Source organism: Oncorhynchus mykiss, unplaced genomic scaffold, assembly GCF_013265735.2.
Source record: "Oncorhynchus mykiss isolate Arlee unplaced genomic scaffold, USDA_OmykA_1.1 un_scaffold_228, whole genome shotgun sequence".
Lineage (NCBI taxonomy): Eukaryota > Metazoa > Chordata > Actinopteri > Salmoniformes > Salmonidae > Oncorhynchus > Oncorhynchus mykiss.
Genome location: NW_023493696.1, coordinates 53225 through 125313, shown reverse-complemented (window position 1 = coordinate 125313; position 72089 = coordinate 53225). Strand labels below are relative to the sequence as shown.

At 43.6% G+C, this 72089-nt stretch overlaps 2 protein-coding genes across 4 annotated transcripts; one reads left to right on the top strand and one right to left on the bottom strand.

The window, feature by feature from the left end:
* Window positions 1–24991: 24991 nt before the first annotated feature.
* LOC118936251 (growth hormone-inducible transmembrane protein-like) lies at window positions 24992–49655 on the bottom strand. 3 transcript variants are annotated; one of them, XM_036973284.1, is made up of 9 exons: window positions 49539–49655; window positions 47154–47297; window positions 41033–41135; window positions 40733–40844; window positions 35244–35385; window positions 32295–32403; window positions 31703–31891; window positions 29719–29890; window positions 24992–25774 (listed from the first exon to the last, which is right to left on the bottom strand). In XM_036973284.1, exons 1-9 carry the CDS (start codon window positions 49638–49640, stop codon window positions 25690–25692), a joined length of 1158 nt encoding a protein of 385 aa, XP_036829179.1. In that variant the 5' UTR covers window positions 49641–49655; the 3' UTR covers window positions 24992–25689. The 3 variants fall into 3 exon arrangements, with proteins under 3 accessions (XP_036829179.1, XP_036829180.1, XP_036829181.1); XM_036973285.1 differs by having other exon boundaries at window positions 47154–47311; window positions 49539–49640; XM_036973286.1 differs by having other exon boundaries at window positions 47154–47337; window positions 49539–49625.
* Window positions 49656–50088: 433 nt separating this feature from the next.
* Window positions 50089–71433, top strand: LOC110518353 (carbohydrate sulfotransferase 3). The gene is made up of 4 exons (XM_036973283.1): window positions 50089–50630; window positions 66501–66739; window positions 67223–67402; window positions 67814–71433. Exons 2-4 carry the CDS (start codon window positions 66660–66662, stop codon window positions 68889–68891), a joined length of 1338 nt encoding a protein of 445 aa, XP_036829178.1. The 5' UTR covers window positions 50089–50630; window positions 66501–66659; the 3' UTR covers window positions 68892–71433.
* Window positions 71434–72089: the final 656 nt, after the last annotated feature.

Below are 72089 nucleotides of genomic sequence, written 5' to 3'. Positions count from 1 at the left end.
CCAGAGGGATATTTGGCCTTGGTGTTCATCACACCTGTAACAGGGTGTCGTCCTTGAACTTTGACACACACTCTCACTCTCACACACACGCAAACACACACACACACACACAAATACGCTCAACAAAGAGTGGATGAGGGGTTGGGGTGGTCAATTGGCACACACTCTCTCTCTCTCTCTTTCACACACACACACACACACACACACACACACACACACACACACACACACACACACACACACACACACACACACACACACACACACACACACACACACACACAGACACATGGTCCATGGTTGTCAATTAGAGTGTGGGAACGAGGTCACACCTGCAGGGCCTGGCAGATTGATAAACGATGTTGCTTTAAACTTTGGAGACCGTCATTTTTGGGAGCTGCTGTTTACCTTCCACTGAAGTTAAATGGGTCTCTTTGAAGAGAGTCTGCTAGGCCCTGGGATGTTTTGAACGGGGAGAAAATGCCCCCTTGATTAGCTAATGACACATTCTGCTTCAATTACATATAATAGGAGCGAACAGGCCTCAGAACAGACATTAGGCCTGGTATTTCCTACAGAGAGAGGAACAGGCCAGGCCTCAGAACAGACAGTAGGCCTGGTATTTCCTACAGAGAGAGGAACAGGCCAGGTCTCAGAACAGACAGTAGGCCTGGTATTTCCTACAGAGAGAGGAACAGGCCAGGCCTCAGAACAGACAGTAGTAGGCCTGGTATTTCCTACAGAGAGATGAACAGGCCAGGCCTCAGAACAGACATTAGGCCTGGTATTTCCTACAGAGAGAGGAACAGGCCAGGTCTCAGAACAGACATTAGGCCTGGTATTTCCTACAGAGATGGAGAGAGATTCTGGCTTTTTTTTCCATTGTTGCTGGTCATGCAAAGAAAGCCAGTGGAAAAATAATGACTGAAAGTTGGGGTGCTATTGACACTTTTAGTTACTGTAATATACTTCTAGGTGATGAGAATACTCCCTACACTAGCAATGGGAATACTCCCTACACTAGCAATGGGAATACTCCCTACACTAGCAATGGGAATACTCCCTACACTAGCAATGTGAATACTCCCTACACTAGCAATGTGAATACTCCCTACACTAGCAATGTGAATACTCCCTACACTAGCAATGGGAATACTCCCTACACTAGCAATGGGAAGACTCCCTACACTAGCAATGGGAATACTCCCTACACTAGCAATGTGAATACTCCCTACACTAGCAATGGGAATACTCCCTACACTAGCAATGGGAATACCCCCTACTCTAGCAATGGGAATACCCCCTAAACTAGCAATGGGAAGACTCCCTACACTAGCAATGGGAATACTCCCTACACTAGCAATGTGAATACTCCCTACACTAGCAATGTGAATACTCCCTACACTAGCAATGGGAATACTCCCTACACTAGCAATGGGAATACCCCCTACTCTAGCAATGGGAATACCCCCTACACTAGCAATGGGAAGACTCCCTACACTAGCAATGGGAATACTCCCTACACTAGCAATGGGAATACTCCCTACACTAGCAATGGGAATTCTCCCTACACTAGCAATGGGAATACTCCCTACACTAGCAATGTGAATACTCCTTACACTAGCAATGGGAAGACTCCCTACCCTAGCAATGTGAATACTCCCTACACTAGCAATGGGAATACTCCCTACACTAGCAATGGGAATACTCCCTACACTAGCAAGGTGAATACTCCCTACACTAGCAATGGGAATACTCCCTACACTAGCAATGGGAATACTCCCTACACTAGCAATGGGAATAGTCCCTACACTAGCAATGGGAATAGCCCCTAACTAGCAATGGGAATACTCCCTACACTAGCAATGGGAATACTCCCTACACTAGCAATGTGAATACTCCCTACACTAGCAATGTGAATACTCCCTACACTAGCAATGGGAATACTCCCTACACTAGCAATGGGAATACTCCCTACACTAGCAATGGGAATACTCCCTACACTAGCAATGGGAATAGCCCCTAACTAGCAATGGGAAGACTCCCTACACTAGCAATGGGAATACCCCCTACACTAGCAGTGGGAATACTCCCTACACTAGCAATGGGAATACTCCCTACACTAGCAATGGGAATACCCCCTACTCTAGCAGTGGGAATACTCCCTACACTAGCAATGGGAATACTCCCTACACTAGCAATGGGAATACTCCCTACACTAGCAATGGGAATAGCCCCTAACTAGCAATGGGAATACTCCCTACACTAGCAATGGGAATACTCCCTACACTAGAAATGGGAATACTCCCTACACTAGAAATGGGAATACTCCCTACACTAGCAATGGGAATACTCCCTACACTAGCAATGGGAATACCCCCTACACTAGCAATGGGAATACCCCCTACACTAGCAATGGGAATACCCCCTACACTAGCAATGGGAATACCCCCTACACTAGCAATGGGAATACCCCCTACACTAGCAATGGGAATACTCCCTACACTAGAAATGGGAATACTCCCTACGCTAGCAATGGGAATACTCCCTACACTAGCAATGGGAATACTCCCTACACTAGCTATGGGAAGAGTCGATACACTAGCAATGGGAAGACTCCCTACACTAGCAATGGGAAGAGTCCCTACACTTTTCTCACACTTTAGCCAATATGAGACCAATGGTGACAAATAGAGACATATAGGAGTTGAATAATGAATGCATTTCTACCCTATACCAGCCTCATAGCTAATCGTATGGGTGTGCATCGCATATCTTCATCAACGTTGATTAAGCCGACCTGTCAAGACACTACGTGGAGAATGTACATTCACACAACCCACACAATGTAGAGTTCATCTATTTTTATCTCTCTGTCTTATCTCAGTCTTTTCAGCATCACTTATCACGTCTAAAGTGTCCTATTCAAAATGTTTCATCTGCATAGAGAATTCCATGCAGTCAACATTCTTTGAGCAAGATATGCAATGTAAGTCTTGATTGGAGGTTAATATTATACCTTTACAACGGATTCAGAAAGTTTATACGCATGAAAAGACCTCAATCTGGGATCTGATAACTGGCATACAAACGATACACCACAGGCCCACTAGCTATGAGTTAAGTATAATCTGATATGCAGCCTTTACGCTTGGATTGACATCAATGGCTTGTTTTCTCCAGAGGAAAAAGGCAGACATGTTTTAGTGAAGGTTTTTTAGAAGGCTTCACCCTGAGAACAGCTGCAGAGTCTAGACCGTCATTCTCGCGTCCCGCTTTCGCTCCAGGGCCAAAAAAACGTAGATGTCGGTCCTCAAAACTGATAAACCTGCCTGCGAGACAGATACATTTGCTGACAACTTATTTTTTACAAAGTCAAAGGACATTTCATTGAGGGTTAAAGTTAATATGTGTTGTGTAGACATAGTCATGGGTTCAGAAGACTTGGGGGAGGGATGAGTTAACCCTTTACATAATACACTGGGGTTGTCAGAAAAAAGAGGGGGGGAGGGGGTACCCACTGGGCAAAAACTGGTTGCATCAGTGTTGTTTCCACATCATTTCAACCCCCCCCAAAAAACAATGTGATAACGCTGAATCAACGTAGAACTTGGATTGGGTTTGCAAAAAAAAGTCATCAACATGAAGGGCATTTCGGGGCGGCAGGTTAGCCTAGTGGTTAGAGTGGAGGGGCGGCAGGGTGGCCTAGTGGTTAGAGTGTAGGGACGGCAGGGTGGCCTAGTGGTTAGAGTGTAGGGACGGCAGGGTGGCCTAGTGGCTAGAGTGTAGGGACGGCAGGGTGGCCTAGTGGTTAGAGTGTAGGGACGGCAGGGTGGCCTAGTGGTTAGAGTGTAGGGGCGGCAGGGTAACCTAGTGGTTAGAGTGTAGGGACGGCAGGGTGGCCTAGTGGTTAGAGTGGAGGGGCGGCAGGGTGGCCTAGTGGTTAGAGTGTAGGGACGGCAGGGTGGCCTAGTGGTTAGAGTGTAGGGACGGCAGGGTGGCCTAGTGGTTAGAGTGTAGGGACGGCAGGGTGGCCTAGTGGCTAGAGTGTAGGGACGGCAGGGTGGCCTAGTGGTTAGAGTGTAGGGACGGCAGGGTGGCCTAGTGGTTAGAGTGGAGGGGCGGCAGGGTAGCCTAGTGGTTAGAGTGTAGGGACGGCAGGGTGGCCTAGTGGTTAGAGTGGAGGGGCGGCAGGGTGGCCTAGTGGTTAGAGTGGAGGGGCGGCAGGGTAGCCTAGTGGTTAGAGTGTAGGGGCGGCAGGGTAGCCTAGTGGTTAGAGTGTAGGGACGGCAGGGTGGCCTAGTGGTTAGAGTGTAGGGACGGCAGGGTGGCCTAGTGGTTAGAGTGGAGGGGCGGCAGGGTAGCCTAGTGGTTAGAGTGTAGGGACGGCAGGGTGGCCTAGTGGTTAGAGTGGAGGGGCGGCAGGGTGGCCTAGTGGTTAGAGTGGAGGGGCGGCAGGGTAGCCTAGTGGTTAGAGTGTAGGGACGGCAGGGTAGCCTAGTGGTTAGAGTGTAGGGGCGGCAGGGTAGCCTAGTGGTTAGAGTGTAGGGGCGGCAGGGTGGCCTAGTGGTTAGAGTGTAGGGACGGCAGGGTGGCCTAGTGGTTAGAGTGTAGGGACGGCAGGGTGGCCTAGTGGTTAGAGTGTAGGGGCGGCAGCGTGGCCTAGTGGTTAGAGTGTAGGGACGGCAGGGTGGCCTAGTGGTTAGAGTGTAGGGACGGCAGGGTGGCCTAGTGGTTAGAGTGTAGGGGCGGCAGGGTGGCCTAGTGGTTAGAGTGTAGGGACGGCAGGGTGGCCTAGCGGTTAGAGTGTAGGGACGGCAGGGTAGCCTAGTGGTTAGAGTGTAGGGGCGGCAGGGTAGCCTAGTGGTTAGAGTGTAGGGGCGGCAGGGTGGCCTAGTGGTTAGAGTGTAGGGACGGCAGGGTGGCCTAGTGGTTAGAGTGTAGGGGCGGCAGCGTGGCCTAGTGGTTAGAGCATTGGACTAGTAACCGGGGGTTTGCAAGTTCAAACCCCCGAGCTGACAAGGTACAAATCTGTTGTTCTGTCCCTGAACAAGGCAGTTAACCCACTGTTCCTAGGCCGTCAATGAAAATAAGAATTAGTTCTTAACTGACTTACCTAGTTAAATATAAAGGTAAAAAAAACATAAAATACATTTCATCTTATTCTTTTTTTACCCTACTTTAATCTAAATCCATAGACATGGGGGAATGTTTTGGTTGATTTCACGTTGAATCCATGTTAGTTAACAACTCAACCAAATGTAAATCGAAACTAGACGTCTGTGCCCAGTGGGTACCTGGTACCTGGTGGTTTTAAAACATGTTAACTAGTTTGGTTACGTGGCATCTGGGGGGTGGGGGGGGGCTATAGGCCCAATACATTTTTACTGGATATTGGCTTTGCTTGAATTGCTCTGCCAATGCATTGTTGTTTGGGACATTTAAAACAATATATATTTCTGAAATTTGAGGTAGGCGATATAATTACACCGGTAATAGATTTGTTTTTATATCACTTGTCAGGCACAGCTGAGTGAGCATACTTTTAAGTCATTAGGTTTTTATTTTACTGGGCTGGTGGTGCCTGCATCTATCATGGTCAGTCTCAGCGGACAGAGAAAGCAGCAGACTGAGGGTCCTCCTCTCATCATCTCTCCCTTTCCTCCGCTGACACTGACCGAAAAGGGATGGTGAAACTCCACTCGCACCACATTATTTCTGCCTCATGCACAAATTCATGTTGTTCCTCCTATGAACAGAGAAAGTGAAATATTCCTCGACATTAAAAAGACCCAAGCTGTTAATAATAACAACTCAGGCCTGTATAAACTAAGGTTCCCAGTCGTTCATTACTGCTGCAGTGCTTGTTGTAGCGCTGAGTGGAAATAAGAAGAACACACATTTTATGGCTGATAAAAGTGTAGAATTGAAAGTGTTGACGGCTCTGAGTAAGAACGTAAACATGACTCATCTGTTCGCTGTATTCCGTTGACTAGTCTCTCTCTCTAGTCGTGGTTTTAAACATGAACTCATCTCTTCGCTGTATTCCGTTGACTAGTCTCTCTCTCTCTAGTCGTGGTTTTAAACATGATCTCATCTGTTCGCTGTATTCCGTTGACTAGTCTCTCTCTCTAGTCGTGGTTTTAAACATGATCTCATCTGTTCGCTGTATTCCGTTGACTAGTCTCTCTCTCTAGTCGTGGTTTTAAACATGAACTCATCTCTTCGCTGTATTCCGTTGACTAGTCTCTCTCTCTAGTCGTGGTTTTAAACATGACTCATCTGTTCGCTGTATTCCGTTGACTAGTCTCTCTCTCTAGTCATGGTTTTAAACATGAACTCATCTCTTCGCTGTATTCCGTTGACTAGTCTCTCTCTCTAGTCATGGTTTTAAACATTTTGAAATCTCAGTTTTGCTGTAGCTTTGTTTTCTGCCTGCTACATTACTGCAGACGCGGTAATCTGAGCCATGCTATTAGCCAGCGGTAAACCTACAGTTCATTTGCTCTCCCGACATGCTGAGAAGGCAGATTTTGTACCTTCAGACATGAAATGGTTCAAAATGGCAACAATTCACCTACCGGGCGTGCAGGGCAGCAGCATGGTGTGCACCTCCCTCCAACAGCCCGAGACAAAGACAAAAAACATAGGAATATAAGTCTTTATAGTTGGGTTTTTTACAGAAATGTTTGGTGATCTACTAGGAATGCCTTGGAGATCGCAATGACTGATTGGTGACCACTGCTTTAGAAAGTTGAGTGAAATTCAATCGTGTGCATCTCTCTGTGGGATGATATTTCTGCTTGGCAGTCTCGGGGGCAACTGCACGCCCACAGAGTTTAGAGGGAACATTGCTGGGGGGGTACAACAAGTAGTAATCTAGTATCTTTAGCATGGTGACCCCTCATTCCGTTGTGCCAACCTCACCTACAAGCCAACATACTTCACTGGCTGAAGTAAAACGAGGTAAAACACTTTTATTTGATCCTTTTGGAAGTCAGTGTAAGTCAAACTAACTAGAGGAGAAAGTCAGTTGATTAATGTGTTTTTAAATAACGTCCTTGACCCCCCCCCCAATCTCCTTGCAGAGCAATACATTGCCCTATCCATCCATCACACAGAGTTGTGTTATCACTTTAGTTCTGAAGCGTAGCACATTCTTTCCTAAATAATTTCCACCGCTATCATTAAACTATTAGTATTGTTGTTGTTTTCTCTGCGCGATAAGGGTGATTGTCAGCCAAACGGGAACTAATCTGCCCATATCTCTCTGTCGTTGGGTAAAATGCAAACCCTCGTTCTCCCTCAACTCGGATTTGAAGCGGACTGGTCCAGTACAGCTGTCTTTGACTGCCATCTCCTGGTGTGTCTGAGGTACTGCAGCAAATTCAGTTGGCATGTATCCTCTTCATGTTTCTCACTCTGTCTGATCCTTCTCTCAGTGAAACACTTGAGGAAACTACATCTTCCACAGCTGCTAATCAGAGTCAATCTCACAATATCATTTAATTACACCAGAGTGATTTTACTCGTTGTTCCAATGTCTATGCACCCGCCCTGAATGTACTGTAGTGCTGTACACAGACACACAAGCTGTTCTCTCTCCTTTTTACTCTCCCGGCTACATCATTCACATCATCGTAAAAGCAAGGGCCTCCTCACTTTACTGTCCCCCATGCTACCGTTAGCTTAGCTACTAGCTAGCCTCCCCATCAAGGGCTGAGTGCACCCCCGCATCAGCAGTAAACCACGGCGTGAGAGAGAGAAAAGGGGGGGGGGGGGGGGGGGGGGAGTTATTGACATACCCTTTATTTACTTGAGGAGGAGGAGGCCTCTCTGTTTATCGGTCTGTCTTCACAGTAAATGTTCCGCTCGGCAAAACTGAGAGGGAAGAAAAAGCCTCACATATGCCTCAAGTCATCCAATACAGAGTTGAACACTATAGAACAGTCATACACCGCACTGGGTTATCACATGTATTACAGAATAGTTTATATTCTATTCTATTGTATTCTATTCTATTGTATTATATTCTATTGCATTGTATTGGATTATATTGGATTCTATTGCATTCTATTGTATTGTATTGTGTTGTGTTGTATTATATTGGGTTGTATCTTATTTGCTTATATTATATTGTATTATATTGTATTCTATTATATTGTATTATATTATATTGTATTGTATTGTATTCTATTATATTGTATTATATTATATTGTATTATATTGTATTCTATTATATTGTATTCTATTATATTGTATTATATTCTATTGTATTATATTATATTATATTATATTGTATTGTATTGTATTGTATTGTATTGTATTGTATTGTATTGTGTTGTATTTTATTGTATTCTATTTATTTTTATTATATTGTATAGTATTGGATTCTATTTTATTTATTTTTTCTAATGTATTATACTGTAGTGTATTATATTGTATTGAATAATATTGTAGTGTATTCTATTCTATTGTATTGTATTGTATTGTATTGTATTGTATTGTATTGTATTGTATTGTATTGTATTATATTCTATTCTATTATATTGTATTATATTCTATTGTATTGTATTATATTATATTGTATTATATTCTATTGTATTGTATTATATTGTATTATATTGTATTGTATTATATTATATTGTATTATATTATATTGTATTATATTATATTGTATTATATTGTATTTTATTGTATTCTATTTCATTTGATTATATTGTATTGTATTCTATAGTAATGTATTCTATTTTGTTGTATTCTTTTCTATAGTATTATATTGTATTGAATAATATTGTAGTGTATTGTATTATATTATATTCTATTGTATTCTATTCTATTCTATTCTATTGTATTCTATTATACTCTATTGTATTGTATTAATTGTTTTTGTATTCTATTAGTGTTACAAGAGAACGCTTTGTTTACAACATATCACAGGTGTGTGTTGGCTAATAATCATGCTATTACAGAATACTGCATGCACTGTGTTCCTGATACACTACCAACGGGCTGTGTACCAAATGGCCCCCTATCTGCTCTAAAGGGCACTTATTTTGACCAGAACTCTATAGACGGGTCAGCTGTGGCTCGTTGCAGCTAGTTTGTTCTTGTTTTGATACCATGTCCAGTTTCGATGTATATTGACTGATTTCATGTCAATGCTAATATGGCTAAAATTCGCTAGCTAGCTAACCAACAACTGTAACCAACAACTGGGGGGGGGGGCATGTACAGTTGAAGTCAGAAGTTAACATACACTTAGGTTGGAATCATTAAAACTAGCATTTCAACCACTCCACAAATGTATTGTTAACAAACTATAGTTTTGGCAAGTCGGTTAGGACATCTACTTTGTGCATGACACAATACATTTTTCCTAAAATTGTTTACAGACAGATTATTTCACTTATAATTCACTGTATCACAATTCCAGTGGGTCAGAAGTTTACATACACTAAGTTGACTGTGCCTTTAAACAGCCTGGAAATTTTCAGACAATGATGTCATGGCTTTAGAAGCTTCTGATCATTTGAGTCAGTTGGAGGTGTACCTGTGGATGTATTTCAAGGCCGACCTTCAAACTCAGTGCTTCTTTTCTTTTGATTTTCCCATGACGTCAAACAATCTGCCAAGACCTCAGAAAAAAAAATTGTAGACCACCACAAGTCTGGTTCATCCTTGGGAGCAATTTCCAAACGCCTGAAGGTACCGCGTTCATCTGTACAAACAATAGTACGCAAGTATCAACACCATGGGACCACGCAGTCATCATACCGCTCAGGAAGGAGACGCGTTCTGTCTCCTAGAGATCAACAAACATTGGTGCCAAAAGTGCAAATCAATCCCAGAACAACAGCAAAGGACCTTGTGAAGATGCTGGAGGAAACTGGTAGAAAAGTCTCTATATCCACAGTAAAACAAGTCCAATATCGACATAACCTGAAAGGCCACTCAGCATGGAAGAAGCAAACTGCTCCAAAACCACCATAAAATAGCCAGACTACGGCTTGCAACATGGGGACAAAGATCATACTTTTTGAAGGAATGTCCTCTGGTCTGATGAAACAAAAAGAGAACTGTTTGGCCATGATGACCATCGTTATGTTTGGAGGAAAAGGGGGGAGACTTGCAAGCTGAAGAACACCATCCCAACATTGAAGCACAGGGGTGGCAGCATCATGTTGTGGGGGTGCGTTCTGAGAGGTAACCACTATAGGGACCAGGGTGCTGTTTGAGAGGTAACCACTATAGGGACCAGGGTGCTGTTTGAGAGGTAACCACTATAGGGACCAGGGTGCTGTTTGAGAGGTAACCACTATAGGGACCAGGGTGCTGTTTGAGAGGTAACCACTATAGGGACCAGGGTGCTGTTTGAAAGGTAACCATAGAGCTGCTCCAGCTGTTGGAACATCAACACACCCTTCTGACATCAGAGAGATGACCTCTGAGACCAGACTGATCCACTTCATCCCTGTCCCAAACACACAACACACACACACACCATACCCCTAAACACACAACACACACAAATACAATAACCCTAAATACACACACACACTCTCAGCAGGCCCATAGAGCTGTGTATATACACACACACACACACACACACACACACACACACACACACACACACACACACACACACACACACACACACACACACACACACACACACACACACACACACACACACACACACACACACACACACACACCTTAAGAACAATTATCTGTCATTCGGGAAGAATTCCACATTCACGGCCTTCAGTTTAGAGGTTGGAGAATTAATTTGGAAATGTACGTCCCAACAGCTGTGGTCTCATCTGCTTGTACGGACAGAGAATGCACCACTGTGTGAGTGAGTGTGTGTGTTTGTACAGACAGAGAATGCACCACTGTCAAAGGAATTATGAGGATCAAGTCCATTATACACCTCAACTAGATCAGAGAGTGTGTGTGTGTGTGTGTGTGTGTGTGTGTGTGTGTGTGTGTGTGTGTGTGTGTGTGTGTGTGTGTGTGTGTGTGTGTGTGTGTGTGTGTGTGTCTATCAGAGAGTAAATGCGTTCCTCAACCACGGAGAGAGCTGATCAAGTCTTTATGTGTTGAGGAAGTCCACGCTTTAAGCTGGAAAAGCCCTGATTTCATGTTGCACCCATATGGGCTTGGGGGTTTTCAGGCTAGGTCAGGGCCAAGTCAGAGGTAAACATCAATCAACAGTCTACATATGCATCCCAAACGGCACCCTAATCCCTATGAAGTGCACTTCTTTTGACCAGATAGCGTGCTATTTGTGACATAGCCTCAGAGTTGGCTGTTCTGTAGAATGACAGCATAACATCATTATACGGCTGGTGCACATTATGGTATATTACTGGATAACGGCTGATCTAAGGACAGTCCATATTTTTCCCCCTAGTGGTTATGTTTAGAATCAGGAAAGGGTGAGCTGATCCTAGATCAGAGTGTGTATATGGATTGGTGATGCCTCTACAGTATGTTGTAAAGGATAGAAACCAAACTGGTGTGTGTGTGTGTGTGTGTGTGAGAGTGAGAGTGAGAGAGAGAGAGAGAGAGAGAGAGAGAGAGAGAAGGACTCCTCTGGTCTAGGCCTGTCAGTCAGGGTCTGAAGTCAGCCTGTAATTTGTTCGTTGCAGCTCGATGAGGGAAGGCTAAGTCTAATTCTTAACATGATTAATATGGGCGTCCTCACAGGGCAAGTTGAGTAGAAGGTGGTACAAAATGAACGAGTGGAATGGTTGGTGTGCTAGTGTAAACCCAGGGACTCTGCTCTGTTTCTCTTTCATTCTCTCGGACTCTCTCTCTCTCTTTCACTCTCTCTCTCTCTCTTTCTCTCACTCTCTCGGACTCTCTCTCTCTTTCACTCACTCTCTCGGACTCTCTCTCTTTTACTGTCTGTTTCACTCTCTCTCTCTCTCTCTCTCTCTTTTACTCTTTTTCACTCACTCTGACTGTCGCTCTCTCTCTCACTCTTTCACTTGCTCTCTCTCACACACTCTTTCTCTCTATTTCACCCACTCTCTCTGACTCTCTTTCTCTCTCACACACTCACTCTCTCTATTTCACACACTCACTCTCTGACTCTCTCTCTCTCTCACTCACTCTTTCACTTGCTCTCTCTCTCACACACTCACTCTCTGACTCTCTCTCTTTCACTCACTCACTCTCTCTCTCACTCACTCCCTCTTTCACTCACTCTCTCTCTCACTCACTCTCTCTGACTCTCTCTCTCTTTCACTTCCTCTCTCTCTCTCTCTATGTGTCTTTCTCTGTGTGTCTCTCCTCTGTATGTCTCTCTCTTTCTTTCTTTCTCCATCTCACTCTCTCTCCTCCCATCACTCATTGCAACTGTGATCTTGTTGGCACCCATTAGATCCACCAGCAATGTGGTCACATATATCAGTGTTAAGTAGTGATATTAGAGTTCAGGTGGTCCTTCACGCTTCAGCAAACCAAGGAAAGGAGGGGTGATCAACAACAATGACAAAAATCATGAAAATGGCTTACCAAGAAAAATGTAAAAAAAATAACTAATTTGAGGTAAAAAACTAATTGGACTCATCAAAAAAGATTGATTTATTTTTGCTCACTGTAATCCATTGTAGTCACCTGTTCACATCCTGTACAATAGTAACATTAGACTCGATATCTTAACAAACGTTAAGTCTAAGTGTAGCAGCCTGGTCTGGCTGAGTGTGAAGTAGCGGCCTTGGTCTGGCTGAGTGTGAAGTAGCAGCCTGGTCTGGCTAGGTGTGAAGTAGCAGCCTGGTCTGGCTGATTGTGAAGTAGCAGCCTGGTCTGGCTGAGTGTGAAGTAGCAGCCTGGTCTGGCTGATTGTGAAGTAGCAGCCTGGTCTGGCTGATTTTGAAGTAGCAGCCTGGTCTGGCTGATTTTGAAGTAGCAGCCTGGTCTGGCTGAGTGTGAAGTAGCAGCCTGGTCTGGCTGATTGTGAAGTAGCGGCCTTGGTCCAGCTGATTGTGAAGTAGCAGTCTTGTTCCAGCTGAGTGTGAAGTAGGAGTCTTGGTCTGACTGATTGTGAAGTAGCAGCCTTGGTCCAGCTGATTGTGAAGTAGCAGACTTGGTCTGACTGGTTGTGAAAGTTAAGGCAGACTTGCTAGAACAGCATTAGCAGAAATCAAGCCGTAAAAGCACATTTCCTGCTGACCCTTAAGTACACTGACCAAAGCAACTACTTATTTTTCAGCCAGGTCAACAGGCTCCCACATTTGTTGATGTTTGTCTAAGGTAGTTGTAGATTTGTTTTCAATAGAGAAACTCAATTTGAGTGAAACGTGTGCTGTGATAACCTAGTGCTCTGCTCCTATACCAAACAGACTGGTTAAATAATATATTACCCAACCCTCCTCTCTGTCAGTACAGTATAGCTAGCCGTATAGCTAGCCTAGCGCTCTGCTCCTATACCAAACAGACTGGTTAAATAATATATTACCCAACCCTCTTCTCTGTCAGTACAGTGTAGCTAGCCGTATAGCTAGCCTAGCGCTCTGCTCCTATACCAAACAGACTGGTTAAATCATCTGTTACCCAACCCTCCTCTCTGTCAGTACAGTGTAGCTAGCTGTATAGCTAGCCTAGCGCTCCACTCCTATACCAAACAGACTGGTTAAATCATCTGTTACCCAACCCTCCTCTCTGTCAGTACAGTGTAGCTAGCTGTATAGCTAGCCTAGCGCTCCACTCCTATACCAAACAGACTGGTTAAATCATCTATTACCCAACCCTCCTCTCTGTCAGTACAGTGTAGCTAGCTGTATAGCTATCCAAGCGCTCTGCTCCTATTCCAAACAGACTGGTTAAATCATCTATTACCCAACCCTCCTCTCTGTCAGTACAGTGTAGCTAGCTGTATAGCTAGCCTAGCGCTCCATTCCTATACCAAACAGACTGGTTAAATCATCTATTACCCAACCCTCCTCTCTGTCAGTACAGTGTAGCTAGCTGTATAGCTAGCCTAGCGCTCCACACCTATACCAAACAGACTGGTTAAATCATCTATTACCCAACCCTCCTCTCTGTCAGTACAGTGTAGCTAGCTGTATAACTAGCCTAGCGCTCCACTCCTATACCAAACAGACTGGTTAAATAAACACAGCAGAACCAGAGCGGAGCTTGTTACCTCATGCAGTTTGACATGCCGTTTGTTTGTTCAAATGTGCTTCTACTGAAATGCCTGGTTAGTGACCTAATGCCTTCTAAACTGAGCACATAGAGGAGTAGGAGGGATGGAGGAAGGAGGGACTTCAGAGGCAGAAAAATGACCTCCATATTTTTCCAATATGCTGGTATGTCCGTAGGCCCTATGAGCAGACTGGGGTATATCCCAAATGGAACCTTATTTATTATTGGTCCTCGTCAAATGTAGTACACTTCACATGGAATAGGGTGCTGTTTGGACGCGTCCTATTCCATTCGTGAGGCGGACTGAAGGCTGACACACTACTTTAAACTGAGTACAATCAACAATTCGGTGGAAAAGTAAGAGGTGGAAGAAGGAAACTCAGCTCAACAAATGTCACCAGTAATCTGGGCGACAGACGGATGGTGAGAAGAGGAAAGTTCTAGAAAAGATGAAAAGATGTCATTCCTGGGGAACCAGCGTACAGTGCATCACTACTTCCTGCTCTTGATTAGAGGGACAAACTGATTTGTTGCTGAATGTAATGAATTAAAACCAAGTCTACGTTCCAAATTGGTGCCCTATTACCCATAGAGCTCTGTCGAAAGTAGTGCACTATATGTAGGGAATAGGGTGCCAGCCCTGGTCTAAAGTAGTGCGCTATATGTAGGGAATAGGGTGCCAGCCCTGGTCTAAAGTAGTGCACTATATGTAGGGAATAGGGTGCCAGCCCTGGTCTAAAGTAGTGCACTGTATGTAGGGAATAGGGTGCCAGCCCTGGTCTAAAGTAGTGCGCTATATGTAGGGAATAGGGTGCCAGCCCTGGTCTAAAGTAGTGCACTATATGTAGGGAATAGGGTGCCAGCCCTGGTCTAAAGTAGTGCACTATATGTAGGGAATAGGGTGCCAGCCCTGGTCTAAAGTAGTGCACTATATGTAGGGAATAGGGTGCCAGCCCTGGTCTAAAGTAGTGCACTATATGTAGGGAATAGGGTGCCAGCCCTGGTCTAAAGTAGTGCACTATATGTAGGGAATAGGGTGCCAGCCCTGGTCTAAAGTAGTGCACTATATGTAGGGAATAGGGTGCCAGCCCTGGTCTAAAGTAGTGCACTGTATGTAGGGAATAGGGTGCCAGCCCTGGTCTAAAGTAGTGCACTATATGTAGGGAATAGGGTGCCAGCCCTGGTCTAAAGTAGTGCACTATATGTAGGGAATAGGGTGCCAGCCCTGTCTAAAGTAGTGCACTGTATGTAGGGAATAGGGTGCCAGCCCTGGTCTAAAGTAGTGCACTATATGTAGGGAATAGCATGCCAGCCCTGGTCTAAAGTAGTGCACTATATGTAGGGAATAGGGTGCCAGCCCTGGTCTAAAGTAGTGCACTATATGTAGGGAATAGGGTGCCAGCCCTGGTCTAAAGTAGTGCACTATATGTAGGGAATAGGGTGCCAGCCCTGGTCTAAAGTAGTGCACTGTATGTAGGGAATAGGGTGCCAGCCCTGGTCTAAAGTAGTGCACTATATGTAGGGAATAGGGTGCCAGCCCTGGTCTAAAGTAGTGCACTGTATGTAGGGAATAGGGTGCCAGCCCTGGTCTAAAGTAGTGCACTATATGTAGGGAATAGGGTGCCAGCCCTGGTCTAAAGTAGTGCACTATATGTAGGGAATAGGGTGCCAGCCCTGGTCTAAAGTAGTGCGCTATATGTAGGGAATAGGGTGCCAGCCCTGGTCTAAAGTAGTGCACTATATGTAGGGAATAGGGTGCTAGCCCTGGTCTAAAGTAGTGCACTGTATGTAGGGAATAGGGTGCCAGCCCTGGTCTAAAGTAGTGCACTATATGTAGGGAATAGGGTGCCAGCCCTGTCTAAAGTAGTGCACTATATGTAGGGAATAGGGTGCCAGCCCTGGTCTAAAGTAGTGCACTATATGTAGGGAATAGGGTGCCAGCCCTGGTCTAAAGTAGTGCACTATATGTAGGGAATAGGGTGCCAGCCCTGGTCTAAAGTAGTGAACTATATGTAGGGAATAGGGTGCCAGCCCTGGTCTAAAGTAGTGCACTATATGTAGGGAATAGGGTGCCAGTCCTGGTCTAAAGTAGTGCACTATATGTAGGGAATAGGGTGCCAGCCCTGGTCTAAAGTAGTGTGCTATATGTAGGGAATAGGGTGCCAGCCCTGGTCTAAAGTAGTGCACTATATGTAGGGAATAGGGTGCCAGCCCTGGTCTAAAGTAGTGCACTATATGTAGGGAATAGGGTGCCAGCCCTGGTCTAAAGTAGTGCACTATATGTAGGGAATAGGGTGCCAGCCCTGGTCTAAAGTAGTGCACTATATGTAGGGAATAGGGTGCCAGCCCTGGTCTAAAGTAGTGCACTATATGTAGGGAATAGGGTGCCAGCCCTGGTCTAAAGTAGTGCACAATATGTAGGGAATAGGGTGCCAGCCCTGGTCTAAAGTAGTGTGCTATATGTAGGGAATAGGGTGCCAGCCCTGGTCTAAAGTAGTGCACTATATGTAGGGAATAGGGTGCCAGCCCTGGTCTAAAGTAGTGCACTATATGTAGGGAATAGGGTGCCAGCCCTGGTCTAAAGTAGTGCACTATATGTAGGGAATAGGGTGCCAGCCCTGGTCTAAAGTAGTGCACTATATGTAGGGAATAGGGTGCCAGCCCTGGTCTAAAGTAGTGCACAATATGTAGGGAATAGGGTGCCAGCCCTGGTCTAAAGTAGTGCACTATATGTAGGGAATAGGGTGCCAGCCCTGGTCTAAAGTAGTGCACTATATGTAGGGAATAGGGTGCCAGCCCTGGTCTAAAGTAGTGCACTATATGTAGGGAATAGGGTGCCAGCCCTGGTCTAAAGTAGTGCACTATATATAGGGAATAGGGTGCCAGCCCTGGTCTAAAGTAGTGCACTATATGTAGGGAATAGGGTGCCAGCCCTGGTCTAAAGTAGTGCACAATATGTAGGGAATAGGGTGCCAGCCCTGGTCTAAAGTAGTGCACTATATGTAGGGAATAGGGTGCCAGCCCTGGTCTAAAGTAGTGCACTATATATAGGGAATAGGGTGCCAGCCCTGGTCTAAAGTAGTGCACTATATGTAGGGAATAGGGTGCCAGCCCTGGTCTAAAGTAGTGCACTATATGTAGGGAATAGGGTGCCAGCCCTGGTCTAAAGTAGTGCACTATATGTAGGGAATAGGGTGCCAGCCCTGGTCTAAAGTAGTGCACTATATGTAGGGAATAGGGTGCCAGCCCTGGTCTAAAGTAGTGCACTATATGTAGGGAATAGGGTGCCAGCCCTGGTCTAAAGTAGTGCGCTATATGTAGGGAATAGGGTGCCAGCCCTGGTCTAAAGTAGTGCACTATATGTAGGGAATAGGGTGCCAGCCCTGGTCTAAAGTAGTGCACTATATGTAGGGAATAGGGTGCCAGCCCTGTCTAAAGTAGTGCACTGTATGTAGGGAATAGGGTGCCAGCCCTGGTCTAAAGTAGTGCACTGTATGTAGGGAATAGGGTGCCAGCCCTGGTCTAAAGTAGTGCACTGTATGTAGGGAATAGGGTGCCAGCCCTGGTCTAAAGTAGTGCGCTATATGTAGGGAATAGGGTGCCATCCCTGGTCTAAAGTAGTGCACTGTATGTAGGGAATAGGGTGCCAGCCCTAGTCTAAAGTAGTGCACTATATGTAGGGAATAGGGTGCCAGCCCTGGTCTAAAGTAGTGCACTATATGTAGGGAATAGGGTGCCAGCCCTGGTCTAAAGTAGTGCACTATATGTAGGGAATAGGGTGCCAGCCCTGGTCTAAAGTAGTGCACTATATGTAGGGAATAGGGTGCCAGCCCTGGTCTAAAGTAGTGCACTGTATGTAGGGAATAGGGTGCCAGTCCTGGTCTAAAGTAGTGCACTATATGTAGGGAATAGGGTGCCAGCCCTGGTCTAAAGTAGTGCACTATATGTAGGGAATAGGGTGCCAGCCCTGGTCTAAAGTAGTGCACTATATGTAGGGAATAGGGTGCCAGCCCTGGTCTAAAGTAGTGCACTATATGTAGGGAATAGGGTGCCAGCCCTGGTCTAAAGTAGTGCACTATATGTAGGGAATAGGGTGCCAGCCCTGGTCTAAAGTAGTGCACTGTATGTAGGGAATAGGGTGCCAGCCCTGGTCTAAAGTAGTGCACTATATGTAGGGAATAGGGTGCCAGCCCTGGTCTAAAGTAGTGCACTATATGTAGGGAATAGGGTGCCAGCCCTGGTCTAAAGTAGTGCACTATATGTAGGGAATAGGGTGCCAGCCCTGTCTAAAGTAGTGCACTATATGTAGGGAATAGGGTGCCAGCCCTGGTCTAAAGTAGTGCACTATATGTAGGGAATAGGGTGCCAGCCCTGGTCTAAAGTAGTGCACTATATGTAGGGAATAGGGTGCCAGCCCTGGTCTAAAGTAGTGCACTATATGTAGGGAATAGGGTGCCAGCCCTGGTCTAAAGTAGTGCACTATATGTAGGGAATAGGGTGCCAGCCCTGGTCTAAAGTAGTGCGCTATATGTAGGGAATAGGGTGCCAGCCCTGGTCTAAAGTAGTGCACTATATGTAGGGAATAGGGTGCCAGCCCTGGTCTAAAGTAGTGCACTATATGTAGGGAATAGGGTGCCAGCCCTGGTCTAAAGTAGTGCACTATATGTAGGGAGTAGGGTGCCAGCCCTGGTCTAAAGTAGTGCACTGTATGTAGGGAATAGGGTGCCAGCCCTGGTCTAAAGTAGTGCACTATATGTAGGGAATAGGGTGCCAGCCCTGGTCTAAAGTAGTGCACTGTATGTAGGGAATAGGGTGCCAGCCCTGGTCTAAAGTAGTGCACTATATGTAGGGAGTAGGGTGCCAGCCCTGGTCTAAAGTAGTGCACTGTATGTAGGGAATAGGGTGCCAGCCCTGGTCTAAAGTAGTGCACTGTATGTAGGGAATAGGGTGCCAGCCCTGGTCTAAAGTAGTGCACTGTATGTAGGGAATAATGTGCCAGCCCTGGTCTAAAGTAGTGCACTGTATGTAGGGAATAGGGTGCCAGCCCTGGTCTAAAGTAGTGCACTATATGTAGGGAATAGGGTGCCAGCCCTGGTCTAAAGTAGTGCACTATATGTAGGGAATAGGGTGCCAGCCCTGGTCTAAAGTAGTGCACTGTATGTAGGGAATAGGGTGCCAGCCCTGGTCTAAAGTAGTGCACTATATGTAGGGAATAGGGTGCCAGCCCTGGTCTAAAGTAGTGCACTATATGTAGGGAATAGGGTGCCAGCCCTGGTCTAAAGTAGTGCACTATATGTAGGGAATAGGGTGCCAGCCCTGGTCTAAAGTAGTGCACTATATGTAGGGAATAGGGTGCCAGCCCTGGTCTAAAGTAGTGCGCTATATGTAGGGAATAGGGTGCCAGCCCTGGTCTAAAGTAGTGCACTATATGTAGGGAATAGGGTGCCAGCCCTGGTCTAAAGTAGTGCACTATATGTAGGGAATAGGGTGCCAGCCCTGGTCTAAAGTAGTGCACTATATGTAGGGAATAGGGTGCCAGCCCTGGTCTAAAGTAGTGCACTGTATGTAGGGAATAGGGTGCCAGCCCTGGTCTAAAGTAGTGCACTATATGTAGGGAATAGGGTGCCAGCCCTGGTCTAAAGTAGTGCACTATATGTAGGGAATAGGGTGCCAGCCCTGGTCTAAAGTAGTGCACTATATGTAGGGAATAGGGTGCCAGCCCTGGTCTAAAGTAGTGCACTATATGTAGGGAATAGGGTGCCAGCCCTGGTCTAAAGTAGTGCACTGTATGTAGGGAATAGGGTGCCAGCCCTGGTCTAAAGTAGTGCACTATATGTAGGGAATAGGGTGCCAGCCCTGGTCTAAAGTAGTGCACTATATGTAGGGAATAGGGTGCCAGCCCTGGTCTAAAGTAGTGCGCTATATGTAGGGAATAGGGTGCCAGCCCTGGTCTAAAGTAGTGCGCTATATGTAGGGAATAGGGTGCCAGCCCTGGTCTAAAGTAGTGCACTATATATATATTTAGAATGCAATCAGAGATGAAGATCTCAACTACCCCAGAGGGAACTACAGAAGGAGAGCGCTATGTAGGATGTTACCAAATTAACTTCCAGGAAATTAGTACTGTACATCAATGGAGGCTTTAACAGTTGTTAGTTGAAGTTGACAGAAACAAGACGTATCCAATACAGACAGAGACAGTGATTACCAACCAGAACCCACACAATCATCTACTATCTAAACACGGCGACATGTCTGATCTGCATTGACATCACCAGCGTTGCCTAGAGACGGTTTTCACAGTGGTTAATTACAGCAGGCCATGTAAACTATATGTTGATGTATGAAGACACATCAAAACTATCAATCCAGTTCATTATATATGATGTAGTTCTGATGTTGTGATGTTCTGATATTGTGATATTTTGATGTTGTGATATTTTGATGTTCTGATATTCTGATATTTTGATGTTCTGATGTTCTGATATTCTGATATTTTGATGTTCTGATGTTCTGATGTTCTGATATTCTGATATTTTGATGTTCTGATGTTCTGATATTGTGATGTTCTGATGTTCTGATATTTTGATGTTCTGATGTTCTGATATTGTGATGTTCTGATGTTCTGATATTTTGATGTTCTGATATTGTGATGTTCTGATATTTTGATGTTCTGATATTATGATATTCTGATATTGTGATGTTCTGATATTCTGATATTGTGATGTTCTGATATTCTGATGTTCTGATATTTTGATGTTCTGATGTTGTGATGTTCTGATATTATGATATTCTGATATTCTGATGTTCTGATGTGATATTGTGATGTTCTGAAGTTGTGATATTATAATGTTCTGATGTTGTGATATTATATATTATTTTCTGATGTTGTGATATTTTGATGTTCTGATGTTGATATTATGATGTTCTGATGTTCTGATGTTGTGATATTATATATTATTTTCTGATATTAGGATGTTTTGATGTTCTGATATTGTAATGTTCTGATGTAAGTGTATTTCCTGCTTTTCCTTCCATCTGATTGTATTAATGAAATCCAGACAGTAAAATTGATAAACTCCCATTTGTGCACAAAAATGTGTGTGCATTACAAAACCTACAATGACTAATTAGTCAATTGCCCACCAGTAGTCCATAGTAATAAGGCTGTTCTTCCTCCTATCCAGTCCGTTCAGATAGGAGGCCAAGGAAACATGGTAGAGGTTAGCGAGCAACCAGCCCCTGGTGTTGCACCACCTCCTCCAAGCTGAGTCTGGTTTTGACTGATGCTTGCCCCGATCAAGGTGTCCACGGCCTGCCGTGTGGTGTCCAGGGCCTGGCGTGTGGTGTGGTGTCCAGGGCCTGGCGTGTGGTGTCCACGGCCTGCCGTGTGGTGTGGTGTCCACGGCCTGGCGTGTGGTGTGGTGTCCAGGGCCTGGCGTGTGGTGTGGTGTCCACGGCCTGCCGTGTGGTGTGGTGTCCACGGCCTGGCATGTAGTGTCCATGGCCTGGCGTGTGGTGTCCAGGGCCTGGCGTGTGGTGTGGTGTCCAGGGCCTGGAGTGTGGTGTCCACGGCCTGCCGTGTGGTGTGGTGTCCACGGCCTGGCGTGTGGTGTGGTGTCCACGGCCTGGCGTGTGGTGTGGTGTCCACGGCCTGCCGTGTGGTGTGGTGTCCACGGCCTGGCGTGTGGTGTGGTGTCCAGGGCCTGGCGTGTGGTGTAGTGTCCATGGCCTGGCGTGTGGTGTCCACGGCCTGTCGTGTGGTGTCCAGGGCCTGGCGTGTGGTGTCCAAGGCCTGGCGTGGTGTCCACTGCCTGCCGTGTGGTGTGGTGTCCACGGCCTGGCGTGTAGTGTCCATGGCCTGGCATGTGGTGTCCACGGCCTGCCGTGTGGTGTCCAGGGCCTGCCGTGTGGTGTCCACAGCCTGGCGTGTGGTGTCCACGGCCTGGCGTGTAGTGTCCATGGCCTACCGTGTGGTGTGGTGTCCACGGCCTTTAGTCAGTCACCAATTGTGCAAGTTCTCCCACTTAAAAAGATGAGAGAGGCCTGTAATTTTCATCATAGGTACATTTCAACTATGACAGACAAAATGAGAAGAAAAAAATCCAGAAAAATCACATTGTGGGATTTTTTATGAATTTATTTGCCAATTATGGTGGAAAATAAGTATTTGGTCAATAACAAAAGTTTATCTCAATACTTTGTTACATACCCTTTGTTGGCAATGACAGAGGTCAAACGTTTTCTGTAAGTCTTCACAAGGTTTTCACACACTGTTGCAGGTATTTTGGCCCATTCCTCCATGCAGATCTCCTCTAGAGCAGTGATGTGTTGGGGCTGTTGCTGGGAAACACGGACTTTCAACTCCCTCCAAAGATTTTCTATGGGGTTGAGATCTGGAGACTAGCTAGGCCACTCCAGGACCTTGAAATGCTTCTTACGAAGCCACTCCTTCGTTGCCCGGGGCGGTGTGTTTGGGATCATTGTCATGCTGAAAGACCCAGCCACGTTTCATCTTCTATGCCCTTGCTGATGGAAGGAGGGTTTCACTCAAAATCTCACGATTCATGGCCCCATTCATTCTTTCCTTTACATGGATCAGTCGTCCTGGTACCTTTGCAGAAAAACAGCCCCAAAGCATGATGTTTCCACCCCCATGCTTCACAGTAGGTATGGTGTTCTTTGGATGCAACTCAGCATTCTTTGTCCTCCAAACACGACGAGTTGAGTTTTTACCAAAAAGTTATATTTTGGTTTTTATCTGACCATATGACATTCTCCCAATCTTCTTCTGGATCATCCAAATGCTCTCTAGCAAACTTCAGACGGGCCTGGACATGTACTGGCTTAAGCAGGGGGACACGTCTGGCACTGCAGGATTTGAGTCCCTGGCGGCGTAGTGTGTTACTGATGGTAGGCTATGTTACTTTGGTCCCAGCTCTCTGCAGGTCATTCACTAGGTCCCCCTGTGTAGTTCTGGGATTTTTGCTCACCGTTCCTGTGATCATTTTGACCCCACGGGGTGAGATCTTGCGTGGAGCCCCAGATCGAGGGAGATTATCAGTGGTCTTGTATGTCTTCCATTTCCTAATAATTGCTCCCACAGTTGATTTCTTCAAACCAAGCTGCTTACCTATTGCAGATTCAGTTTTCCCAACCTGGTGCAGGTCTACAATTTTGTTTCTGGTGTCCTTTGACAGCTCTTTGGTCTTGGCCATAGTGGAGTTTGGAGTGTGACTGTTTAAGGTTGTGGACACGTGTCTTTTATACTAATAACAAGTTCAAACAGGTGCCATTAATACAGGTAACGAGTGGAGGACAGAGGAGCCTTTTATAGAAGAAGTTACAGGTCTGTGAGAGCCAGAAATCTTGCTTGTTTGTAGGTGACCAAATACTTATTTTCCACCATAATTTGCAAATAAAGTCATTAAAAATCCTACAATATGATTTTCTGGATTTTTTAAAATCATTTTAGTCTGTCATAGTTGAAGTGTACCTATGATGAAAATTACAGGCCTCTCATCTTTTTAAGTGGGAGAACTTGCACAATTGTTGGCTGACTAAATACTTATTTGCCCCACTGTATCTACAAGGAAACATACATGTGTGTGTGTGTATGTTATCATGTGTGTGTGTGTGTATGTTATCATGTGTGTGTGTGTATGTTATCATGTGTGTGTGTGTGCATGTGCCTATGTTCGGGTTACTTCACTGTCCTAGTGGTCCATAGGATGTACTTTTACCTGCTTTTTAAATCTGATTCTACTATAATATATGATAACCCTACTACCCATCCCCTAACTGGAGGAATGGACAACAAGTACGTTTCTACTTCCAGCTTATACATACTATATACATTTTATGGACACAGTATATGTTGCAATAGTTATCTTTTGTTTGTTTTTAGTCCCATCCTTCAGCTCCACTCAAACCCTCCCATCTATCTCTGAACACCATCCAGTCCCATCCTTCAGCTCCACTCAACCCCTCCCATCTAGCTCTGAACACCATCCAGTCCCATCCTTCAGCTCCACTCAACCCCTCCCATCTATCTCTGAACACCATCCAGTTTAGGTTCTCCTCCTATCAGTGGTCTCCTTTATCCATACAGGTCAGGCTTTCCTCCTATCAGTGGTCTCCTTTATCCATACAGGTCAGGATTTCCTCCTATCAGTGATCTAATTTATCCATACAGGTTAGGCTTTCCTCCTATCAATGATCTTTATCCAGACAGGTTAGGCTTTCCTCCTATCAATGATCTTTATCCAGACAGGTTAGGCTTTCCTTCTACAAGTGATCTTTATCCAGAAGTGCTTTCCTCCTATCAGTGATCTTTATCCAGAAGGGCTTTCCTCCTACCAGTGATCTTTATCCAGAAGGGCTTTCCTCCTACCAGTGATCTTTATCCAGAAGGGCTTTCCTCCTACCAGTGATCTTTATCCAGAAGGGCTTTCCTCCTACCAGTGATCTTTATCCAGAAGGGCTTTCCTCCTACCAGTGATCTTTATCCAGAAGGGCTTTCCTCCTATCAGTGATCTGTATCCAGAAGGGCTTTCCTCCTATCAGTGATCTTTATCCAGAAGGGCTTTCCTCCTATCAGTGATCTTTATCCAGAAGGGCTTTCCTCCTGGTACATGTAAATGGTGAATAAAAGGTGATATTTTCCTCGTACTGTTACTTAATGGAGATTCTCCTGACCCAAGATGTTACTGAAAACAGTCCAGACGAGCCTCGACAGTATCACACAAATTATTCAGTGAATAACACTGATCAATATGCTCCCAAACTGTCCATTTGTTTTCATGAAATAGCTCAACGTAAATACACCGACTGCATTCTCTTTCACTTTTATTGAATGATACCAGAAGAGCGTTGATCACTTTCAATCACTTTCATTCTAACAGAAACAACACGTCAAAGCACCACCCATCCAAGGCTCGGCCCGATACAACACATCCAAGGCTCGGCCCGATACAACACATCCAAGTTCAGTCTCTGTCAAGGAGTTAAGCACATAGTCACACGTATTGTATGTGTGGAGGCTAGAAGTACAAGGTTGAGGGATGATATAAATATGATGTTTGCCCAGCTTTGTCTTGCTGGTCAGGAATGGGAACACCCACCTCAAGTGAAAATAAATATATATAAAATATAAAGGAAGAATTAAGAGGAGGAGACTGAGGGACGATCTGTGATGTTGACAGATATCCCCATGAACAATCCTGACTTTAAATAAAAATATGCCTCCCTCAGAATCAAGACAAAAACATATTTTTTAACATTCTGAATATGGAACAGAGCAAGATGTCGTCCTTACTTGGATGAGTGTCAATATGCTCTAGGAAATTGCAATCCTCTTCTTCACACAAAAGCAACACATTTTTTTATTGTGTCAGTTGAAAATACGTTTTCAAACTAAAAAGTAGGTAACAGCTGATGTACGGTGCTAATTGTAGAACATATCGTTGTTGTTCAACTCTGTGGAAGGTTGAAGGTTTAACGTAGAGGTAAAGTCAAACTGGAACGTCTTCATTTCTTTCTGTTTCCTCCGCCAGACAGAATCATCACCATCCTCATGAAGATGTTCAGAGTGTCCATGTAGATCCCCATGCACCTACAAGACAGGAGAACACCACAGAGCACCAACCGTCAGTTTTATATATCACTATACAAGACAGGATAATACCACAGAGCACCAACCGTCAGCTTCATATATCACTATACAAGACAGGATAATACCACAGAGCACCAACCGTTAGCTTCATATATCACTATACAAGACAGGATAACACCACAGAGCACCAAACGTCAGCTTCCTATATCACTATACAAGACAGGATAACACCACAGAGCACCAATCGTCTGCTTCCTATATCACTATACAAGACAGGATAACACCACAGAGCACCAACCGTCAGCTTCATATATCACTATACAAGACAGGATAATACCACAGAGCACCAACCGTTAGCTTCATATATCACTATACAAGACAGGATAACACCACAGAGCACCAAACGTCAGCTTCCTATATCACTATACAAGACAGGATAACACCACAGAGCACCAACCATCTGCTTCCTATATCACTATACAAGACAGGATAACACCACAGAGCACCAACCGTCAGCTTCCTATATCACTATACAAGACAGGAGAACACCACAGAGCACCAACCGTCTGCTTCATATCACTATACAAGACAGGATAACACCACAGAGCACCAACCGTCAGCTTCCTATATCACTATACAAGACAGGATAACACCACAGAGCACCAATCGTCAGCTTCATATATCACTATACAAGACAGGAAAACACCACAGAGCACCAACCGTCAGCTTCCTATATCACTATACAAGACAGAATAACACCACAGAGCACCAACCGTCAGCTTCCTATATCACTATACAAGACAGGATAACACCACAGAGCACCAACCGTCAGCTTCATATATCACTATACAAGACAGGATAACACCACAGAGCACCAACCGTCAGCTTCCTATATCACTATACAAGACAGGATAACACCACAGAGCACCAACCGTCAGCTTCCTATATCACTATACAAGACAGGATAACACCACAGAGCACCAACCGTCAGCTTCCTATATCACTATACAAGACAGGATAACACCACAGAGCACCAACCGTCAGCTTCCTATATCACTATACAAGACAGGATAACACCACAGAGCACCAACCGTCAGCTTCATATATCACTATACAAGACAGGATAACACCACAGAGCACCAACCGTCAGCTTCCTATATCACTATACAAGACAGGATAATACCACAGAGCACCAACCGTCAGCTTCATATATCACTATACAAGACAGGATAATACCACAGAGCACCAACCGTTAGCTTCCTATATCACTATACAAGACAGGATAACACCACAGAGCACCAACCGTCTGCTTCCTATATCACTATACAAGACAGGATAACACCACAGAGCACCAACCGTCAGCTTCCAAGATCACTATACAAGACAGGATAACACCACAGAGCACCAACCGTCAGCTTCCAAGATCACTATACAAGACAGGATAACACCACAGAGCACCAACCGTCAGCTTCCTATATCACTATACAAGACAGGATAACACCACAGAGCACCAACCGTCTGCTTCCTATATCACTATACAAGACAGGATAACACCACAGAGCACCAACCGTCTGCTTCCTATATCACTATACAAGACAGGATAACACCACAGAGCACCAACCGTCAGCTTCCAAGATCACTATACAAGACAGGATAACACCACAGAGCACCAACCGTCAGCTTCCAAGATCACTATACAAGACAGGATAACACCACAGAGCACCAACCGTCAGCTTCCTATATCACTATACAAGACAGGAGAACACCACAGAGCACCAACCGTCTGCTTCATATCACTATAGAAGACAGGATAACACCACAGAGCACCAACCGTCAGCTTCCTATATCACTATACAAGACAGGATAACACCACAGAGCACCAATCGTCAGCTTCATATATCACTATACAAGACAGGAGAACACCACAGAGCACCAACCGTCAGCTTCCTATATCACTATACAAGACAGGATAACACCACAGAGCACCAACCGTCAGCTTCCTATATCACTATACAAGACAGGATAACACCACAGAGCACCAACCGTCAGCTTCCTATATCACTATACAAGACAGGAGAACACCACAGAGCACCAACCGTCTGCTTCATATCACTATAGAAGACAGGATAACACCACAGAGCACCAACCGTCTGCTTCCTATATCACTATACAAGACAGGATAACACCACAGAGCACCAACCGTCAGCTTCCTATATCACTATACAAGACAGGATAACACCACAGAGCACCAACCGTCAGCTTCCTATATCACTATACAAGACAGGACAACACCACAGAACAACCAACCGTTAGCTTCCTATATCACTATACAAGACAGGATAAACACCACTAGGCCAGTATTCTACTGTATAGTAGGCCAGAATTATACTGTATCAATGGTATTTAGTATAATATACTGTATCATAATGTCTTTAGTATATTAGGACAGTATTATACTGCATCATAGTGGTACTGACAGTATTATACTGCATCACAGTGGTACTGACAGTATTATACTGCATCATAGTGGTACTGACAGTATTATACTGCATCATAGTGGTACTGACAGTATTATACTGCATCACAGTGGTACTGACAGTATTATACTGCATCACAGTGGTACTGACAGTATTATACTGCATCACAGTGGTACTGACAGTATTATACTGCATCACAGTGGTACTGACAGTATTATACTGCATCATAGTGGTACTGACAGTATTATACTGCATCATAGTGGTAATGACAGTATTATACTGCATCATAGTGGTACTGACAGTATTATACTGCATCAGTGGTACTGACAGTATTATACTGCATCATAGTGGTACTGACAGTATTATACTGCATCATAGTGGTACTGACAGTATTATACTGCATCATAGTGGTACTGACAGTATTATACTGCATCATAGTCGTAGTTTACTGTATTATACTGCATCACAGTGGTACTGACAGTATTATACTGCATCATAGTGGTACTGACAGTATTATACTGCATCATAGTGGTACTGACAGTATTATACTGCATCATAGTCGTAGTTTACTGTATTATACTGCATCACAGTGGTACTGACAGTATTATACTGCATCACAGTGGTACTGACAGTATTATACTGCATCACAGTGGTACTGACAGTATTATACTGCATCACAGTGGTACTGACCGTATTATACTGCATCACAGTGGTACTGACAGTATTATACTACATCACAGTGGTACTGACAGTATTATACTACATCACAGTGGTAGTTGACTGTCTGTTTAAACAGTAAGGAACAGAACTGGACTAGTTGACTATCTGTTTAAACAGTAAGGAACAGAACTGGACTAGTTGACTGTCTGTTTAAACAGTAAGGAACAGAACTGGACTAGTTGACTGTCTGTTTAAACAGTAAGGAACAGAACTGGACTAGTTGACTGTCTGTTTAAACAGTAAGGAACAGAACTGGACTAGTTGACTATCTGTTTAAACAGTAAGGAACAGAACTGGACTAGTTGACTATCTGTTTAAACAGTAAGGAACAGAACTGGACTAGTTGACTGTCTGTTTAAACAGTAAGGAACAGAACTGGACTAGTTGACTGTCTGTTTAAACAGTAAGGAACAGAACTGGACTAGTTGACTGTCTGTTTAAACAGTAAGGAACAGAACTGGACTAGTTGACTATCTGTTTAAACAGTAAGGAACAGAACTGGACTAGTTGACTATCTGTTTAAACAGTAAGGAACAGAACTGGACTAGTTGACTATCTGTTTAAACAGTAAGGGACAGAACTGGACTAGTTGACTATCTGTTTAAACAGTAAGGGACAGAACTGGACTAGTTCTCTTCATATCTGTTTAAACAGTAAGGAACAGAACTGGACTAGTTGACTAAATGTTTAAACAGTAAGGAACAGAAATCAGACAGCAGGACAGATTACTCTGCAGACGTCACTTACGAGTTGATGGGGTCGTATTTCTGCATCCCGTACATGGGGTACGTCTCCGCCCTCTTGATGACCTTCTGGGTGTCGTAGAGCAGGAACATGCTGAAGAGGACCAGACCTCCGTAGATAGCGATGGAGTAGAGGCCTGCTCCCATCGCTGAGGTAGGGGGCAGGAACATTGAGCCTGGGGACAGAGAGAGTGGAGAGGACATTATATTAACACCATGTCCTCAAGCTCAATTAATAACTGAGGGGAAATTATGTGTCAAGGGTGTTAGTCACCAGAGAGCCAGATCCTAAATAATGCTGTTTGACAGAAGAAGAAAGTCCAGCACACTGGTATCTTGAATAATCCACTAACAATTTACTGGGTTTGATGAAACAAAAGGCTACGGTTCAACGGACTTCAATGATGTCTGTCTACCATGTTGTTTTCCATTGATGTCTGTCTACCATGTTGTTTTCATTGATGTCTGTCTACCATGTTATTGATCTAAAGATACTAACCGATGAGATGGTGGAGACCATTGAAACCCACAGCCAGGGTTATTGATCTAAAGATACTAACCGATGGAGGTGGAGACCACTAAAACCCACAGCCAGGGTTATTGATCTAAAGATACTAACCGTTAGAGACCACTGAAACCCACAGCCAGGGTCATTGATCTAAAGATACTAACCGATAGAGACCACTGAAACCCACAGCCAGGGTTATTGATCTAAAGATACTAACCGATAGAGACCACTGAAACCCACAGCCAGGGTCATTGATCTAAAGATACTAACCGATAGAGACCACTGAAACCCACAGCCAGGGTTATTGATCTAAAGATACTAACCGATAGAGGTGGAGACCACTGAAACCTTTGTGAGGTCTTTGTGGGCTATACTCAGCCTTGTCTCAGGATGGTAAGTTGGTGGTTGAAGATATCCCTCTAGTGGTGTGGGGGCTGTGCTTTGGCAAAGTGGGTGGGGTTATATCCTTCCTGTTTGGCCCTGTCCGGGGGTGTCCTCAGATGGGGCCACAGTGTCTCCTGACCCCTCCTGTCTCAGCCTCCAGTATTTATGCTGCAGTAGTTTATGTGTCAAGGGGCTAGGGTCAGTTTGTTATATCTGGAGTACTTCTCCTGTCCTATTCGGTGTCCTGTGTGAATCTAAGTGTGCGTTCTCTAATTCTCTCCTTCTCTCTTTCTCTCTCTCGGAGGACCTGAGCCCTAGGACCATGCCCCAGGACTACCTGACATGATGACTCCTTGCTGTCCCCAGTCCACCTGGCCGTGCTGCTGCTCCAGTTTCAACTGTTCTGCCTTATTATTATTCGACCATGCTGGTCATTTATGAACATTTGAACATCTTGGCCATGTTCTGTTATAATCTCCACCCGGCACAGCCAGAAGAGGACTGGCCATCCCACATATGCTCTCTCTAATTCTCTCTTTCTTTCTCTCTCTCGGAGGACCTGAGCCCTAGGACCATGCCCCAGGAATACCTGACATGATGACTCCTTGCTGTCCCCAGTCCACCTGACTGTGCTGCTGCTCCAGTTTCAACTGTTCTGCCTTATTATTATTCGACCATGCTGGTCATTTATGAACATCTGAACATCTTGGCCATGTTCTGTTATAATCTCCACCCCGCACAGCCAGAAGAGGACTGGCCACCCCACATAGCCTGGTTCCTCTAGGTTTATTCCTAGGTTTTGGCCTTTCTAGGGAGTTTTTCCTAGCCACCGTGCTTCTACACCTGCATTGCTTGCTGTTTGGGGTTTTAGGCTGGGTTTCTGTACAGCACTTTGAGATATCAGCTGATGTACGAAGGGCTATATAAATACATTTGATTTGATTTGATTTGAAACCCACAGCCAGGGTTATTGATCTAAAGATACTAACCGATAGAGACCACTGAAACCCACTGCCAGGGTCATTGATCTAAAGATACTAACCGATAGAGACCACTGAAACCCACTGCCAGGGTTATTGATCTAAAAGGTACTAACCGATGGAAGAGGCAAAGACGACTCCAAAGCCCACCGCCAGGGGTCCTCCCATATTGAGGAACTTCTCACTGGGGGCACACATGGCCACGGTGGACAGACCCCCCACTATGCCCGCTGTGTACCAGGCTGCCCTCATCATCAGGGGCCCACCTAGCAGAGTCATCGGGGCTATGACCGCTCCCATCACACCTGGAAACACAGGGACAAATGGATGGATTTATTTATTAGGTTCGTTTTTTTTTTTTTTTAAAGGGACCAGGTACGTACATCAAACATGAAAAAGCACCAGATTTTTAGCTACACAGCTATTTATCATCTGAGGTCCAAATAAAGAGGTTTTATATATATAACAAGATGTTCTACTTAAAGAAAACAGATCTGGTAATTAACAGTCTTCTCAGAATATTCTCACAGGCACAGCACCGGTGTCAGTAAGTACTAGAAAACCCTGCTCCATTCAAGTCGACTGCTGCTGCATAGCGAGGGTATTCTGAACCTTTATAGTACTGCCCTCTAGTGGCAGAAAACAAGCAAGTGGGACGTTTCAATTGACAAATGCTTGGTAAAGTGAGAAGGTGAAGCAGTCCAACACCTGCATGTAGCATCCAGGCTAGATGTTTGGCTCCTGGGCTCTGGTCATAAGAGATAGATCTGACCAGCATGCCTGCTCCAATCATGGCTGCAAAGGTAGCTCCAATAGCCTGGTGGAAAAAAAATGACAAATGTCTGTATTATTTGAACAACAAAAAAATACCCACAGTGGCTATTGAAAAGTGTCTCGAAATCATACACAATGGTTTGAAAATCAGCACCAGACGTATCAACACAAAACGATGAGGTTAGGTGGGCCCTCAAACCACTACATTCCTTTTTAAGGGTTAATAACATTCAGTGGATGCAGATATACTTTTAGTCATTAGTCACTGGCCCAGTGGTAATAGTCGTGGTAAAAACTAATATTTCCTTGAAGGAAGACTCAGCGATATATGACGTAGATGCAGAACGTAAACAGCACAGTGGGTCAATTCCCACAACAACTAAAAGCGCTGAAGCGTGAGGCTCAACTTCTCCACTGTCTGGGTCCCGTGGCTACCCTGCTGTCTTGGTCCCGTGGCTACCCTGCTGTCTTGGTCCCGTGGCTACCCTGCTGTCTTGGTCCCGTGGCTACCCTGCTGTCTTGGTCCCGTGGCTACCCTGCTGTCTTGGTCCCGTGGCTACCCTGCTGTCTTGGTCACGTGGCTACCCTGCTGTAACGGCTGCCCTGCTGTCTTGGTCCCGGGGCTACCCTGCTGTCTGGGTCCCGGGGCTACCCTGCTGTCTTGGTCCCGGGGCTACCCTGCTGTCTTGGTCCCGGGGCTACCCTGCTGTCTTGGTCCCGTGGCTACCCTGCTGTCTTGGTCCCGTGGCTACCCTGCTGTCTTGGTCCCGTGGCTACCCTGCTGTCTTGGTCCCGTGGCTACCCTGCTGTCTTGGTCCCGTGGCTACCCTGCTGTCTTGGTCCCGTGGCTACCCTGCTGTCTTGGTCCCGTGGCTACCCTGCTGTCTTGGTCCCGTGGCTACCCTGCTGTCTTGGTCCCGTGGCTACCCTGCTGTCTTGGTCCCGTGGCTACCCTGCTGTCTTGGTCCCGTGGCTACCCTGCTGTCTTGGTCCCGTGGCCACCCTGCTGTCTTGGTCCCGTGGCCACCCTGCTGTCTTGGTCCCGTGGCCACCCTGCTGTCTTGGTCCCGTGGCCACCCTGCTGTCTTGGTCCCGTGGCTACCCTGCTGTCTTGGTCCCGTGGCTACCCTGCTGTCTTGGTCCCGTGGCTACCCTGCTGTCTTGGTCCCGTGGCTACCCTGCTGTCTTGGTCCCGTGGCTACCCTGCTGTCTTGGTCCCGTGGCTACCCTGCTGTCTTGGTCCCGTGGCTACCCTGCTGTCTTGGTCCCGTGGCTACCCTGCTGTCTTGGTCCCGTGGCTACCCTGCTGTCTTGGTCCCGTGGCTACCCTGCTGTCTTGGTCCCGTGGCTACCCTGCTGTCTTGGTCCCGTGGCTACCCTGCTGTAACAGCTTCTCAGCTGTCTTGGTCCCATGGCTACCCTGCTGTCTTGGTCCCTTGGCTACCCTGCTGTCTTGGTCCCTTGGCTACCCTGCTATAACAGCTACCCTGCTGTAACAGCTTCTCTGCTGTTTTGGTCCCGTGGCTACCCTGCTGTTTTGGTCCCTTAGCTACCCTGCTGTTTTGGTCCCGTGGCTACCCTGCTTTCTTGGTCCCGTGGCTACCCTGCTTTCTTGGTCCCTTGGCTACCCTGCTATAACAGCTACCCTGCTGTTTTGGTCCCGTGGCTAACCTGCTGTTTTGGTCCCGTGGCTAACCTGCTGTTTTGGTCCCTGGCTACCCTGCTGTTTTGGTCCCGTGGCTACCCTGCTGTTTTGGTCCCGCGGCTACCCTGCTGTTTTGGTCCCGTGGCTACCCTGCTGTTTTGGTCCCATGGCAACCCTGCTGTTTTGGTCCCTTGGCTACCCCGCTGAAACAGCTTCCCTGCTGTATTGGTTCCTTGACTACCCTGCTGTTTTGGTTCCTTGGCTACCCTGTTGTTTTGGTCCCGTGGCTACCCTGCTGTTTTGGTCCCGTGGCTACCCTGCTGTTTTGGTCCCGTGGCTACCCTGCTGTTTTGGTCCCGTGGCTACCCTGCTATAACAGCTACCCTGCTGTCTTGGTCCCGTGGCTACCCTGCTGTTTTGGTCCCTTGGCTACCCGGCTGTAACAGCTTCCCTGCTGTATTGGTTCCATGACTACCCTGCTGTTCTGGTCCCTTGGCTACCCGGCTGTAACAGCTTCCCTGCTGTATTGGTTCCTTGACTACCCTGCCGTTTTGGTCCCGTGGCTACCCTGCTGTTCTGGTCCCGTGGCTACCCTGCTGTTCTGGTCCCTTGGCTACCCTGCCGTTTTGGTCCCGTGGCTACCCTGCTGTTCTGGTCCCGTGGCTACCCTGCTGTTCTGGTCCCGTGGCTACCCTGCTGTTCTGGTCCCGTGGCTACCCTGCTGTTCTGGTCCCTTGGCTACCCTGCTGTTCTGGTCCCTTGGCTACCCTGCTGTTCTGGTCCCTTGGCTACCCTGCTGTTCTGGTCCCTTGGCTACCCTGCTGTTTTGGTCCCTTGGCTACCCTGCTGTTTTGGTCCCTTGGCTACCCTGCTGTTTTGGTCCCGTGGCTACCCTGCTGTTCTGGTCCCGTGGCTACCCTGCTGTTTTGGTCCCTTGGCTACCCTGCTGTTCTGGTCCCTTGGCTACCCTGCTGTTCTGGTCCCTTGGCTACCCTGCTGTTCTGGTCCCTTGGTTACCCTGCTGTTTTGGTCCATTGGCTACCCTGCTGTAACAGAGTAAAGCTAAATCTATGCAGATGGCAGATCTTTGTGTAACTGTGTGAGAGTGAAGTCTTGCATCTCGCTCATCTTAAGATCTGTGGTGCTGCTCGTGACAAAGTCATTTAGCTGAATCTACCTTTTAAAAACAGGCTGTCTTGACTGGTTAAATCCTGGAGAAATAATAAAATGTGAATTACCAGCCAGGATCCTCTCATCATGACACCCATGAGGGCTGGGGTCCTGCTGACGGCCACAGCCGACAGAGCTGTCATCCCCACACTGCCTGCAAAGTACATGTAGGTCGAGTGGATCCTGTCCTTCACATACTGGGGCCAGATACTGGGGCAGGAGACACAGGGAAAATAAACATTTACAGAGGACAGCACGTTGATATCAGAGGTCGACCGATTCATCCGAATGGCCGATTAATTAGGGCTGATTTCTAGTTTTCATAACAATCGGTAATCTGCATATTTGGACACCGATCACGGCCGATTACATTGCACTCCACGAGGAGACTGCATGGCAGGCCTGTCATGGCAGACCTGTTATGCGAGTGCAACAAGGAGCCAAGGTAAGGTGCTAGCTAGCATTAAACATATCTTATAAAAAAAACTATCAATCTTAACATAATCACTAGTTAAACTAGTAATATCATCAACTAGTAATGCAGTTATCTAGCTTGTCCTGCGTTGCATATAATCAATGCGGTGCCTGTTAATTTATCATTGAATCATAGCCTATTTCGCCAAAAAGGGTGATTTAACTTCTCTAGGGTAGGGGGCAGCATTCGGAATTTTGGATGAAAAGCGTGCCCAAATTAAACTGCCCGTTACTCAGGCCCAGAAGCTAGGATATGCATATAATTAATAGATTTGGATAGAAAACACTAAAGTTTCCAAAACTGTTAAAATAATGTCTGTGAGTATAACAGAACTGATATGGCAGGCGAAAACCAGAGGAAAATCCATCCAGGAAGTACTATTATTTTGAAAAGCTGTTTTTCCATTGAATGCCTATCCACTATACAAAAACTTAGGACCCAGTTCATGATCTCTATGGCTTCTTCTACATGTGGCCAGTCTTTGGGCATTGTTTCAGGCTTTTACTCTGAAAAATGAGGGAGATACAGCACTTTCAATGAGTGGACAGTGGAAATTTCCAGACATGAGCCAAGCGCGTGATCGGGAGCGTGCATTTTTTGTTTCTCCTTTTCTATTGACAAACCTTTTGTCTGGTTGAAATATTATTGCTTATTTATGACAAAAACAACTTGAGGATTGATTTTAACCTCTTTCAGCTAGGGGGCACTATTTTATGTTTGGGAAAATAACGTTCCCAATGTAAACGGCCTATTTCTCAGGCCCATATGCTAGAATATGCATATAATTGACAGATTAGGATAGAAAACTCTAAAGTTTCCAAACTGTCAAAATATTGTCTGTGAGTATAACATAACTGATATTGCAGGCTAAACCTGAGGAAAATCAAACCAGGAAGTGGCTTCTATTTTGAAAGCTCCATGTTCCATAGCCTGCCTTCGCTCCATTTAAAGGGATATCAACCAGATTCCTTTTCCTATCGCTTCCTCAAGGTGTCAACAGTCTTTAAACATAGTTTCAGGCTTTTATTTTGAAAAAATTAGCGAGAAAGATAACATCGCGTCAGGCGTTAGCATGAGTTTTGCTTGCGCAACAGAGCTTGGGCAGCCATCGTCTCTCCCTCTCCTACTGAAAAAGACAGTGCCGGTTGATATATTATAGATTATATATTTTAAAAACAACCTGAGGATTGATTATAAAAAAACGTTTCACATGTTTCTGTGGACATTACGGATACTATTTGGAATTTGTCTGCGTTGTCGTGACCGTTCGAGCCTGTGAATTTCTGAACATACGTCAAACAAACGGAGGTATTTTGGATATAAAAATAACCTTTATGGAACAAAAGGAACATTTATTGTGTAAATGGGAGTCTCGTGAGAGAAAACATCCGAAGAACAAAGGTAAGCGATTAATTTTATTGCTTCTCTGATGTTCGTGACCAATCTACTTTGATGCTAAGTGTTCTTAATGTTTTGTCTAGTGATCGATAAACTTAAACAAACGCTTGGATTGCTTTCGCTGTAAAGCATATTTTCAAAATCGGACACGACAGGTGGATTAACAAAATGCTAAACTGTGTTTTCTATATTGCACTTGTGATATCATGAATATAAATATTTTTTGTAATATTATTTGAATGTGGCGCTCTGCAATTCAGCGGTTGTTGATGACAATTATCTCGCTAACGGGATAGGTAGCGTCAAGAAGTTAAAACATTGTTTGACATGTTTCTACTAACTTTTATTGTTCTTTTTTGACTTTTCGTCTTGATGTTGAGAACGCGCATTGTGCCTTTGGATTACTGAACTAAACCGAGGTTTTTGGACATAGAGGAACATTATCGGCAACATTTATTGTCCTAACATAATCGCGCCATGTGCTTTCGCCGTAAAGCCTTTTTTAAATCTGACACAGCGGTTGCATTAAGGAGAAGTTTATCTGTATTCGTATATTTAACACTTGTATCTTTTATCAATGTTTATGATGAGTATTTCTGTAATTTGATGTGGCTCTCTGCACTTTCACCGGATGTTTGTTTGAGACAGTGATTACTGTACATAACACGCCAATTTCAACTGAGGTTTTTGGACATAAAGATTAACTTTATCGAACAAAACACACATTTATTGTGTTACATGAAGTCCTGTGAGTGCCATCTGATGAAGATCAGAGGTTAGTGATTCATTTAATCGCTATTTCTGACTTTTATGAGCCCTCTTCTTGGCTGGAAAATGGATGTATGGTTTTCTGTGACTAGGTGCTGACCTATCATAAACGCATGGTGTGCTTTCTCCGTAAAGCCTTTTTGAAATCGGACACAGTGGTTGGATTTACAAGTTTATCTTTAAAATGGTGTATAATACTTGTATGTATGAGGAACTTTAATTATGGGACTTCTGTTGTTTTGACTTTTGCGCCCTGCAATTTTCACTTGCTGTTGACGCTACTGTCCCACTGGTACCAGACAGGTTAACAAGCACATTTGCGAAAAAATCATTGTCGTTGCAAGTATATATTTTTAAACCTGCATGTAGTTAATATTGCCTGCTAACATGAATTTATTTTAAATAGGGAAATTGTGTCACTTCTCTTGCGTTCTGTGCAACAGAGTCAGGGTATATGCAGCAGTTTGGGCTGCCTGGCTCATTGCGAACTGTGTGAAGACTATTTCTTCCTAACAAAGACAGCCAACTTCGCCAAAGGGGGGATGATTTAAAGAAAGAGCATTTGCGAAAAAAGCACAATCGTACCTAACTATAAACATCAATGCCTTTCTTAAAATCAATAGACAACTATATTTTATTAAATCTGCATATTTAGTTAAAAGAAATTCAGGTTAGCAAGCAATATTAAACTAGGGAAATTGTGTCACTTCTCTTGCGTTCATTGCACGCAGAGTCAGGGTATATGCAGCAGTTTGGGCCGCCTGCCTCGTTGCGAACTAATTTGCCAGAATTTTACGTAATTATGACAACATTGAAGGTTGTGCAATGTAACAGGAATATTTAGAGTTATGGATGCCACCCGTTAGATAAAATACAGAACGGTTCCATATTTCACTGAAAGAATAAACATTTTGTTTTTCGAAATGATAGTTTCCGGATTTTACCATATTAATGACCTAAGGCTCGTATTTCTGTGTGTTATTATAATTAAGTCTATGATTTGATATAGCAGTCTGACTGAGCGGTGGTAGGCAACAGCAGGCTCGTAAGCATTCATTCAAACAGCACTTTCGTGCGGCGTTTGCCAGCAGCTCTTTGCAATGCTTCAAGCATTGCGCTGTTTATGACTTAAAGCCTATCAACTCCCGAGATTAGGCTGGCAATACTAAAGTACCTACTAGAACATCCAATAGTAAAAGGTATATGAAATACAAATGTTATAGAGAGAAATAGTCCTATATTAACTACAACCTAAAACCTCTTACCTGGGAATATTGAAGACTCATGTTAAAAGGAACCACCAGCTTTCATATGTTCTCCTGTTCTGAGTAAGGAACTGAAACGTTAGCTTTCTTACATGGCACATATTACTTTCTTCTCCAACACATTGTTTTTACATTATTTAAACCAAATTGAACATGTTTCATTATTTATTTGAGACTAAATAGATTTTATTGATGTATTATTTTAAGTTAAAATAAAACTGTTCATTGTTCATTCAGTATTGTTGTATTTGTCATTATTATAAATATATATATTTTTAAAAAATCTGCCCATTAATCGGTATCGGTGTTGAAAAATCAGAATCGGTCGACCCAGAGTTGATATACCTGCACAATAGGCACCCTGTTCCCAACATAGGGCACTATACTCAACCAGGAATCATTAGGGCTCTGAGTGCACTCTGTAGGGAATAGGGTGCCATTTGGGACACAGGTAAAGTAACACTTTCCTTTGAGTTGTGGTGAAACCTATGGAACTACACAGAAATAGCTGCAGTAATAACAATGACACAAGCACTTGATACCGGTTGAATTGTTAAACCACTGTACCTTCATGGGACAACACACTACCATGGGACAACACCACACACTACCATGGTATAACACCAGTACAACACACACACTACCATGGTATAACACCAGTACAACACACACACTACCATGGGATAACACTAGTACAACAACACACTACTAGTACAACACACACACTACCATGGGATAACACCAGTACAACACACACACTACCATGGGATAACACCAGTACAACACACACACTACCATGGGATAACACCAGTACAACACACACACACTACCATGGGATAACACCAGTACAACACACACACACTACCATGGGATAACACCAGTACAACACACACACTACCATGGGATAACACCAGTACAACACACACACTACCATGGGATAACACCAGTACAACACACACACTACCATGGGATAACACCAGTACAACACACACACTACCATGGGATAACACCAGTACAACACACACTACCATGGGATAACACCAATACAACACACACTACCATGGGATAACACCAGTACAACACACACACACTACCATGGGATAACACCAGTACAACACACACTACCATGGGATAACACCAGTACAACACACACACTACCATGGGACAACACTAGTACAACACACACACTACCATGGGACAACACCAGTACAACAACACACACTACCATGGGACAACACCAGTACAACAACACACACTACCATGGGATAACACCAGTACAACAACACACACTACCATGGGACAACACTAGTACAACACACACACTACCATGGGACAACACCAGTACAACAACACACACTACCATGGGACAACACCAGTACAACAACACACACTACCATGGGATAACACCAGTACAACAACACACACTACCATGGGACAACACTAGTACAACAACACACACTACCATGGGATAACACCAGTACAACAACACACACTACCATGGGACAACACCAGTACAACAACACACACTACCATGGGACAACACCAGTACAACAACACACACTACCATGGGATAACACCAGTACAACAACACACACTACCATGGGACACTACTAGTACAACACACACTACCAATGGAAGCATTTGCACTTACACTGCCCTCTCGATGGCACCGATCTCATTGGACATGCCTAGTCCGTAGTAGCACAGAGCTCCCAGGCCTACAGCAGCCCCTCCAGCCAGGAACATCCTGCCCATGTTATCCACTGCAAGGGAATACAGAGCACATTTACACCAGTTAAGACCTGCTGCTGACCGGCACAAGGCACTGACTTCATGATGTAACTGTGAGGGGTGTGAGACGGGCCACTGTTTACATGACAGGTCCATCCTGCCCCCCCTTGTGTTACGAGGTGACATTTTTAAAGATGGTTTAGTAAGTCAATATATTCACTTCTGATGGCCGTATCAGTTGCTGGTTCGAAAGCTGCCTGTTGGAGCTGGTCCTTGGCCGTTTTCCCACGACGAAAACCAAATCTGGATTTGGTGGAATAGCCCTGATGAAAGAGGAAAGTAAAAGGTTAATATTACACAGAATCAGTTATTATTGCGGCATGTTGACCTACAATTGAAGACATACAATTTGTCCACAGGTCGGGTCTTTCAGAGAAAAACGAGTCGATGTCCGTAGCCCCACAGAAATCTTATTAGCATTATAAATACATTTTAAAAATGTGTAATTATTTATATATTTTTTTTAAATCGCCATAAAAATATGTGTCAGTTTAAGCTGGAGATGTACAGGCTCTCTGTTTATCCATGTATGAAGTTGTTATACTGTCATACTGTTCTCTCTGCTACCACACAGCAAGTGGTACCAGCGTACGAAGTCTGTAACCAATAGGATCCTAAACAGTTTATACTCCCAAGCCATTAGACTGGTAAATAATTAACCAATAGCTACCAGGACTACCTGCATTGACCCTTTTTGCACAAACTATTTTGACTCATCACATTAGCTGATGTTACTGTTTATCTATCGTCACTTTATCCCTACTTATATGTACATATCTACCTTGTAACCCTGTACATGGACTCGGTACTGGTATCACGTGTATATAGACAAGTTATCAATCCTAGTATTACTATTTTTATTTTCCTCTCTGCATTGTTGGGAAGGGCCCATAAGTAATTGGTAGTCTACACAAAGCATGTGACAAATTACATTTGATTTAAAGACCCTGAGACATGAAATGCTAAAGACCCTGAAACATGCCAGCTGCAACATGACATGCTAAAGACCCTGAAACACGACATGCTAAAGACCCTGAAACATGACATGCTAAAGACCCTGAAACATGACATGTTAAAGACCCTGAGACATGCCAGCTGAAACATGAAATGCTAAAGACCCTGAGACATGTCAGCTGAAAACATGACATGCTAAAGACCCTGAGACATGACATGCTAAAGACCCTGAAACATGACATGTTAAAGACCCTGAGACATGCCAGCTGAAACATGACATGCTAAAGACCCTGAGACATGTCAGCTGAAACATGACATACTAAAGACCGAGACATGCCATGCTAAAGACCCTGAAACATGACATGTTAAAGACCCTGAGACATGCCAGCTGAAACATGAAATGCTAAAGACCCTGAGACATGCCAGCTGAAACATGACATGCTAAAGACCCTGAGACATGCCAGCTGAAACATGACATGCTAAAGACCCTGAGACATGTCAGCTGAAAACATGACATGCTAAAGACCCTGAGACATGCCAGCTGAAACATGACATGCTAAAGACCCTGAGACATGCCAGCTGAAACATGACATGCTAAAGACCCTGAAACATGACATGCTAAAGACCCTGAAACATGACATGTTAAAGACCCTGAGACATGCCAGCTGAAACATGACATGCTAAAGACCCTGAGACATGTCAGCTGAAAACATGACATGCTAAAGACCCTGAGACATGCCAGCTGAAACATGACATGCTAAAGACCCTGAGACATGGCAGCTGAAAACATGACATGCTAAAGACCCTGAGACATGCCAGCTGAAACATGACATGCTAAAGACCCTGAAACATGACATGCTAAAGACCCTGAGACATGACATGCTAAAGACCCTGAAACATGACATGCTAAAGACCCTGAAACATGACATGCTAAAGACCCTGAGACATGACATGCTAAAGACCCTGAAACATGACATGCTAAAGACCCTGAGACATGCCAGCTGAAACATGACATACTAAAGACCCTGAGATATGCTAAAGACCCTGAGACATGACATACTAAAGACCCTGAGACATGACATGCTAAAGACCCTGAGACATGCCAGCTGAAACATGAAATGCTAAAGACCCTGAGACATGCCAGCTGAAACATGACATACTAAAGACCCTGAGACATGCCAGCTGAAACATGAAATGCTAAAGACCCTTAGACATGCCAGCTGAAACATGACATGCTAAAGACCCTGAGACATGCCAGCTGAAACATGACATGCTAAAGACCCTGAGACATGCTAAAGACCCTGAGACATGACATACTAAAGACCCTGAGACATGCTAAAGACCCTGAGACATGACATGCTAAAGACCCTGAGACATGCCAGCTGAAACATGACATACTAAAGACCCTGAGACATGCTAAAGACCCTGAGACATGACATACTAAAGACCCTGAGACATGCTAAAGACCCTGAGACATGCCAGCTGAAACATAAAATGCTAAAGACCCTGAGACATGCCAGCTGAAACATGACATGCTAAAGACCCTGAGACATGCCAGCTGAAACATGACATGCTAAAGACCCTGAGACATGACATGCTAAAGACCCTGAGACATGCCAGCTGAAACATGACATGCTAAAGACCCTGAGACATGACATGCTAAAGACCCTGAAACATGACATGCTAAAGACCCTGAGACATGCCAGCTGAAACATGACATACTAAAGACCCTGAGACATGACATACTAAAGACCCTGAAACATGACATGCTAAAGACCCTGAGACATGCCAGCTGAAACATGACATACTAAAGACCCTGAGACATGCCAGCTGAAACATGACATGCTAAAGACCCTGAGACATGCCAGCTGAAACATGACATGCTAAAGACCCTGACGCAAAGAAGGGGGCATTGGAGGGTGCCAACACGTGACCGAGACAATACCAGAGAAAATATGAAAAACACACACACACCTTCAAAACAAGCTACACATATCCAAATATTTGCCGCCTTAGGGGACTTACATATCCAAATATTTGCCGCCTTAGGAGAGATTCAAGCTCTCATTGAGCCTGTGCCAGCATTGTGACTGCATGGAAATGTATGTGAAGTAGCTATAGAAACAGTCACGCTTTGGGGCCAAAACATTTGGACTTGGAGAAGTCGGTAACCAAGGAGTAAATCAGCAGCATAACAGGGCAGGGAGCCACCAGCTACAGAGAGACTGGTCTCTCTTCATCTCCCCCTCTCAGAAAAAACTCAGATATATAGCAACTACATACAGACAAGAGTTGGTCTGTATGGCTCAATCAATTCCAACCATGTGTCTTCATGTAGTGTAATTAATTAGTGTAATTAATTAATCTAGTGTTGATTATTAACTTCGTTATCTTATGACTTATTTCTCTATTTTATGTCTATCTGTACTACTGGTAAGGACAAAACAAAAAAAAGAAAAAGCCAAGCATTCCACAGTGATTCTCCCTAAATTCCCTTTCCCCTCGGTGTCTCACTCACTCAACTGTGTTTCCAACCACTCCCTGTAAACACGCGTGCATACACAAGCTCCCGTTAGACCTACAGAAATAAACGCCTATAAAAACTAGTCTAACTGATTCTGCATCTGCGTTGCTTGCTGTTTGGGGTTTTAGGCTGGGTTTCTGTACAGCACTTTGTGACATCTGCTGATGTAAAACATTTTAAAATGAACACATTTTCATTGAAAATGTTACATAGAATTTATCCTGTGAAACATGTTCTGGAAAGATTCAAGTTGACTATTAACGTGATTTCTGTGGAATGGAGAAGGAGACCATTTTGCATTTGTTTTTTGCCTGTATTTATAGTAGAATTTTTTGGATTGACATACAGAATGGTGTTACCAATAGAAATAGGACCGGTTGGTTGTCCTATATAATGGTTTTGATATAATGATTTATTTAATAAATTCTGATATAGATACAGATGTAGTATATTTAATTCAACTGCAAAATAATACTAGGTAAATTTCATATTCACAAATGCAAATGGTCTAATTCAAAACCTAACTTTTTTCACTTTATAAATGAATTTAAACAATATGGCACTACTTTACCTAAAATGAATAACAAAAAGGCAATTCAAACTTGTTGTATTATTAATGAATATGATTTGTTTGTTTACGATCCCTGGCGATGTAAATAGTTTGTATGTTGTATGCTTGTTTGCTTGTGACTATTCCTCTTTTGTTTGCTGATATGTTAATACAGTTCATTTAGATTTTTGATTTCAAATACATTTGATCGATAGACAAGCTAAATACCTTGCCAAACGCCGACATCATATTCACAAACTCAAACTGGACTTGTTGACTGAAGTTGGGGAATATGTATTTCCAACAACGACCTGCAGGTTGGTAATAACTGCGTCCAGTCTATTTTCCTCATTAGGCTACTTTGCGGTTGTCGCTAGTTACCACAGCCACAAAGTCAAAATTGGCTATATAGTAAAAATTAATTTCTTTTTTTTTTAAGTGCTTTTGGTCTTCGTTAGGGTTAGACATAAGGTTAGCAGTGTGGTTAAGGTTATGGTCTAGGGTTAGGTTTAAAATCGGATTTTAAATCAGATCAAATTATAGAAATAGGCGGGGTTTATGACTTTGTGGCTGTGGTAACTAGTGATGACCCTACTTTGTGAACTGTTAGTCCCCCCCCCTGGTTTTACGTTTTGGATTTAACTGACCTGGAAGACCTTGTGTGTTTCATTTAGGGAATAACTGAACTGTACAATTGATTGGGAGTCCAATAGGGCGGCACACAATCGGCCCAGCGTTGTCCGGGTTTGGCCGTCATTGTAAATAAGAATTTGTTCTTAGCTGACTTTCCTAGTTAAATAAAGGTTAAATAAAATAAATAAAAAAGGTGTGGTGCCTAGTTGGAACAAAATCCCACAGTGCGTAGGTAACAGGATTAACAGGATTGATTAGCAGGCTTATAGCCTAGGCCAGGGGTAAACATAGACAGGTTTCACACTGAAAATATGCTAAAACATTACATTCATAAAAAGCCTATTTTAAATCAGAATCATTAAGCCTAGGACTACTCACCAAACAGATGTCGTAGCCGTAATTCATCCCCATGCAGCGCTCAATGTGGAATTGCTAATCCACTTAGAAAATTCCAAAGTGCAGGCGGAATAAACTACATTGAACTGCTGTATAGTGAAAAGAACAATTGTGTTTTGTAACCCTGATTTTTTTATCTACTTACCAAATTGAGCCCTGTTTCAAATTATCTTCTATTTTATTCTGTAACATTACAATGTTGTTTTTTTTACAATAAAATAGGTGTTTTGACTGATAAGGCCTCGGGAAATAAGAGCATATTGTCTGCTAAATTATCAAAACAAGGCTATTCCATTGCATAGGCTTCTACAAGCGCCACTTATGACATCACTGCCTTATTGAATAGTGTTCCACAATACAATTTCATCAAATCAAATGTATTTGTCACATACACAGGGTTAGCAGATGTTAATGTGAGTGTAGCGAAATGCTTGTGCTTCTAGTTCCGACAATGCAGTAATAACCAACGAGTAATCTAACCTAACAATTCCAAAACTACTACCTTATACACACAAGTGTAAAGGGATAAAGAATATGTACATAAAGATATATGAATGAGTGATGGTACAGAATGGCATAGGCAAGATGCAGTAGATGGTATCGAGTACAGTATATACATATGAGATGAGTAATGTAGGGTATGTAAACAAAGTGGCATAGTTTAAAGTGGCTAGTGATGCATGTATTACATAAAGATGCAGTAGATGATATAGAGTACAGTATATACATATGAGATTAATAATGTAGGGTATGTAAACATTATATTAAGTAGCATTGTTAAAAGTGACTAGTGATACATTTTACATCAATTCCCATTATTAAAGTGGCTGGAGTTGAGTCAGTATGTTGGCAGCAGCCACTCAATATTAGTGGTGGCTGTTTAACAGTCTGATGGCCTTGAGATAGAAGCTGTTTTTCAGTCTCTCGGTCCCTGCTTTGATGCACCTGAATGTCAACCAGTTAATATTACGGTTTCAATAAATTAAACAAATGGTACTTGTCTTTTATTGTTGAAATATGAGGCAATTTAACAATTAGGATGTTATCTGTACTGGTTATGATCATTAAAAGGCATTTTTAAAAACTGTTGGCATATAGATAAATGTGCACATATTTTTCCCCCAGTGCAGGCATTGTGTTCTATAAATGTCTTACTTTATTTTAGTAAAAATGTGAGTGTTGGAACAGTCCAACAATGTCAAAAGCCCATCCCTGATGTGTTACCTGTTGGACCTTGAGGAGGGGCGGGCAGCTCTTCAGGGTGGAGCTCCTCAGGGCTGGAGAGCCCTGGGTGAACACAGGACGCAGCCCGGACACAGGGAGACTGCGCAGGCATGCTAGCCTCACCAACATGGTCATGATGAAGCTCTGGAATTACAAATCTGAAAACAGTCCCGATTTCTATCAACTGAAGCATGAGGTAAGCAGAGAGGAAATGGGTCTACAACAGATACACGTTTTGAAACATTCCTTTAGATATGTCGTCTCAAATTCCTAGTCATAATGACCAACTGTCCTGCCCACCGGCACAGTAAGTGGATTGAATTGTATTTAAGATTCTGGCTTCCCACTGGCTGTTTTTGTGCAACCCAATAGGGAGCAACACTTGTCTATGTAAATACAACCGTGTGGCTAAAATCAGCTTACTTTAGCTCACCAGACTGAAAACCAAATGTTGAATTGCATTGATTTCTACGTCGGGCATTAATGAGCGTTTGGATCAGGAAAGTTTCCTCTCACGACCTCAGCAAGCCAGAATGTCAAATACATCATATTTTAACTTTATTTCCTTTTTTATGAATGTGATACAATACCTCTACAGGAAAGTATAATTAAAGTCAACTTTTCAAAGCGCTGTTAGTGAGTTAACATTTCTATCATCTGAAGCATGAGCGCAAGATGAAAATACAGGCAGGAGAAGCATGGATACTTGTAAATAGGGGCAGGAGAAGCATGGATACTTGAATAGGGGCAGGAGAAGCATGGATACTTGAAAATAGGGGCAGGAGAAGCATGGATACTTGAAAATAGGGGCAGGAGAAGCATGGATACTTGAAAATAGGGGCAGGAGAAGCATGGATACTTGAAAATAGGGGCAGGAGAAGCATGGATACTTGTAAATAGGGGCAGGAGAAGCATGGATACTTGAAAATAGGGGCAGGAGAAGCATGGATACTTAAATACAGGCAGGAGAAGCATCGATACTTGAAAATAGGGGCAGGAGAAGCATGGATACTTAAATACAGGCAGGAGAAGCATGGATACTTAAATACAGGCAGGAGAAGCATGGATACTTGAAAATAGGGGCAGGAGAAGCATGGATACTTAAATACAGGCAGGAGAAGCATGGATACTTGAAAATAGGGGCAGGAGAAGCATGGATACTTGAAAATAGGGGCAGGAGAAGCATGGATACTTGAAAATAGGGGCAGGAGAAGCATGGATACTTGAAAATAGGGGCAGGAGAAGCATGGATACCTGTAAATAGGGGCAGGAGAAGCATGGATACTTGTAAATAGGGGCAGGAGAAGCATGGATACTTGTAAATAGGGGCTGGAGAAGCATGGATACTTGTAAATAGGGGCAGGAGAAGCATGGATACTTGAAAATAGGGGCAGGAGAAGCATGGATACTTAAATACAGGCAGGAGAAGCATGGATACTTGAAAATAGGGGCAGGAGAAGCATGGATACTTGTAAATAGGGGCAGGAGAAGAATGGATACTTGAAAATAGGGGCAGGAGAAGCATTGATACTTGAATAGGGGCAGGAGAAGCATGGATACTTGAAAATAGGGGCAGGAGAAGCATGGATACTTAAATAGAGGCAGGAGAAGCATGGATACTTGTAAATAGGGGCAGGAGAAGCATGGATACTTGAAAATAGGGGCAGGAGAAGCATGGATACTTGAAAATAGGGGCAGGAGAAGCATGGATACTTAAATAGAGGCAGGAGAAGCATGGATACTTGAAAATAGGGTGTCTGTAATAATGCCCTTTTTTGTGGAAAAACTCGTTCTGATTGGCTGGGCCTGGCATGCCCACTAATGGCTGTGCCCCTGCCCAGAAACTTGAACTCATTAGAATAGGGCATAATGAATGTATTTCAATTTACTGGTTTCCTTATAAGAACTGTAACTCAGTAAAATCTTTTAATTGTTGCTTTTATATTTTTGTTCAGTATACAAAGGCGAGTGATAAACATAGCTAGCTTACAAGCTGATCATTCTGGTTTTCATAACACAGTATGTTAGCTAACATTAGCTAACTACAGAATCCCAAAGCTTGGAAAAGTTTAATTAAATAACGAGGATCATGAACACAAAAGTACCATAACTATCTTTCATAGTCATAAAAAATATATATTTAATTGAATTTGGCAGAGAATGTTTCTTGCTTTGTAACCATTGCGTAAGTCATTTAACTTAGCAGCTTGCTCGCTATAGTAGCTAGTCGCTGTTGTGAATCATATCGAGTTGACAAGTTAGTAACGCATTCAAGGAGGAAACGAGCTTACAAATATATACATTGATAGAGCATGTCAACAATAAAACACAGTAATCCTACTTACAATGTTTAAAAGACAAGTCAAATCGCAATATATTACATACCAAGCGTGTATCTAGAGTTCTGTTCACCTTCCTTGAGATAAGTGCGCACTTCACCGACGTAATATGACGCAATTTCGTGAACGTTCTGACAGATGTCGTCATAATCAAGGGACGAATTTCAGTGAAATTATGTGACTTGTAGTTCTTAGGTCGATTTTTTTTTCTTTCTAGAGATCCTAAAGACTTGTAAAATGAATTCCAACAGGTGGCGGCACATCTTCATCCACGAAAAAGTGCTGCAACCTTTGCAAGTCAACTTTTTAGGATAGCGTATCTGTCAGTTTCAACTTGCTTATGACTCTTTGGAAATATATATACATTTTTTTTTAAACGGGCCTTTGCACATTTACGTTGATAAAGAAATACGTATGTTTACTGTGAGTGTAATGTTTACTGTCATTTCTGATTGTTTATTTAACTTTGATCTATTTCACTTGCTTTGGCAATGTAAACATATGTTTATCATGCCAATAAAGCCCTCTGAATTGAATTGAATTGAGAGAGGGAAAGATGGAGAGAGGGAGGCGAAAGCGAGCGAGACAGAGAAAGAGTGGCCCTCTATATGCGGCTATGTAAAAACAGCGATGGGTGAGGGGCCAACCTCTCCACATGTGACTACAGTGTCCATTTTTAGAGGAAGAGCGGCACACTCGGTCACGGTGTGTTCTTGCCCTTTCGTTGGGATTAGAGATGTAAAATAATAATTATTCAACCGTTAATGCGTTTTTTTGTTTGTTTGTTACATATATCTTCACACGTTTATTTCATCTCATTATTGATCGGATTTTTCCCCCTTTATTTTTCGTGTGGACATTTAGAGAAAAATACTTTTTTGTATTTCTAAACTTTTCTTTCTAAAATGTCAAAGTTCGCTCGCGTATTTTTGTAGTCCACCTTCGTCTATGGAATCATCTTGGGGATATTAGAAATAGCCTAACGGACATGGAGGAGTTTATCAACTTTTCCCACACAAGGTGCCTTTTGTTCGTGAATAAGGCAGCGTGCTTTTGGAAGTCTAGACCATGAGGGAACCCCTCGAGCGCACAACTGTCGATTAGGCGACTGGTTGCTTGAGAGCGTCACAATCAAATGGTAAGGAATGCTCCGTTTTAAACCAATTTCTTTTATTATAAATGTTTTCATTTTTTTTTAAAGTTGTTGCTTTAGTGTTTTCATTATTTAAGAAAAGTGTTTGCTGCTTTTTATTATTTGAGAACAAATAACATGGCATGGTCTATTGATGATTTATTGATGACCTATTCCTACTTTATTACTAGCCTATTAACTAATTACTGTATAAGGACTTCCTGCTGTATAAATGATGTACTGTATTCAGTGTGGATGACTACACAGGATTTGTGCTGTATCTTACCTGATAGCCCTTGGCTTGATTTCTAAAGACCAAACACTATATTTTACTGACTGGGCATACCTGCATGAGCTGGAAGCACCACCAATGGATGAGGACTTCTAGGGTATCAAACAACCCACATGATATGTTACCAGCGCTGCCCTCTGTCAATGTGCCAGCCTGTCAAGATCCAATACAGCCTGGTGCGGCAGGTAGCCTAGTGGTTAGAGGCGGGCCAGTGGCCGCAAGGTTGCTGGTTTGAATCCCGGGTCTGATTGGACAAATCTTCCTGGAAGTGAGCTGGCAACCGGAAGGTTGCTGGTGTCAAATGCTAGATGCATTACCTGCCGTTGTGCTCTTGACCAAGGCACTTAACCCCTCTCAACAACAGCTCCCCGGACACCCAGTGTGACAGCGCTGCTCCAAAACCTGTACATGTATGTGTTTCCTTCGGAGGGGTTGGTTAAAGGCAGAAGTGACATGTCGGTTGGACCTTGTGTGCAATTGACCAATAAAGTCATCTTGATCTTAATCTTAGCCTGGTCCCAGATGTGTTTGTACTTTCTTGGCCATAGGGTTTGCTAAGACAGCACAAACATATCTGAGTCTAGGCTAGATCCATTACAGAGTACCACTGAACTGCTCTCTGTAAGTATGAGGCAACCTGCCATAGGGGCACGGGGCACAGCCTTTACTTTATCATGCAAGTAGACTAGAGTATCATGCTTTAAATAGCCCTGTGTAATTACAGTATTACAGTATGTTAAGCTAAACGTCTGTTGATAGGGGTAAGGCAAAATCACCCGAAGTGAAGTCATGTTGCTATATGTCTGTGGTGCCTATGGTCGCCTAATATACCTGCAATGGTAAACTGTTAATTACTTTGTCAAGGTAGGGTAAAAAAATAAAAAAAATAAACAGCTGATAGTTTCTATTCTGAAATGATTCAAGATTTCACTTGATACACTGCTTTGCACCGCCAGAACAGGTGAAAATTAAACCATATGCTCTTCAAGCTTCGCTGAGTGCATTAATTGAAATTTCACACGGAGAAATGGTTACAAATGTGATTGTCATGCTGGCTTTTCTATCTTCAGTCCCCTTTCATTTAAAAAAAACAAAAAACAATCCTATTTGAGCCTTAAGAAGGAGGCATCCATTAAAAGCATTTGTAACATGCTGATAAATGGGGAGATGGTGGTTCCTTCATGAGCTGATCATCAAATGTGTCATACGCCTCAGTGGGTTGTGAATGTTTCGATGGCAGCTCTATAAAGATGAGTTCTTTCTGACACCACGCTTCTACGGGATAATAAGCTCAGGTAATTGGTGTGTACTGGCTTACATTATAAATCATGAAATCATTTGAAAGAAAATACTATTTTGTAGATGTTCTTTTGATGGTTTGCACAGTAATCTATGATCCCCAGTGGTGCAAGCGGTCTAAAGCACTGCATCTCAGTGCAAGAGGTGTCACTACAGTCCCTGGTTCAAATCCAGGCTGTATCACATCCGGCTAGGATTGGGAGTCCCATAGTGCGGCTCACAATTGTTCCGGGTTTGTCTAGGGGTAGGCTGTCATTGAAAATTAGAACTTGTTTTTAACTGACTTGCCTAGTTAAATAAAGGTACAAAATAAAAAATGCTATTCCATTCTATAGCTCATGCTATGGGACTTAGCGACAATGTTGTACATGTAGTGTAGTAGAGTTTTTACTGAAGATACAAATACAGCATGTCAGAGAACAACCGTTGGACCCAACACAGTCACGTGGTGTTATTAAACTATGCCAAAAACCACCCGTATGACAAATAACAAATGAAGCAATCTTCGTCCAGCTATGGGCAATTGTTAAGCAATCATCAGGAAGCTCTCAATGGATTTCCCTTCTCATTTCCCCTGGCATGTCTCCCATTGGCTGAGGTCTGTGTCTATATGATGATGGCATGTCTCCCATTGGCTGAGGTCTGTGGCTATATGATGATGGCATGTCTCCCATTGGCTGAGGTCTGTGGCTATATGATGATGGCATGTCTCCCATTGGCTGAGGTCTGTGGCTATATGATGATGGCATGTCCCCCATTGGTTGTGGTCTGTGGCTAATGATGATGGCATGTCTCCCATTGGCTGTGGTCTGTGGCTATATGATGATGGCATGTCTCCCATTGGCTGTGGTCTGTGTCTATATGATGATGGCATGTCTCCCATTGGCTGAGGTCTGTGGCTATATGATGATGGCATGTCTCCCATTGGCTGAGGTCTGTGGCTATATGATGATGGCATGTCTCCCATTGGCTGAGGTCTGTGGCTATATGAGGATGGCATGTCTCCCATTGGCTGTGGTCTGTGACTATATGAGGATGGCATGTCTCCCATTGGCTGTGGTCTGTGGCTATATGATGATGGCATGTCCCCTTTGGCTGAGGTGTGTGGCTAATGATGATGGCATGTCTCCCATTGGCTGAGGTCTGTGGCTATATGATGATGGCATGTCTCCCATTGGCTGTGGTCTGTGACTATATGAGGATGGCATGTCTCCCATTGGCTGAGGTCTGTGGCTATATGATGATGGCATGTCTCCCATTGGCTGAGGTCTGTGGCTATATGATGATGGCATGTCTCCCATTGGCTGTGGTCTGTGGCTATATGATGATGGCATGTCCCCTTTGGCTGAGGTGTGTGGCTAATGATGATGGCATGTCTCCCATTGGCTGAGGTCTGTGGCTATATGATGATGGCATGTCTCCCATTGGCTGTGGTCTGTGACTATATGAGGATGGCATGTCTCCCATTGGCTGTGGTCTGTGGCTATATGATGATGGCATGTCTCCCATTGGCTGTGGTCTGTGGCTATATGATGATGGCATGTCTCCCATTGGCTGAGGTGTGTGGCTAATGATGATGGCATGTCTCCCATTGGCTGAGGTCTGTGGCTATATGATGATGGCATGTCTCCCATTGGCTGTGGTCTGTGGCTAATGATGATGGCATGTCTCCCATTGGCTGTGGTCTGTGGCTATATGATGCTGAGTACCTCTCATGCATGCACTCAAATGTCCTCCTCGATTAGTCTTTCCACGATTCCTCGCGTCCTCTTCCTTCTGAAACATCGTTGGAGGAAAAGATCCAAGGTCCATCCCTTCTGACCCAATCCTCCAATGTGTTTTGAGGAGAAAAGACACAGGGAATCGAGAAAGGATGAATTGGGAAAGAGCCACAGAGTAAATTTAAAAAAGGCCTGGGTTGGGATCTTTAGTGACTGACCAGTTGAGGGACACTGGGCCCTCTCTGTGTGGACAAACTGTATTGTGACTGACTGGTTTTACACACCAACAACCCTTTGGGAGAGTACAATGGTTTTCCAATGAGTAACATGTTACACCTTAGGCCTTGGCATGGCCGGGATCCAAACAGGCCAGGAGGGTTGTCAGTCTCTGACCAGCTGACGTGCAGGTGACTCTAGGGCTGGTCGGCATTTATTGAGATGAGTCATGTATTGGAGGCAGCTCTACAGAGTGGTCACTAGCTGACACAGCCACAAAGTCATACAATCTGATTTTAAACCTAACCCTAACCTTAACCACTCTGCTAACCCTAATTCCTAACCCTAACCTTACATTTACAATATAGATCATTTTGACTTTGCAGCTGGCCAATCTAGTCGGAAGCGTCTCATTTCTGCCTCCAAGTCAAGACTATTGACAATAAACATCAACCTGTGACCTAAAAAATGTTTTAAAATGTACATTTAACTAGACAGGTCAGTTAAAAACCCACCGACTAGTGGGTGGGCCTATACCCCCCCATGGCTGTGCCCCTGCTTAGAGACTTGATTTATTTGTACCTTTATTTAACTAGGCAAGTCAGTTAAGAACACATTTTTATTTACAATGACGGCCAAACCCAGACAACGCTGGGCCAATAGTGCGCTGCCCTATGGGACTCCCGATCACAGCCAGATGTGATACAGCCTGGATTCAAACCAGGGACTGTAGTGATGCCTCTTGCACTGGGATGCAGTGCCTTAGACCACTGCGCCACTCGGGAGCTGAAAAAGATCACAATGCTGTGATCTCAGGCCAGAAGTTTTTTTACAGTGTGAACTCTGTGAGAGACGTTTGTGTCTGTGTCATGTGGGCAGACGGTGTAAGACTGAGATGGTCAGAGGGAGATCTCCTCTCTGGAGAAAACACAGACTCAGTGTACTCTGTGTAAGTCCAACTTGTGATTACCAACTAGTCCACGTCAACAGTGAGAGCTGGGTCTAGTTCCAATTCAAAACTTTTACTCTAAGTCCTATAACTCATTCACTTTTTGAGAGGGTTTCACAGGATTTGTCTAATCATTTTGGGAGTTAAGATTTGCAATCTTTTGGACAGGCTACTGTAGCAGCCTGAGGCAGACAGAGGTTGCAACAGGGTGTTGGAACTCAGCCTTCAAAGCACCAAAAAAATAGATAGGAAATCTGAGGCATCATGGGAATTCAGAAGACAGAAAGGGGGGAACATCAGGTGTACTGGGATTTTGGATGAATACATGGATACCATTCTTATGCCTCTGCATCCAGAATAAAATAAGTTAGAGGTAGTTTCGCAAACCAATGCTAACTAGCGATGGCACAAAGGAAGTTAGAGGTAGTTTCACAAGCCAATGCTAACTAGCGATGGCACAAAGGAAGTTAGAGGTAGTTTTGCAAGCTAATGCTAACTAGCGATGGCACCATGACTATTATGACAAAGCACAAACCTAATGTCAAAGACTATAGTGTCAGAGTGAAAATGTCTAAAATACACCAAGGCTGCAGTGTATTTGGGTCCGGAGTTACAACAAGAGCTTCATCCTCAGCTTTAATGGGAGCTGCCGTCTCTCTGGGCCTGTGTCCCAAATGGCTCCTATTCCCTGTATAGTGCACTGCATTCGAACATAGGCTCTGATCTGATCTGAAAAAATACCAATTGGTGGAAAAAAGATCAGAATTGGACTGCCTGTCTAAACGCAGCCAGGGACAAGTGAATACGAGTCAGTTGTTGTGTTTGCAGCAGTTTGTATGAATCTGAGTGGTTACATACAGTACATGTTAAATGGTTACGAGACAGAGATAATGAGACTCTTGCTCTACTCGAAGGGAAGGTACCACTGAAGGCCTCCGTATTCAGGCAGGCAGCTTGAAGCAGAAGTGTGTCACCATCCAGGCCCTGAAGAAGGCACAGTAATACCGAAATGTTGGTGATTTACCAAATAAATGACATAGAGTTTATATATACAGTCATGGCCCAAAATTTTGAGAATGACACAAATATTAATTTCCACTAAGTTTGCTGCTTCAGTGTCTAGATATTTTTGTCAGATGTTACTATGGAATACTGAAGTATAATTACAAGCATTTCATAAGTGTCAAAGGCTTTTATTGACAATTACATGAAGTTTATGCAAAGAGTTAATATTTGCAGTGTTGACCCTTCTTTTTCAAGACCTCTGCAAATCGCCCTGGCATGCTGTCAATTAACTTCTGGGCCACTGATGGCTGCCCATTCCTGCATAATCAATGCTTGGAGTTTGTCAGAATTTGTGGGGTTTTGTTTGTCCACCCGCCTCTTGAGGATTGACCACAAGTTCTCAATGGGATTAAGGTCTGCAGAGTTTCCTGGCCATGGACCCAAAATATCGAAATGTTGTTACCCTAGCAACTTAGTTATCACTTTTACCTTATGGCAAGGTGCTCCATCGTGCTGGAAAAGGCATTGTTCTGGATGGTTGGGAGAAGTTGCTCTCGGAGGATGTGTTGGTACCATTCTTTATTCATGGCTGTGTTCTTAGGCAAAATTGTCAGTGAGCCCACTCCCTTGGCTGAGAAGCAACCCCACACATGAATGGTCTCGGGTTTCTTTATTGTTGGCATGACACAGGATTGATGGTAGCGCTCACCTTGTCTTCTCCGGACAAGCTTTTTTCCGGATGCACAAAACAATTCGGAAAGGGGATTCATCCGAGAAAATGACTTTACCCCAGTCCTCAGCAGTCCAATCCCTGTACCTTTTGCAGAATATCAGTCTGTCCCTGATGTTTTTCCTGGAGAGAAGTGGCTTCTTTGCTGCCCTTCTTGGCACCAGGCCATCCTCCAAAAGTCTTTGCCTCACTGTGTGTGCAGATGCACTCACACCTGCCTGCCGCCATTCCTGAGCACGCTCTGTACTGGTGGTGCCCCGATCCCACAGCTGAATCAACTTTAGGAGATGGTCCTGGTGCTTGCTGGACTTTCTTGGGTGCCCTGAAGTCTTCTTCGCAACAATTGAACCGCTCTTCTTGAATGCATATTGCCATCATACAAACTGAGGCAGCAGACTGTGAAAATTAATATTTGTGTCATTCTCAAAACATTTGGCCACGACTGTAGAAGGTGACTGTCTTTATTTCCATCAGCTCAGGGAACTGATTTCTCAGGAGCAGTGGTGTAAAGTACTTATGTAAAAATACTTCAAAGTACTACTTAAGTTGTTTTGTTGGGTATATGTACTTTACTTTACTATTTATATTTTTGACAACTTTTATTTTTACTTCTCTATATTCCTATAGAAAATTATGTACTTTTTACTCCAAAAATTTTCCCTGACACCCAAAACTACTCATTACATTTTGAATGCTTAGAAGGACAATAAAAATGGTCTAATTAAAATCTTATTTTCAATGACGGCCTAGGAACAGTTGGTTAACTGCTTATTCAGGGGCAGAACAACATATGTGAGCTCAGAGGTTTGAACTTGCAACCTTCCGGTTACTAGTCCAACACTCTAACCACTAGGCTACCCTGCCGCCCCTACACTCTAACCACTAGGCCACCCTGCTGCCCCTACACTCTAACCACTAGGCCACCCTGCCACCCCTACACTCTAACCACTAGGCTACCCTGCCGCCCTGGTCACACACATCCCCGGTGAACATCCCTGGTGATCCCTACAGCCTCTTATCTGGTGGACTCACTAAACACACCCTTCATTTGTAAAGGATATCTGAGTGTTGGAGCGTGCCCCTGGCTCTCCTTAAATATATATATATATATATTTAAAGAAAATGATGCCATCTGGTTTGCTTAATATTAAGAAATTATTTATACTTTTACTTTGATACTTAAATATATTTTATCAATTACATTTACTTTTGATACTTAAGTATATTTTAAACCAAATACTTTTAGACTTTTACTGAAGTAGTATTTTACTCTGTGACTCACTTTTACCCAAGTCATTTTCTATAAAGGTATCTTTACTTTTACCCAAGTCATTTTCCATTAAGGTATCTTTACTTTTACCCAAGTCATTTTCCATTAAGGTATCTTTACTTTTACTTTTTGAATAAATTGGGGACTTTTTCCACCACTGGTCTGGAGTAAAAGGTCCTGTCCTCAGAGCTGCTCAAATCAAAACATCTTTTAGTGGTCTGGAGTAAAAGGTCCTGTCCTCAGAGCTGCTCAAATCAAAACATATGTTAGTGGTCTGGAGTAAAAGGTCCTCAGAGCTGCTCAAATCAAAACATCTTTTAGTGGTCTGGAGTAAAAGGTCCTGTCCTCAGAGCTGCTCAAATCAAAACATCTTTTAGTGGTCTGGAGTAAAAGGTCCTCTGAGCTGCTCAAATCAAAACATATTTTAGTGGTCTGGAGTAAAAGGTCCTCAGAGCTGCTCAAATCAAAACATATTTTAGTGGTCTGGAGTAAAAGGACCTCAGAGCTGCTCAAATCAAAACATGTTTTACTTGTGCAATTCTCTTTCTACAAGCTTATTACTGCTGTTTTTATTATTATTTCTTAGGTATTTTTCTTAAAACTACGTTGTTGGTTAATTAAGGGCTTGTAAGTAATCATTTCACTGTAAGGTCTACTACACCTGTTGTATTCAGTGCATGTGACAAATACAATTTGATTTGATTTGAATCTCTTGGTAACGTGACAACATTGAGAGAACCCCAGAGCGCACGCAGATTCAAAGTCTTCAAGTGTAAGTCACAAGTTTTAGACCCGTTGTTAAATATTTAACACATCGTGATACAACTTTGCAAAATTCAATTACACATTTGCTAATTATACTTGCAAACACGAATCTCAATGTGCAACCACAAAAGTCAAAATACAAACGGGTTTAGTTCTGTCATCATTATAATGCCATACTTAGGAGGCTCTATTCAAAAGTAGTGTACTATATAGGGTGCCATTTGATCCATATGGAGGAATCAGCCAGGCCTTGGATCTTTAATGATCTCAGGGTACTTTTATTGTCACACCCTGACCTTAGATATCTCTGTTTTTCTATATATTTTGGTTAGGTCAGGGTGTGACTAGGGTGGGTACTCTAGTTTTGTATGTCTAGGGGTTTTTGTATGTCTATGTTGGCATGATATGGTTCCCAATCAGAGACAGCTGTTTATCGTCGTCTCTGATTGGGGATCATATTTAGGTAGCCATTTTCCTCATTTGGTGTGTGGGATCTTGACTATGTGTAGTTGCCTGTCAGCACTATGTTGTATAGTGACACGGTTCGGTTGTTATTTTGTTAGTTTGTTCAGTGTTCATTCCGTTAATAAAGAGAATGTACGTATACCACTCCACGCCTTGGTCCGATCCTTACCACAAACATTACATTTATATTTATTTAACCTTTATTGAACTAGGCAAGTCAGTTAAGAACAAATTCTTATTTACAATGACGGCCTACCCCGGCCAAACCCTAACCCTGGACGACACTGGGCCAATTGTGTGCCACCCTATGGGACTCCCAATCGCGGCCGGTTGCGATACAGCCTGGAATCAAACCAGGGTCTGTAATGACACCTCTAGGACTGAGATGCAGTGCCTTAGACCGCTTCGCCACTCAGGAGCCCCTACTTAATGATTACAGCCTTTTACTGTAGCTACTGCCAGGGGGACCTCATAAACTGACGTTTCCACATTATGTGGCCCTAATTGCTCCTTGTTCCCCACATAGGGCACCTCTTTAGGGGGCGCTCGTCAGAAGTCGTACACTATGTAGCAAATTTGGGTGACATTTAGGACACAGTGTTAATGATCACGGTTTACTATAGCAACCATTAGAGGGACCTAATGAACTGACCTTTTCACACACACACAGCTGTGCCTTTTGAAACATACAGTTTACACGTTTTAGCCAGGTGTACGATTCAAATCAGATGGTTTGCAAGTTCTGCCTCATGTTTATACACTTTTCCTGATATCGATATTAGATAGACATTTGAATAGAAAGAGACCATAGTGTTGTAGGCCTACAGCTGGTTTGTCACAAAACCACGGTGGCAGACACACAGACAACGGGTTAACCTGTCTCTGTTCATTGAATGGGCCATTATATCAAACCGGTTCAATAATGATGTACATTTTCACCTCAATCATCACCTCAATCAATGTAGTAATTGTTACTGTGGGTGAATAGCCACAGTCTCTCGACATGTAAGATACCCTTTCTAATGGCAGGCAGTGAGTTTAAAGGGGCAATCTGGGATTGGTACATCCATTTATTTTTATGAATGATATAATAGCCATTGATATTTGAAGAATATAACTTCATTTAAGAGTGGTTACGTTTCTCCAGCCACATCCTTCAGTTGTTTACAACAAAAAAAACACAGTGGTGTGTTGACCGCTTTGGTTTAGTTTAAAACCCAGATCGGCCGTTTCATCTTGGATCATTAGTCAGGGATTAAAGCCAAGCTAACATTATCCCAACAGTAACATTATAGTAATCCTTCAGCAGAATGGGCAGGATATCCCTAAATAGGCCTCATTACATCCGTCTTTGTCTTCAATGGATAGACTCTACTCACTCTGCAAGCCAGGTACAGCTAGGGATGCATCCCAAATGGGACCCTATTCCCGACAATGGGCCCTGGTCAAAAGTAGTGCACTATAAAGGGAATAGTGGTCAAAAATAGTGCACTATAAAGGGAATAATGGTGAAAAGTAGTGCACTATATTTAGGGAATAGTGGTCAAAGTAGTGCACTATAAAGGGAATAGTGGTCAAAAATAATTCACTATAAAGGGAATAGTGGACAAAAGTAGTGCACTATAAAGGGAATAGTGGTCAAAAGTAGTGCACTATAAAGGGAATAGTGGTCAAAAGTAGTGCACTATAAAGGGAATAGTGGTCAAAAATAATTCACTATAAAGGGAATAGTGGACAAAAGTAGTGCACTATAAAGGGAATAGTGGTCAAAAGTAGTGCACTATAAAGGGAATAGTGGTCAAAAGTAGTGCACTATAAAGGGAATAGTGGACAAAAATAGTGCACTATAAAGGGAATAGTGGTCAAAAGTAGTGCACTATAAAGGGAATAGTGGTCAAAAGTAGTGCACTATAAAGGGAATAGTGGTCAAAAGTAGTGCACTATAAAGGGAATAGTGGTCAAAAGTAGTGCACTATAAAGGGAATAGTGGTGAAAAGTAGTGCACTATAAAGGGAATAGTGGTCAAAAGTAGTGCACTATAAAGGGAATAGTGGACAAAAGTAGTGCACTATAAAGGGAATAGTGGTCAAAAGTAGTGCACTATAAAGGGAATAGTGGTCAAAAGTAGTGCACTATAAAGGGAATAGTGGACAAAAATAGTGCACTATAAAGGGAATAGTGGTCAAAAGTAGTGCACTATAAAGGGAATAGTGGTCAAAAGTAGTGCACTATAAAGGGAATAGTGGTCAAAAGTAGTGCACTATAAAGGGAATAGTGGTCAAAAGTAGTGCACTATAAAGGGAATAGTGGACAAAAGTAGTGCACTATAAAGGGAATAGTGGTCAAAAGTAGTGCACTATAAAGGGAATAGTGGACAAAAATAGTGCACTATAAAGGGAATAGGGGTTCATTTGGGACCGATACCAGGTTTTATATCCTGCTGCAGTTCTGCTTGCTCACGCTCTCTCAGTCTCATAATGTTTACAATTTATGGCCCCGTTACAAGCAGGTTTTCCCTCTTCCATTTCTGTTTACTTTTTGCCTCTGTGCTGTTTCCCATATTCAAAGGTAACTGTTTTACTGCAGTGTTAGGTCACTGTTTAGGTGCTCAGTCTGGGAGCTCTCTGTTGGAATAATGAAAGCCCTTCTTCGCTATTCATAGCACCTCCGTCACTCGGTCCCGTCAAGAACATTCTCAAGCCGCCCTCTGCCGGCAGCGCCACAGTGGTGCCTTAAGGATCTCTCCAGATCGGTGTCCCATCCTCGGGACGGTTGAGCTAATGTGTGCTAATGTGATTAGCATGAGGTTGTAAGTAACAAGAACATTTCCCGGGACATAGACATATCTGATATTGGCAGAAAGCTTAAATTCTTGTTAACTAACTGCACAGTCCAATTTAGAGTAGCTGTTACAGTGAAATAATACCATGCTATTGTTTGAGGAGAGTGCACAATTAGGAACTTGAAAAGTTATCAGTAAACCAATTTGGCACATTTGGGCAGTCTTGATACAACATTTTGAGCAGAAATACAATGGTTCATTGGATCAGTCTAAAACTTTGCACATGCACTGCTGCCATCTAGTGGCCAAAATCTAAATTGTGCTTAGCCTGGAATAATACATTATGGCCTTTCTCTTGCACATGCACTGCTGCCATCTAGTGGCCAAAATCTAAATTGTGCTTAGCCTGGAATAATACATTATGGCCTTTCTCTTACATTTCAAAGACGATGGTACAAAAAAACGTTTGGCTTTTACTTTGTACTATCTTTTACCAGATCTGTTATATTCTCTCCTACATTCAGTTCACATTTCCACAACCTTCAAAGTGTTTCCTTTTAAATGGTATCCAGAATATGCGTATCCTTGCTTCAGGTCCTGAAATACAGGCACTTAGATTTGGGTATGTCATTTTAAAGCGACAATTTAAAAAAAGGGGCAGATCCTTTTAAAGTGGTGATAAGCGCAGTCATTCTGGACGGAGGCTAAATACTATTTAGTCTAAATTTACACTATAGTGCCTGGAAATGCGATGAAATTGCTAAAGTAGTCAAATATTTAGTAGGAAATATTTGCTAGCATTATCATCTAGTCAAATTTACTTTAGACAGATGTCAATGTTGTCATTAGCTAGCAAAGTTCTTAAAGAATAGCGGGCAATGCTGACGTTAGCTAGCTAAAATCCGGTGGCCTCCCCTCAATCTTAGCTAGCTAGCTAACGTTATATTGCATCTACAGTCAATCTGATGACATCAAAATGATGACAAAAGGTTTCCCCACTAATTATTTGCCTCCTTTTGAATGCCATGGTATTTACAAGCCACTGTAATGCACTTTTGATGAAATCGTCATCGGTGCTCATTGACGATGCATTGAGTAGAATGCTCATTGACGATGCATTGAGTAGAATGTTCATTGACGATGCATTGAGTAGAATGCTCATTGACGATGCATTGAGTAGAATGCTCATTGATGATGCATTGAGTAGAATGCTCATTGACGATGCATTGAGTAGAATGTTCATTGACGATGCATTGAGTAGAATGTTCATTGACGATGCATTGAGTAGAATGCTCATTGACGATGCATTGAGTAGAATGTTCATTGACGATGCATTGAGTAGAATGCTCATTGATGATGCATTGAGTAGAATGCTCATTGACGATGCATTGAGTAGAATGCTCATTGACGATGCATTGAGTAGAATGCTCATTGACGATGCATTGAGTAGAATGTTCATTGACGATGCATTGAGTAGAATGCTCATTGACGATGCATTGAGTAGAATGTTCATTGACGATGCATTGAGTAGAATGCTCATTGACGATGCATTGAGTAGAATGCTCATTGACGATGCATTGAGTAGAATGCTCATTGACGATGCATTGAGTAGAATGCTCATTGACGATGCATTGAGTAGAATGCTCATTGACGATGCATTGAGTAGAATGCTCATTGACGATGCATTGAGTAGAATGCTCATTGACGATGCATTGAGTAGAATGCTCATTGACGATGCATTGAGTAGAATGTTCATTGACGATGCATTGAGTAGAATGCTCATTGACGATGCATTGAGTAGAATGCTCATTGACGAAGCATTGAGTAGAATGCTCATTGACGATGCATTGAGTAGAATGCTCATTGACGATGCATTGAGTAGAATGCTCATTGACGATGCATTGAGTAGAATGCTCAATGACGATGCATTGAGTAGAATGCTCATTGACGATGCATTGAGTAGAATGCTCATTGACGATGCATTGAGTAGAATGCTCATTGACGATGCATTGAGTAGAATGTTCATTGACGATGCATTGAGTAGAATGCTCATTGACGATGCATTGAGTAGAATGCTCATTGACGATGCATTGAGTAGAATGCTCATTGACGATGCATTGAGTAGAATGCTCATTGACGATGCATTGAGTAGAATGTTCATTGACGATGCATTGAGTAGAATGCTCATTGACGATGCATTGAGTAGAATGCTCATTGACGATGCATTGAGTAGAATGTTCATTGACGATGCATTGAGTAGAATGCTCATTGACGATGCATTGAGTAGAATGCTCATTGACGATGCATTGAGTAGAATGTTCATTGACGATGCATTGAGTAGAATGCTCATTGACGATGCATTGAGTAGAATGTTCATTGACGATGCATTGAGTAGAATGCTCATTGACGATACATTGAGTAGAATGTTCATTGACGATGCATTGAGTAGAATGCTCATTGACGATACATTGAGTAGAATGCTCAGTCCAAAACAAACGTTCAAAACAATATTGTGACGAAATCAACAACCCATGAATAGCCTGGTTCCAGATCTGTTTGTATTAACTTGTGAACTCCTATCTCCATCATTGAATAAATAATTAGGAGTTGGTAAGACAGCACCAACATATCTGAGACCAGGCTACAGTACGTCTTCACCAGACAGTGGTTTGTTCTAGTAGCCTGCTGGACATGTCACTGAGTGCTCTTGAGTCTTCTCTTAAAATACCTCATTGAGTGCTGGCATAAAGGAGCAGCTGGTGGATTGGGTACCTTGGTGACATACATTACATGGACAACAGTGTGTGGATTAGGTTATTTCAGCCACACCCGTTGCTGACAGGTGTATAAACTCGAGCACACAACCATGCAATCTCCACAGACAAACATTGTCCGTAGAATGGCCCATACTGAAGAGCTCAGTGACTTTCTGCCCCTGCTAGAGCTGCCCCTGCTAGAGCTGCCCCCTGCTAGAGCTGCCCCTGCTAGAGCTGCCCCCTGCTAGAGCTGCCCCTGCTAGAGCTGCCCCTGCTAGAGCTGCCCCTGCAAGAGCTGCCCCTGCGAGAGCTGCCCCTGCTAGAGCTGCCCCTGCTAGAGCTGCCCCTGCGAGAGCTGCCCCTGCTAGAGCTGCCCCCTGCTAGAGCTGCCCCTGCGAGAGCTGCCCCTGCGAGAGCTGCCCCTGCTAGAGCTGCCCCTGCTAGAGCTGCCCCTGCTAGAGCTGCCCCTGCTAGAGCTGCCCCGGTCAACTGCAAGCGCTGTTACTGTGAAGTGGAAATGTGTAGGAGCAACAACGGCTGTTTCAGTATAACAATACCCCTGTGCACAGAGCGAGGTCCATACAGAAATGGTTTGTCGATGATTTTGGAATGAGATGTTCATCGAGCAGAGGTCCACATACCTTTGGCCATGTCATGTTGGACAGTATTGGTTGCATTCAAAGCCTAGATATTTTGTTCCTCTGTGTATGAGTCATGTTACAACACATTTTTATGCTATTATCGCCATGTAGATGCAATACGATCGACCTATATGCAATATTAAATATTATTGTACTTGATTTGAGACAGAGAGATTGAGAGACAGAGAGAGGCTCAGTCCGAGCAAACATTGTTTTATCTCTAGAGGGACACCAGCTTTCAACACTAGCATTGTGGGTGTGTTCTTGAAATCCCCCTGTAGCCCTAAAGAAAACACAGACAGACCCAAGGGATGTAAGCAGATTAAATTCCCCCTGTGAAACCACTCTGACGCTTTCTATTCTTACACCACTGTGGTATGAAATGATATTATCGTCTCCGAAAATGGGTCCTACACCAATTGACGGGAAGCTAGCATGACCCACAAACACAGCTATTAAACTCCCACCTCAAACCACCAACATGCTGACTAAGCGACGAGGCACTGATACGTTTACATCAAGCTATACTATAGCATACTGTATGTAGAACCTGTGATACTTTCTCCTCCATTTGACTGGTTATCAACAGATTCGTTTTCAGAAGATTTAATCTAACACAACTATACTATAACAATTTATGTAAACTTTACCATAACAATTTAAGTCATCTGTACTATTACAGTTTAAGTAATTTATACTATAACAATTTAAGTCCTCTATACTATAACAATTGAAGTCCTCTATACTATAACAATTGAAGTCCTCTATACTATAACAGTTGAAGTAATCTATACTATAACAGTTGAAGTCCTCTATACTATAACAGTTGAAGTCCTCTATACTATAACAGTTGAAGTCCTCTATACTATAACAGTTGAAGTCATCTATACTATAACAGTTGAAGTCCTCTATGCTATAACAATTGAAGTCGTTTAAGGTTTGTGTTCTTGTTTACAGTACTGTAGCGTGTTCATTTCATTTGCAGAACGATGCAGCCGTGTATACGATGTAAAATACAACAACGATCAACCGGAGGACTGTTTGAATAGGCAGCGGGAGTCTGGAGAAGAGAAGAAGATTGGCAGAAGCTATTAAAGAAGGTATTCCGTGACAGCAGCAGATCCCGACACAGCTTCATCACAGAATGAGGATGAAATACACAATCTCCCTTGTCTTCATTGTGGCACTGGTCATCATTGAGAAGGAAAACAACATTATCTCACGGTAAACCTAAGCCCATCTCCATGATCAACACAGAGAGAGAGTGTGTGTGTGTGTGTATGTATGTGTGTGTGTGTGTGTGTGTGTGTGTGTATGTGTGTGTGTGTGTGTGTGTGTGTGTGTGTGTGTGTGTGGTGTGTGTGTGTGTGTGTGTGTGGTGTGTGTGTATGTGTGTGTGTGTGTGTGGTGTGTGTGTATGTGTGTGTGTGTGTGTGAGTGTGTGCGTTAGGCCTGTCTGTTATACTGATCTCCCTCAGACTGGAACAGGCTCACCTTTATTCATAGCGGTGTGTTTGAGACATTCATTTCAGCTACTCGGCCTCAAGTGTCATGCCGGGTTTTCCAAAGGGGCCGGATTGGATGAAGTAGTGACGTTTCAATGGCATAGATTGTTTACTTACTTTAATTGATTTCACTGTCTGTGGATAAGATGGTCTTGTAAAACTATAAAACATGTTGTTTAACAATGCCAAGCCTGTCTTGTAGGGTTTCAGACAAGCTCACCCCAAAGCAGACCCCCCAGACACCCCTTCAGCCCAGTAACTCTGCCTCAGCCTCAGCCCTGGGTCTCCTGAAGTTTAATGGCTCCTCCTTCACTACCCTGAGCAAGCTGGACCCTGTCTTCACCCTCATGAAGAGACGCCTGGAGAACTACACCGAGCAGAGGTCTGTGTGTGTAGCATGATATACTATTTATCATACAGTAAGACAAGCAGTCTGGCCTTAATGGCTACATGTACTCCTAAATCGACACCCTGTACAGCCAGGAGAGGACTGGCCACCCCTCAGAGCCCGGTTCCTCTCTAGGTTTCTCTTAGGCTGGGTATCTGTAAAGCACTTAGTGACAACCGCTGATACAAAAAAGGCATTTATAAAATATATGTGATTGATCGACACTACAGTGCCTAACTTATCATGTTTGATCTCAGTAAAGACATTCCTGAAGCTAGCATAGTGGTGTCCCCACTCCTGATCAGTATTTGTATGTGTGATGTCCAAGTGGTTGGGAATAATGTTGTTTTTTGAAATATCCGATCCGATTGACAATAAAGTTTTGTATTTTGTACTGTATTGTAGGTCAGAGGTCATAGGATCAGCAGGAAACAGAAAGCACATCCTCCTATTGGCCACCACGCGGACAGGCTCCTCCTTCGTGGGCGAGTTCTTCAACCAGCAGGGAGACAACATGTTCTACCTGTTCGAGCCGCTGTGGCACGTCGAGAGGTCGCTGACATTAGAGAGCGGCGGGACCAACGCCACAGCCGCCGCCCGGGCCTACCGGGAAGTCCTCCAGGGGCTCTTCCTGTGTGACTTCACCCCTCTGGAGAGCTTTATTGACCCACTTCCTGTAGACCACGTCACCTCAGCCCTGTTCAGGAGAGAATCTAGCAGCTCTCTCTGTGAGGAGTCCGTCTGTAGCCCGTTCGTTAAGAAGGTCTTTGAACGCTACCATTGCCGGACTAGGAAGTGTGGTCCCCTCAACCTAACCACGGCGTCCGAGTCATGCCAGCAGAAGGAGCACAGGGCCATTAAATCCGTCCGGGTGCGCCAGCTGGAGACCCTGAGACCCCTCGCCGAGGACCCTCGTCTAGATATCAAGTTCATCCAGCTGGTGAGGGACCCCAGGGCGGTTCTGGCCTCCCGCATGGTGGCCTTCTCCGCCAAGTACAACAACTGGAAGAAGTGGGCGGTGGACGGAGACGTGCCCATTGACGACGACGAGGTGAGGAAGCTGAAAGGCAACTGCGACAACATCAGGATGTCTGCGGAGGTCGGCCTGAGGCAGCCGTCTTGGCTGAGGCGGAGGTACATGCTAGTACGGTACGAGGATATCGCTAGATTCCCTATGAGGAAGGCAGCGGAGATGTACAAGTTCACCGGGATCCCGTTCACTCCTCAGGTGAAAGACTGGGTGTTAAAGAACACCCAGGCTTCCAATGAAGCTAGTGGAGTGTATTCAACGCAGAAGAACTCCTCAGAGCAAGTGGAGAAATGGAGGTTCAGCATACCGTACAAACTAGCCCAGGTGGTGCAGAGGGTTTGTGGACCCACGATGAAACTGTTTGGGTACAAGTTTGTGAACAGCGAGGCGATGCTGACGGACAAGTCTATCAGTTTGATCGAAGAAAAGATTTTCATACAAAACTTTTCATAGACATTTTACGGTAATTCTGAACTCTGCTCATCAGACAAAGTGGACCAACAGATACGATTATGAAGCGATAGTTGTGAGGATATTTATTGGGGACTGTACTAGTATACAACAGAGTAATGTATAAGACACTTTATAGATACATATTATATATTACATGTTACACTCCAGGGTGTAGAAGGAAATACACATTTTTGTGTGTAATAAAAAGGAACGAAAACAAAAACGAGTACTACCTTTTAACTTTTTACAGGGACATTTAACAAAAGAAAACCCTTGGTACATGAGTACTACATGGTAGAAAACACCTTGTTACATGAGTACTACATGGTAGAAAACCCTTGTTATATGAGTACTACGTGGTAGAAATCCCTTGTTATATGAGTACTACATGGTAGAAATCCCTTGTAACATGAGTACTACATGGTAGAAATCCCTTGTTACATGAGTACTACATGGTAGAAATCCCTTGTTATATGAGTACTACATGGTAGAAATCCATTGTTATATGAGTACTACATTGTAGAAATCCCTTGTTACATGAGTACTACATGGTAGAAAACACTTGTTATATGAGTACTACATGGTAGAAAACACTTGTTATATGAGTACTACATGGTAGAAATCCCTTGTTACATGAGTACTACATGGTAGAAAACACTTGTTATATGAGTACTACATGGTAGAAATCCCTTGTTACATGAGTACTACATGGTAGAAAACCCTTGGTACATGAGTACTACATGGTAGAAAACCCTTGGTACATGAGTACTACATGGTAGAAAACCCTTGGTACATGAGTACTACATGGTAGAAAACCCCTTGGTACATGAGTACTACATGGTAGAAAACCCTTGTTACATGAGTACTACATGGTAGAAAAACCATTGTTACAGGAGTACTACATGGTAGAAAACCCCTTGGTACATGAGTACTACATGGTAGAAAACCCCTTGGTACATGAGTACTACATGGTAGAAAACCCATTGGTACATGAGGACTACATGGTAGAAAACCCCTTGGTACATGAGTACTACATGGTAGAAAACACTTGTTATATGAGTACTACATGGTAGAACTCCCTTGTTACATGAGTACTACATGGTAGAAAACCCTTGTTACATGAGTACTACGTGGTAGAAAACCCATTGTTACAGGAGTACTACATGGTAGAAAACTCCTTGGTACATGAGTACTACATGGTAGAAAACCCCTTGGTACATGAGTACTACATGGTAGAAAACCCCTTGGTACATGAGTACTACATGGTAGAAAACCCCTTGGTACATGAATACTACATGGTAGAAAACCCCTTGGTACATGAGTACTACATGGTAGAAAACACTTGTTATATGAGTACTACATGGTAGAAAACACCTTTTCACCCCAAGTAATTCAAGCTTTTTAAATCTGGTTTTAGGGTGGCCAAGCTTGAGTCCTTGAACAGTTTCCCCGTTGAAGTGTATTTGTTGTTCTGTCAAGCCACGGGTTAATAACAGTAGCTGATTTTGAACTGAGCTGTAGAGAAGGGAATTAAATGACTGGCTTTGCTCGGTGTGTGTGGAAAGCAAGACAGTGGCAGGACATTGCAATGTTTTGGTCTTGTATGTTCTATAGCATTTACCTATAAAGAAGGGATGTTCTTTTTCATGTTAATTTAATATATTATTTTATTTGTATTGAGATTGAGAGATTATGGCCATGGCTTTTGCACATGCTACATAGATGGATAGTTTTCTCCTCGCTAACTGTTGGGACCCCTTACTTCCAGACCTGGGTTCAAATAGTAGTAGAAATCTTTCATACGGTTTTAGCATTTGCTTTAGCCTGCCAGGAGTGCCACATGGGTGGGGTTTGCTGTTTTGAGATTATTCTATTGGTTAATAACACCAGCTAAAGTATTTGAAATGATTTTGAATACTATTTGAACCCAGGTCTGCTTCATGAACACATCAGCTAGGTGAGTGAGTATCTGTACATGCATGTTGCTGTTTTGGTTTTAATTGGCTGTTAGTGTTTCACGTCGTGGAAGTCGACGGTGAGCGTAGCGACTCATTCTGTAAAAACAGATGTCTTCGGTGGTCCTGTATGTACAGACAATGTGTGTCCCAAAAGGCACCCTGTTTCCCATAATGCACCATAGGGAATAGACACATACATTCCTCCTGCAGCTGGTTTGCAGAATTGTGTGAGGTTTATCAGCAGCTTTCTGTCCTTTGACACAAGTCTCCTGGCTGGTGACGATGGACGAGAAGAGGACCAGGGGACTAAAAGACTGGGTGTACGTTCCAAATGGCACCCTATTCCGTATATGGTGCACTATATTTGACCACTGCCCCATTGGGATCTGGTCATAGGTAGTGCACTATGTAGGGAATAGGTTGCCCTTTGGGAGGCGTTATGGTTTTTGTCTATATGCATGCCTATGCCCTTTCTCATTCTGGTGTTAAGTTAAGTTTGCTTTTCATTTCAGTGGAATTCACTATTGTTGTATGTGGTTGTTTGGCCTTTTACTGTACAAGTAAATTGAATACTGACAAGTCTACTTTTGTTGTTTCCTTGTTTTGCTGTCAGATGTATTTTAAACTGTTAGGTGACATTTCTTCAAATATATGTTCTATGTGTAGGGTAGCATTGCTTATTCATATGGAGAAATCTCAAACCGATTTGAAGCAAACTAGCCACGAACATTGGAGACATTCATTAAGCCCAGAGCAGGGCTCTTCAATCCGGTTTTTGGTAAGAGCTGGGCTCTCCAAGCCTGTTCCTCGCCAGAGCAGGACTCTCCAACCCTGTTCCTCGCCAGAGCAGGACTCTCCAACCCTGTTCATCGCCAGAGTAGGACTCTCCAACCCTGTTTCTGGCCAGAGCAGGACTCTCCAACCCTGTTCCTCACCAGAGCAGGACTCTCCAACCCTGTTCCTGGAGAGCTATTTCACTCCAACCCTAATGTAGCACCCCTGATTCTAATAATTAGCTGGTTAATAAGCAGAATCAGGTGAGTTGGAGCAAACACCTACAGATCGGTAGCTCTCCAGGAACAGGGTTGGAGCAAACACCTACAGATCGGTAGCTCTCCAGGAACAGGGTTGTTATTTGTATTTATTATGGATCCCCATTAGCTGCTACCAAGGCAGCAGCTATTCTTCCTGGGGTTTATTATGGATCCCCATTAGCTGCTACCAAGGCAGCAGCTACTCT

What these genes read in the sequence shown, in the direction of transcription:
- LOC110518353 (XM_036973283.1), top strand. Translation starts at nt 66,660, where the DNA reads ATGAGGATGAAATACACAATCTCCCTTGTCTTCATTGTGGCACTGGTC. An exon ending in GAAAACAACATTATCTCACG is followed by an intron (nt 66,740 to 67,222) that starts GTAAACCTAAGC and finishes CCTGTCTTGTAG; the next exon opens with GGTTTCAGACAAGCTCACCC. An exon ending in GAGAACTACACCGAGCAGAG is followed by an intron (nt 67,403 to 67,813) that starts GTCTGTGTGTGT and finishes ACTGTATTGTAG; the next exon opens with GTCAGAGGTCATAGGATCAG.
- LOC118936251 (XM_036973284.1), bottom strand. Translation starts at nt 49,640, where the DNA reads ATGACGACATCTGTCAGAACGTTCACGAAATTGCGTCATATTACGTCG. An exon ending in GAACTCTAGATACACGCTTG is followed by an intron (nt 47,298 to 49,538) that starts GTATGTAATATA and finishes TTGTAATTCCAG; the next exon opens with AGCTTCATCATGACCATGTT. An exon ending in CCCTCCTCAAGGTCCAACAG is followed by an intron (nt 41,136 to 47,153) that starts GTAACACATCAG and finishes CTCTTTCATCAG; the next exon opens with GGCTATTCCACCAAATCCAG.